At 33.6% G+C, this 72,089-nt stretch overlaps 6 protein-coding genes and 1 pseudogene across 9 annotated transcripts; 2 read left to right on the top strand and 5 right to left on the bottom strand.

The window, feature by feature from the left end:
- Nucleotides 1-19,943: 19,943 nt before the first annotated feature.
- Nucleotides 19,944-27,523, bottom strand: LOC120143856. 4 transcript variants are annotated; one of them, XM_039158079.1, is made up of 11 exons: nt 26,898-27,522; nt 26,412-26,669; nt 25,295-25,537; nt 25,000-25,149; nt 23,309-24,792; nt 22,742-22,815; nt 22,530-22,611; nt 22,323-22,448; nt 21,421-21,527; nt 20,653-20,810; nt 19,944-20,424 (listed from the first exon to the last, which is right to left on the bottom strand). In XM_039158079.1, the coding sequence occupies exons 1-11, from the start codon at nt 27,336-27,338 to the stop codon at nt 20,170-20,172; spliced, it is 3,378 nt and encodes a 1,125-aa protein (XP_039014010.1). In that variant the 5' UTR covers nt 27,339-27,522; the 3' UTR covers nt 19,944-20,169. The 4 variants fall into 4 exon arrangements, 2 of the variants coding, with proteins under 2 accessions (XP_039014010.1, XP_039014013.1); XM_039158082.1 differs by lacking the exon at nt 22,323-22,448; XR_005517985.1 differs by lacking the exon at nt 19,944-20,424 and having other exon boundaries at nt 20,686-20,810; nt 21,421-21,517; nt 26,898-27,523.
- A 2,431-nt stretch (nt 27,524-29,954) lies between these two features.
- LOC120143739 (protein TIFY 6B-like) lies at nt 29,955-33,712 on the top strand. The gene is made up of 7 exons (XM_039157979.1): nt 29,955-30,051; nt 31,446-31,628; nt 31,727-32,000; nt 32,083-32,167; nt 32,235-32,562; nt 32,712-32,772; nt 33,443-33,712. The coding sequence occupies exons 1-7, from the start codon at nt 29,967-29,969 to the stop codon at nt 33,474-33,476; spliced, it is 1,050 nt and encodes a 349-aa protein (XP_039013910.1). The 5' UTR covers nt 29,955-29,966; the 3' UTR covers nt 33,477-33,712.
- Nucleotides 33,713-34,444: 732 nt separating this feature from the next.
- On the bottom strand, nt 34,445-41,302 carry LOC120143790 (annotated as a pseudogene).
- Nucleotides 41,303-42,532: 1,230 nt separating this feature from the next.
- Nucleotides 42,533-43,312, bottom strand: LOC120143779 (nudix hydrolase 4-like; the record flags this gene model as incomplete). Its single annotated transcript, XM_039158016.1, has 3 exons — nt 42,533-42,607; nt 42,966-43,058; nt 43,133-43,312. Coding segments are annotated over 3 exons (348 nt in total), but the record flags the coding sequence as incomplete, so codon positions are not given.
- A 5,629-nt stretch (nt 43,313-48,941) lies between these two features.
- Nucleotides 48,942-55,589, top strand: LOC120143769 (homeobox protein knotted-1-like 2). Its single transcript, XM_039158007.1, has 4 exons — nt 48,942-49,079; nt 54,866-55,006; nt 55,218-55,358; nt 55,500-55,589. Exons 1-4 carry the CDS (start codon nt 48,942-48,944, stop codon nt 55,587-55,589), a joined length of 510 nt encoding a protein of 169 aa, XP_039013938.1.
- A 2,814-nt stretch (nt 55,590-58,403) lies between these two features.
- Nucleotides 58,404-59,504, bottom strand: LOC120143848 (mitogen-activated protein kinase kinase 9-like). Its single transcript, XM_039158072.1, has one exon. It carries the CDS (start codon nt 59,456-59,458, stop codon nt 58,496-58,498), a length of 963 nt encoding a protein of 320 aa, XP_039014003.1. The 5' UTR covers nt 59,459-59,504; the 3' UTR covers nt 58,404-58,495.
- Nucleotides 59,505-60,125: 621 nt separating this feature from the next.
- LOC120143760 lies at nt 60,126-61,376 on the bottom strand. The gene has a single exon (XM_039157998.1). The coding sequence runs from the start codon at nt 61,374-61,376 to the stop codon at nt 60,126-60,128; it is 1,251 nt and encodes a 416-aa protein (XP_039013929.1).
- Nucleotides 61,377-72,089: the final 10,713 nt, after the last annotated feature.

Here is a 72,089-nt window from a genome sequence, read left to right as displayed (position 1 = left end):
TTACAAATTAAATATTGAAATTAGACTAGTTTTTTTAACCTTAACAAATTCGACATATTTATAATGATTATTAGTATCAAATCATTATTATAATTTCATTACTAGTAATCATTAGTAAATCATTAGTATCAAATCATTACTATCATCATTATAATTTCATTACTAGTAATCATTAGTAAATCATTACTATCAAATATTAAAATCATTATTAAATATTATTGTCCAATATTATTAAATCATTATTATCAAATCATTATTAAATCATATAATTATTAAAAAAATCCTATGTGTTTTGATTTAAATATGAACAGATTTGTTATTTGCTAAAAATTAAATGGTTAACGTTCGAATCTCTTTAAAAAACTTGATTACTAAATCATTAGTATGAAATCATTAAATACTTAGAAATCATTAATAAATTCGACTATGTATAAATTTAAATTCTAGTAGTCCACACTTGTAAACTCATTTGTTATTTGTTACAAATTAAATCATTATTACAATTTCATTATTATTAATTATTACTTAATCATTAATATCAAATCATTAAATATTAATAATAAATCATTATTAATAATAATTACTAATCATTATTAATAATAATAAATCATTATTAAATGTCATATCAATTAGGTCCTTCTATTTAAAAAATCCGCTCGAATAATTTATCGACAAAAATTAAATAAATTTAACTTCAATGTGAAAATATAATAATTTATCACCCCATTAAATCATTATTATCAAATCATTATTATAATTTCATGATTACTAATCATTATCAAATCATTACTATCAAATCATTAAATATTAATAATAATTTCATGATTACTAATCATTACCAAATCATTACTATCAAATCATTAAATATTAATAATAATTTTATTATTATTAATCATGACTAAATAATTATTATAATTTTAAATATAAAATCATTATTAAATCATGATTATCAAATCATTACTAAATCAAATCATATCATTATTCTAAACCAAACAAGTGTTCCATGGATACGTATTAGTTATGTAACGAAAATATTGTTAATTGAACCACACGTCCATTCAAATCTGTTCAAGTCCTCGAATTATAAATTATTACAAAATTAAATTCGGATAAATACATAGAAATACATATATGAATACTAATGATGAGGCATATATCTTGGTAAATTAGGACAATTATTTTTTTGAATGACCTTCACCCCTACATAATCCGCATCTCTTTGCTTGACCTCTCTCTAGTATGAAAATCTATACTGGTATGAATACGAGTGGACTCAGGTCGACCCTTTGGACTTCTGCGAAGCATTGGATTTGACAGCCATTCGCCATGATCCTTTTTGGGCCAATATGATTCATTCGGGATCTGTTTGAACGCATAGCTGTAGACATTTAATATCCTACGTAGGTGAAAGCAACTCTAAATGTTTGGTCTTCTCCTCCGACGTTACGACGTATGCACGACACGACAAAAGTATGACCAACTCGGTCGAAATTATGAACAACCATTGATGTTGTCAATCGCTCATTTGCTTCTATTGATTCCACCACTGTAGGAGCCCAAGTTTTACCTCTATTTATGAGACTCTCAATTTCCTTGCCTTTATCCGACCAAACCTTAGCCAATCTAAAGTATGTCTCTTTCACCACACTCGCTATTGGGAGATGGCGTGTACCTTTTAGTACTGAATTAATGGCCTCAATAAGGTTTGTGGTCATATATTCGTATCTCCGACCTTCATCGTATGCTTGCGACCATTTTTCCCGCGGTATTTTTGAAGTCCACTTCCAAACATGCTGATCATCGTAAAATACCTTCAAATTCTCTAATCTCTTGTCAAAATTTGGTCGACGTAGTTCGTATCCTATTTCATAATATATTGTGTTAAAGCGCAATTAAAAAACCACGTAAAAATGCACAAATATTGAAAATAAAACTTACCCATGCTTACTATATCGCTACGAATATGTACTTTATGAAACTGGTCGATACTATTCTTGCCAATATGACGGATACAAAATGTCGAGTATGCATACGGAGGTATCCAACGACTTCCTGGTCGTTCAATTGCCGCCAAAATACCCGTTCCTCTATCAGATATTAAGCAAACTCCATCTTTATGAACGATATATTGATGTAGATTGGTCAGAAAGAAATCCCAAGCCTTTGTTGTCTCTCCCTCAACAATGGTGAATGCAATTAGGAAGATATTTTGCTCACCATCTTGCGCAACTGCCTTCAAAAGTACATGCCTATATTGACCATACAGCCACGTACCATTTACTTGGAACATACGTTTGCAAAATGGAAATCCTTCAATACATGCCTTGAATGCCCAAAATAGTCTATGAAATATTTTATTCCCTGGCAGAAGTTGACATTCTTCGTCATATGCGAGCATGGTTTGAGACTTCACTATGGTTCCTGGGATAAATTGCTTCATTGCTTGTAGCAAATGTGGTAGCTCATTGTACGATGTATCCCAATCTCCATACGTCAGCTTCATTGCCTTCATCTTCGCATTCCACACCTTGCCATATTTTACTTGATATCCAAATTGACTTCGGATAAATGCAGTTAACACTGAACAAGATATCCTTGGATCCTTTTCAGCCATCGCCTTCACGTATTCACATATTATATCGGAATCCAATAGTCGGTGGTCTTGTTCGATGGAGTTTTGCAAACATGTGTGCTGACCATTGTACCTCGTGATGACCCAAACATCGTGCCTTTGATTTTTCGACACTCTGATCTTGCACTCTGGGCCATATTTTACACGCTTCGCGTATAGGGTTTTCTGGTTTGACTCTGCAGCATGGACATCAACATGGGATTTGATGCAGTACTCTTTAATCGCCAGCGTAGCTTCATTTTTTCTTTTGAATTGCATCCCAACTGAAAATTCACCAGAATTATCGAATGATTCAGCCATTTTGTACGGAGGTAAATGTGGCATGTCTGGGAATTTAGGTGCCCTCATCGCATCATAGTCTATCTCGTACATGTGAGGAGTAGCTTCATACGGTGTCAGAACTTCATCAATTGCACTTCTATCGAAAAAAAATTCATCGTCGCCCAAAACGGGTTCTTCAGTTTCTTCATCTTCGCTTGAATTATCATGAATTTCTCCCCATTGATTTTCAGCATCAATATCAACAGCCAATTCCGGTATGTTTCTCGTCTCATACTCTGCTGCTGCAGATGTCCCTCCGACTTCATTTTCACTTTCTAATAGTTCCATAAAACTGTTCTGGAACCTATATGTCAGGCACTCAAACTCACGATTGAAAGCCATTTTAGATGAATTTCGAGCCACATCTCTTGATGACTCAGGAACATCACATATGTTACGCACATCAACAAATAACTCAATAACTGCTATATTGGTTAACTCGTGTAATCCAATCATGGTTTCAATATCATCATCTTCTTCAAGTGGAACTGCATCATATTTAACTGGGTTGGGACATAATAAATATGTACCTCAAACCATCCACTACAGCTCAAAATTTTCTTTCTATCATCTGCTTCATTTCTATAAATGTGATGTTTTTTTAACATCATATTTATTGGTTTTTCAGACTAAAAAATAACTCCGACCTCATTTTCCATAATCTGTCCATTATAATGGACAATCGTGAAAAAGTTGTTGCTCATTTTCTCTACAAATAAAATATATATATATAAATTTAGATTAAAAAAATTAGATAAGATAGTTTCATAAATCATTTAGTAATGATTACTAATAATAATGATTAGTTTGATAATATTTTTATTTTTTAAATATCAAACAAATTTGTTAATTAATTGTTATAAATTTTAAGATTATATTCCATTCAATTTTTACTCCTTACTAATTTACACTTAATCTAATATAAATTAAACAAAATATTTTTAAACACAATATTTTTTTAAACGGGAATAAATTAAACAAATTAATTTTATATAATCTAATATAAACTAACTAACTAACTAATTTACACATACACAACAACAAAAAATGAACAACAAAAAATAATAAATTACCCTGTATTTATGCCTTCTTCCTTTCCTTTCTTGTTTCTTTCTTCGAATCAATCTGTACATGGACCAAAAATAATAATGCCCTGTAAGTGTAAAAAAATTATTTCTTTAAACAACAATAAATTAAACAAATTAATTTTATATAATCTAATATATTATAATATAACTTAAACTAATAAACTATTTCTTTATTATAATATAATTTAGTTAAAATAACAAACTAATTAAGCACTAATTAACTTTTTTTTATAATATAACTTAAACTTCAACAAACAACCTATTGAGTTAATCGATTGACGGAATCGACCAAGAGGGGGGTGAATTGGCAATTAAAAATTTGGTGGAAACTTTTGCAGAAAATTGAAAGTAATTGCACAGCGATTTAGAGTGGTTCGACTTTCTCAACCAAAGTCTACGTCCACTACCTTAGCTATCCACACTAAGGATTTTCCAACAAATTCACTAATTTGTTCTTTCTTTTGAGGACAAAGAGTAACCTTACAACTCCCTCAAGAATTATACCCCAAATTCTTGAGCACACTCTTTTTCAAAGAGAAATACACAAATTTGCAAACTTACAAGGAAAACCTCACAAGGTAAGATGTTTGCACAATTCTAGAACAAGAAAAGAACACTAAAAAATAATTACAAATGAGCACAAATGGTGTTCTTGAAAGCAAAATGAATATTGAAAGGAAAATTGACTTGATTTGCACAAACTTGGTGTTTGATGCTTTCTCTCTTGTTTCTATATGTTTCTTGTTGATCAAAGGCTTCAGAACTTGTTTAAATACTCCCTCAATTGATTCTGAACGTTGGGGATGATTAGTGGAGTCAATGGAGCCGTTTAAGTGTGAAAACCATTAATACAACAGCTTGGAGTGTGGGGGAATCGGTACCCCTCATGGGGAATCGGTTCCCTAAGTGTAAAATTCAAATATTTCGACCGTTAAATAGGGGGGAATCGATACCCCCTGGGGGGAATCGGTTCCCTCCGAGCATTCTGTTTTTCTCGGAGCAAAACCATTCAGGGGGGAATCGGTACCCCCTTGGGGGGGAATCGATTCCCTCTGAGCAATCTGGAATTTTTGGCTTTGAAATGGTTCGAAATATTTTGTAAAATTATTTTGAAATTATTTTAAATTTAAATCTTAATTTTACACTTGAGTAAGGATTAAAAATGACATTTTAAATATTTGGAGTAATATTTTGATATTCGAATAATTATATCGAATATACTTAGAAAATCTTTTTGGAAAATCTTAAAATTCATTTATCTTAATTTGTTATATCGAAATATCAAAATGTTTTCAACAATCTCCCCCTTTTTGATATAACAAAACATTTTAGTAATTTTAAGATTTTGAAATCAAGTTTTGAAATTACTCCCCCTTACTCTAACACTTCTCCCCTTTAAAACACTTTAATATTTCTCCCCCTTTTTGTTAAATCAAAAAGACTTTTAAAACAAGGTTTTGAAATCATTTAGCCAATTGCTGATAAATATATATAGCTTAAGCTGCTAAGATCACAATCAAGAGAAACGTTAGACATTAGTTCCATAATTCAATATTCATAAATAATGTGAAATGACAAAAATTGGTCATAATGCAACTAATATGTAAATGATGCAAAAATAAACATTAAGCTCAAAATGAAAGTTAAAACCAAACTAAATATATAAGCATGTAAGTGCAAATATCCAATTATCCATCAAATTCAAACATCCAAAATAAAACAATCCATGAACATCAAAATGTTTCACAATTCAAAGTTTTGAGTTTGGGATGATAAATCCATTGGCCTGTTTCCTTGTCCTTTTTCCATCTTGCTTTCTTCAAGGAAGTAAGATTGATTTGGTTTTGAAGAGAGATAGGAATATCAGAAGAGACCCTAAGACCGAGTTTGATAAACAAATTACTAAGGAGACAACCATAAACCAAGGTTTCTATATTCTTGGAAGGAATAGTGTTTATGGAAACTTACTAAAGATGATCTGTGGCAGATTAATCTTCTTTTTATATTGGATACAATATATCCACCATATATCTATGTTCCTAAGGGAGGAGTACCTACCTCCGGATAGTCTAAACCACCAAGAGATCATATAATGAAGGAATCTATCACGATAAGTTCTTAGGGTACTCTCACTATCCGTAGACTTATAGAGTGAATCCACAGTCTCTTTTTCATTAAACCTGAGTTATCTAGTCCAAAATGGGTAGCGATTGTGTCAGAGTCAATAAAAATGAATTGTCCTAAATGATAGGATCGAATTCCTATAATTTCATATCGGCGCTCGTTTTGGACACATACCACATTGGAATAGAAAAATGCAGACTAATTGATGATAAACCAAAGGTATGAGTTTAAAGAGTTTATCAAACTTCTAGGATTTAAGAGTAACAAGAGTTCAGAATGGTCATATTTGGGTTATTTGGATTGGGTGGAGGAATAAGAGGTCGGTTTTGACTTGAGCGACTAGACAATGTCCTAGGTCGTTTAGGATTTCACATGGTTTAAGAATCGGAATAGAATATGTAACCTGCAAATTTAAACACATGTATGCAATATAATCAAACCCAAAACTCAAATGAGTCATCAATATTTCAAGGTTCTCTAAACCGAATCCTAAAGGGCAATGTTTTGAAAAAAGCTATTTGGAAAATAATATTTGAAAATCATAATACGCATAGTTTTTATTAAAACAACATAATTGAATCAAAAACATCAATTAAAACAACAATTCTCGATTTTTTTATTTTGAAATTAAAAGATAATTTTGAAAAATTGAGTGTTTTTGACGAAATTGGTTGTAAAATCATCATATAACCAATGCCCGATGTAATGTTCATCTTAGAACTAATCAAAACTAGTCCTAAGTTCAAAAATCAATGAAATACAAGATTTTGAAATATTACCTTGAAAATCTGGATTTTATGAGAATGTGATGTTGTTTGCAAGGATTAGAAGTTGAAGAAAGATCTAATTCTGACTTGTATTTGATGATTTTGGCAAAAATGGAGATTTAGAGAGAAAGAGAGGATGAATGACGTTTAAGATAGAAGAGACGTTTTAAGAGAAAAGGTTTTTCTGGGCGTTTAATAACCAGAACTAATGGGGGTATCGATTCCCTAAAGAAGGGAATCAGTTCCCATTCAAAGGGGGAATCGGTTCCCCTTCAAGGGGGTATCGATTCCCTCTGCCCTATAATTCAAAAATATGTATTTTAAACACTCAAAATGCTAAATTAATCTTCTCTAATGGTATTGGCAACTCATATATCAAAAATTAATTATGTTCAATCAATCAAATTAATCCTTAAACTACATTTGAACATAAAGTTAATTTTTCATCAAGAATCATAAACTCCCCCTAGCTAATGGCAATGAATGTAATCAGAAATTACTATTATAAGCATTTTTCATTTAGTCTTAAAAGTGCTAAAATTATTTTAAACACTAAGTGAAGATAGGTCAGTTAAACCTAATTCTCTCCTATGTGTCCAAAAATGTTCATTGTCTAAAGGTTTTGTAAAGATATCCGCTAATTGATGCAAAGTATCAACAAATTCTAAAATTGCATCTTCCTTAGTGACATGGTATCTAATGAAGTGATGTCTTATTTCAATGTGCTTAGTTCTAGAGTGTTGGATGGGATTTTTAGTGAGACAAATAGCACTAGTATTGTCACACTTGATAGGAATAGTACCTACTTCAATTCTATAATCAAAAAGTTGTTGTTTCATCCATAAAACTTGTGCACAACAACTACCAGCTGAAATGTATTTGGCTTCAGTGGTAGATAATGCAACAGAATTTTGTTTCTTTGAAAACCAAGAAATCATCATATTTCCAAGGAATTGACAAGTACCAGAGGTGCTTTTCCTATCTAATTTGCATCCTCCATAATCCGTATCAGAAAAGGCATGCAAGCTAAAGCTAGAGTCTCTAGGATACCAAAGTCCTAAACTAGGAGTGTCCTTAAGGTATCTAAAGATTCTCTTAACAGCTAGTAAATGTGATTCCTTAGGGCATGATTGAAATCTAGCACATACGCAAACACTAAACATAATGTCCGGTCTACTTGCAGTTAGATAAAGTAGAGATCCAATCATTGACCTATATAATTTAACATCTACACATTTACCTCCTTCATCTAAGTCAAGCTTTGTTGAAGAGCTCATTGGAGTGTCATGAGGTTTGCCATTTTCTAGTCCAAACTTCTTGAGCATATCTTTGACGTACTTAGCTTGATTGATGAAGATGACATATTTTCTTTGCTTGATTTGGAGTCCCAAGAAAAATAAGAGCTCCCCCATCATACTCATTTCGAATTCGCTTTGCATTAGCTTAGAAAATTCTTGACAAAGAACATCATTAGTAGAACCAAATATTATATCATCAACATAGATTTGAACTACTAATAAATCTTTACCTTTATGCTTTAAAAACAATGTAGTGTCAACCTTCCCTTTTGAAAAACCCTTTTCAATTAAAAAATTTGACAATCTTTCATACCAAGCTCTAGGAGCTTATTTTAAACATAAAATGCTTTTGTCAATTTAAGAACATGATTTGGAAATTTTGAATCTTCAAAACCTGGAGGTTGTTCCACATACACTTCTTCTTTTATAAAACCATTTAAAAATGCACTTTTAACATCCATTTGATATAATTTAAATTCATGAAAACATACAAATGCTAATAACATTCTAATTGCTTCCATCCTAGCTACGGGAGCGTATGTTTCATCATAGTCTATGCCTTTTTCTTGAGTATAGCCTTGAGAAAAAAGTCTAGCCTTGTTTCTCATTATATTACCACTTTCATCAAGCTTATTCCTAAATACCCATCTAGTACCTACAGTAGATTTATTACTAGGCCTTTCAACTAATGTCCATACGTTACTTCTCTCAAATTGATTTAACTCTTTTTGCATAGCCATAATCCAATGTTCATCATTTAATGCTTCTTTAATATTCTTAGGCTCTATGCATGAGATAAATGCAACATAATTACAAATATTTCTAAGAGAAGATCGAGTTATTACCCCTTTGGATGGATCACCTATGATTTCACTATCCTGACATAGTTGTACTCTCTTGGGTAAGATGCTTCCCTTTCTTCAATGGTTGGATTCTCGAGAGGATCATGAGTTTCCTCATCTTTCATTTCTTCCTTTGATGATGGTTCTCCAACGTCATGTCTAACGTCATTTGTATTTATAATACCTACATCATCATTCAAACAAGAATCCTTCCTCGGAAGGAGATTATCATCGAAAACAACATGTATAGACTCTTCTACAACTAAAGTTCTTTTATTAAATACTCGATAAGCTTTAGAATTTAAGGAATAACTCAGAAAAATTCCTTCATCCCTTTTAGCATCAAATTTGCCAAGATTGTCTTTACCGTTGTTTAAAACAAAACATTTACATCCAAAAAGATGAAAATAGCTAATGTTAGGCTTTTTATTTTTTAAAAAGTTCATATGGAGTTTTCTTAAAAATAGGCCTAATCATTACTCGATTAATAACATAACAAGCGATATTTGTGGCTTCCGTCCAAAAATATTTTAGCAAATTGTTTTCACAAAGCATGGTTCTAGCCATTTCTTCTAAAGTTTGATTTTTCCTCTCAACAACTCCATTTTGTTGAGGGGTTCTAGGTGATGAAAGATTATGTCTAATACCATTAGAATTACAAAACTCAGTAAATCCAAGATTTTCAAATTCAGTTCCATGATCACTCCTAACACTAGTTATAGAGTAACCTTTTTCGTTTTGGATTACTTTTGAAAACGTGATGAATTTTTCTAATGCTTCATCTTTAGTACTTAAGAATAGAACCCAAGTATATCTAGAATAGTCATCTACCAAGACAAATGCATATTGTTTTTCACCCAAGCTAGTAGTCCTAGTTGACCCAAAAAGATCTATATGGATCAATTGTAATACTCTACTAGTTGACACGTCATTAATGGATTTAAAAGAAACTCGCTTTTGTTTTCCTTTAGCACAAGCATCACAGATTTTATCATTATCAAATTTCAGTTTAGGCAGCTCTCTTACTAAGTCTCCTTGAATTAACCGTTGCAAAATACTCATACTAGCATGTCATAGTCTCCTATGCCATAACCAACTATCATGCTCATCCTTAGCAACTAGGCATAAATTAGTCATATTGATAGAATCTAAATGCACCATGTAAATGTTTCTTATTCTATGACCAACAAGCATAATCAAAGTAGATGCAATGTCAATCAATTAAACACTTAATTTAAAAATAAGACATTGTATCTTTTGTCAAATTCATCTAATCAGATTATGCTTTAATCCATTCACATACAAAACATTATGCAATGTTGATAATCGAGATTAAGAGCACATGCATAAAGTTTTTGAAAAAAAATGGTATGCATTAAAACTTTATAATATTAAAAAAAATGCATAATCATTAAAAAAAATTAAGGTCAAAATTTTTGCAAAACCAAAGTTCCTGAAAAATCGATATCAATTGTTAAAGAAATATCAATTACATTTTAAAAACAATTTTGACCAAAAATTAATATGATGAACTAGAGTTTATAAAACATTACCAAAAATTATTATGTTCATCATACAATATTTTTCAACATACATGAGATAAAACATAATCATTTAGAATTAAAAACCTCATGCATGCATAAACTAAATGAGCAACCAAATAAAATAAAAATATTAAGTTTAGAGGTTACCCATTTTTTTTTTCATGTGTGGCTAGAGCATCTTGAATATCATCATCTTCATCACCATTGCTCCCACACACCTACAAGAGACATTTAAGTAGATTTTGGTATCCAAATTGCTTTGGATCCTTGAACATTAGTTTCAATGCCTCTTGTTTCTTTTGGAACCTATACTTGTCTAATTTTAAATTGTTTTCCTTTCTTTAAAGGACAAGTGTGTTCCTTATGACCATGATAATGACAATGTCAACATATTGTCATTATTGAACTAGATGAATTATTTAAAATGATCTCTTTTTCTTTTGTTAAACATTCAAGCTTAACTTTCAAATCGAAATTTTCTTTTTCAATACTTTCAAATTTCATTTTTGAAAGCTCTAAATCATTCTTCAAGATTTCATTTTGATTTTCAAAATCCATTTTCGTTTCTAGAAGAAGTTTGTTTAATTTGAAAATTTCTTTTTCAAAGTTTTCAGATTTTATTTTTGAAAGCTCTAACTCCTTTCTCAAAATTTCATTTTAATTTTCTAAGTCTATTTTAGCTTTCAAAAGAAGATCATTTTTAGCAATAAATTTAGAAATCAATTTATTATATTTGGAGTTCATGGTCTCAAACTCCGAAAATAATTCATCATAAGCATCTTGTAACTCATTAAAAGATTTTGAATTTAATCTATTTGAGTTAGAAGATACCTTTGGCTCTGTGAGAGCTACTAGAGACATCACCTTTATTGGTTCTTCTTCTTCCTTATCTCCATAGATCTCCTCAAGCTTATCCCACATCTCCTTGGCATTTGAACAAGAAGAAACTCCTTTATATACATTAGGATCAATTTCACAACACAACATGTGCATAGCTTTTGTATTTTGTTGAGCTTTCTTCCATTCTTGATTACTCCACTTCTTTGCCTTCTTTGTAGGAGAAGAATATCCTTTCTCGATCATCATCCAAGCTTCCATATCAAATGCTTGGATAAATATCATCATAAGCTTCTTACAACGACGATAATTTGTTCCATTGAAGTGTGGAGGCACGTCAATTGGTCTGGATTCTTCCATGGAGAATGAACCGGAAGTGGACGCCATCTTTATCGATTTAACTCTTACCGGATCTACTCAAGAGGTGGTTAAACCTTCAAATGAGTCAAGCTCTGATGCCAATTATTGAGTTAATCGATTGACGAAATTGGCCAAGAGGGGGGTGAATTGGCAATTAAAAATTTGGTGGAAACTTTTACAGAAAATTGAAAGTAATTGCACAGCGATTTAGAGTGGTTCGACTTTCTCAACCAAAGTCTACGTCCACTACCTTAGCTATCCACACTAAGGATTTTCCAACAAATTCAATAATTTGTTCTTTCTTTTGAGGACAAAGAGTAACCTTACAACTCCCTCAAAAATTATACCCCAAATTCTTGAGCACACTCTTTTTCAAAGAGAAATACACAAATTTGAAAACTTACAAGGAAAACCTCACAAGGTAAGATGTTTGCACAATTCTAGAACAAGAAAAGAACACTAAAAAATAATTACAAATGAGCACAAATGGTGTTCTTGAAAGCAAAATGAATATTGAAAGGAAAATTGGCTTGATTTGCACAAACTTGGTGTTTGATGCTTTCTCTCTTGTTTCTATATGTTTCTTGTTGATCAAAGGCTTCAGAACTTGTTTAAATACTCCCTCAATTGATTCTGAACGTTGGGGATGATTAATGGAGTCAATGGAGCCGTTTAAGTGTGAAAACCATTAATACAATAGCTTGGAGCGTGGGGGGAATCGGTACCCCTCATGGGGAATCGGTACCCCTCATGGGGAATCGGTTCCCTAATTGTAAAATTCAAATATTTCGAGCGTTAAACAGGGGGGCAATCGATTCCCCCTGGGAGGAATCGGTTCCCTTCGAGCATTCTGTTTTTCTCGGAGCAAAACCATTCAGGGGGGAATCGGTACCTCTTGGGGGGGGGGGAATCGGTTCCCTGTGAGCAATCTGGAATTTTTGGTTTTGAAATGGTTCGAAATATTTTGTAAAATTATTTTGAAATTATTTTAAGTTTAAATATTAATTTTACACTTGAGTAAGGATTAAAACTGACATTTGAAATATTTGGAGTAATATATTTTGATATTCGAATAATTATATCGAATATACTTAGAAAATCTTTTTGGAAAATCTTAAAATTCATTTATCTTAATTTGTTATATCGAAATATCAAAATGTTTTCAACACAACCTAATATACGCTTAAACACACTAACAAATTAATTAAATATTTTTTACATTTAATAACTTAAACTAAGAAACTAATTAACTAATTTTTTATATAATCTAATATATAACTTAAACTAACAAACTAATATATAATATAACTTAAACTAACAAACTAATAATTTATACTAACAAACTAATTAACTAAATTTATGTTTTACCCTAAACCCTAAACTAACAAACTAATTATTTCATATAATAAACTAAACTAGACAATACAAATTTACCTCAAGAACGATGTTTGAGCCTTTATCTCCCTTTCTTCTTCTTCTTTTCCTTTCCTTTCTCTCGCCAAATTTTCTTTCTTTCTTATGATTCTACCCTAAACCCCTCATATCCAATATATAATGAGTTTTGCACGGTTGAAGGCTGCAAATTTTTCAACCGTTGAAGGCTACAAATTTTCACGTTGAAGGCTGCAAATTTTTCAACCGTTGAACGTTGCAATAATGCAACATTAATTGCTGCATGCAACAGCTGATTTAACGTTGCAAAAATTTAGCTATGCAACTGATTTTACGCTGCAACAATGCAACTATGATAGCGGGAGGGGATAGTCTTGAAGCTATAGCACGAGGGAGCAGCGGGAGCAGCTATGGCACGAGGGAACAGAAACTTGGTCGTCGATTGTGCATGGCGACCTATGTGGGAGTGTTGGCGACGTCGTGCATGGCGACCTACAAGGTCGCCCAGAGGGCATGACGACCTACAAGGTCGTCCGGAAGGCATGGTGACCTACCCCTAGCTCGTGCATGGTGCATGCAAACTCTCGTATAACTCTCGTACAAGGTCGCTTGGAAGGCATGTCGACCTACAAGGTCGCCCAGAAGGAATGGCGACCTACGGCCACACTATGCATTTCATCCTATTTGAGCAATTAATCTTGAGAGTGCATTATCTCGTGAAATAATTTCTTCGAGAACATTATCTCGAGAATTTTGCCAATTTCATGATGTTTGTGTTAAAAACCTTAAAATTTGTAATAATATTGCATGATAGTGGAACTTTAAGATTTTGCATGTAAGCTTGTTTGATGGTGACAAAAGAGAAGGCTCAATGTGAATTCACAGCTTTAAACATGGATGAAGACATTGTTGGTTGCTTGTTTGGTAGGAAAAACATTGTCTATTTCTCAGTATGCCAAAACAAAACGAGGGGAGCAATGTGAAACACAAGCGTTTTGTATTTTTCTATTCTTGCTCAGCTCATGCGAAATACAAATTAAAAGTTTGAATCTGCATGCTTGCACAGTGCAACACATACTTTTCCTCATGTTTTCCCCCTTTAATCTTCCAACTAAAAGTTGAAAAGCCATTTTGCTACTTTGGGGTTTAAATTTAGCTAATCAATTTTAAATCTACGATGAGTTGAAGTCAGCATACTTTGGTTCAAAATGATTCCCAGATTTTCATCAAAGTAACTAAACGCCAAAAAGAGAAAGGTGAAAGCTCGAGCTTCAGCTTCATCTTGACGGTACCGCCACAGTTGATCTTGAAATTGCTTTTATTTTCTTTTTGAAGATCAGCCTAAAGTTGAGGAAAAGCCATTAAATTCATCAATCTTTTCTTTTTAATCTCTGGTTTCTTTTCTTTACCCACCCTCTTTTACCCTTAGGAAACTCATACAAGTTTTAAAGAAATCAGTAAACCACATTGTTAAACTTAGTACACTCCCTATTAGAAAAAGACAAGAACATTATCACCTTATCTTTGTCTGTCTAAATATCAAAAAAAAAACCCCGAGGAATAATGTTGTCCAAAATCATACAAGTACTGTATGGTGAAAACCCTTGGAAAGTTTTCAAATTTAAACCAAATTCAAATGAGTTGAGCTTTGTCCATATGGAGAAGAATCAAGCTAATGATGCTACGTAGTTGGTTGAGAAAACCTCGTAAAGAGTGCAATCAATCTGGGTTAGCCTTAGAGGGAAGTGATCATGCATTATCGGTTTAAAGATAATTATTAATTATTTAATATTAAACGTTCATTTTCTGACATTTAAGATATTCGAACTCGAGACCTCAATAAATAACAATAATTCTTTTTTCACCGAAGTCACTTGATTTATACACAATTAGTAAGATATTAAATTCGTTCTTTCTATATATATATATATATATATATATATATTGATTCTTTATTTATCCTTTTAGCATTCCGACAATGAATGAGATGATAAAGCATATCACAGCTTGGAACAGTTTAGAATTAAATGTGAAAACAAAGTGGATAAAATAAGTGGATAGAAATAATAAAGAGTGATCGTAATCTAAGTTTGTGGGATCCATGGGGGTTGATGGAGTAAATAATTAGTGGGATATATATTATTTAAATCACGGAGGGAGATACATCAATTTGGGGTGTAGTGAGCGCATGCGCATCGATTAGCCAACGGTGACTTGGGCGGCATTCACAAAGACCACCCCATGTTAATGTAATACAAAGAATTTCTAATGCAAACGAGTCTCAAGGGTTGGTGGACAGGATCTTTGATTAGACGACTTGAACCACCCACCAATTACTATTTTATTCCTGCATTACTATTTTGTTCTCTATTTGTCATTAATTTCTGTTGTTTAGCTACAATATTTATCCAATACTATTTTCATTCTCTTTTATCTTCAGCTTTCCCTGCATAAACCACCTTCTATATCACTTTCTTCCAGCTTCAGCTACTGCTTCGTGGAATTGGAAGATGTCCATATCATGAAACATACCTCTAATTAATTTGAACTATGAAATCCAGTTGATAAAACACTTCAACCAAAGCATACCAAGAATAAAAGCTTTTCTTTGGCTAGCTTGCAGAGAACGATTGCTACCGAATGCGGAACGAGTCTGGAGGCACATGGCAATGGAGGGTAACTATAGATGTTGTGGTGCTGAAATTGAGGATGTCAGCAACGTGCCCGGCAGCTTACACAGTTTGGCAATAGCTGATTAAACCATCGCTCCTGGAAGAGTTCCTTAGTAGTGACCTAAGAGAATGAATCCTTAGGAATCTAATAGGTACAAACCCCTCGACGAATATTGTATCAAGCTGGGCCACTTTTTTTAGCGCAGTTTTATGGTCACTTTGGGACAGAAGGAATCACTTTCGATCCTGATATGATCGGACGAGAAACAATCATCAATAAAGCAAAAAGAAAAACCAAAGACATTGTCTACTCAAGGGAGTCTCTTACCAGGCCAGGCACGGTAACGCAGAGAAACTCTAGAAGATGGCAACAGCTGGAACCAAACTGGTGGAAAGTTAACACAGATGGCACAAGAAATAACGCTATACGGGCGAAGCAGCATGTGCAATGTGGTGTGGTAACCTACAATTACAAATGGGATTGGGTATGGGGCTATGCAAAAAAGGTAGGGTTCTGCTCGACGTTGGAAGTCGAGCTGTGGGGAATACATGAAGGCTTGCGATTGGCATAGAACGCAGGAGAAAGGCAAGTGGTTATTGAGGCTGACAATGGTGAAGCAATCAAACTGATACAGGAGAGCTCTATCGAGAGAATACAACTAACCCTCTTACAGCATGTGGATTCTATACTAAACCGAAAATGGGTGGTAATCCTCAGGTACATCCCTAGAGAAGCTAACAAGGCTGCAGACATAATAGCTAAGCATGCTTGGACACTCCAGAACAGGTCACGAGATTTCCACCGGCCTCCAGGAACAGTAACCGAAAGAATTCGGCAGAGAAAAGTCCTTAGGGAAGATATTGTCTTAGGCTTTCCCCTTGTTTCAACCAAAAAAAAAAAGAACCTATATCATGATTTGTTAGTTAGTTCATCGTCACGTAATCTAATAATTAATGATAATAAAATTAATGAATCATTATCGTAGATTTTCATTCCTATCAATCAAATGTATATTGTCCACTTTTGAACAAAATTTAAACTGAAGATTTTTTATTATGATTTAATGTAGCAAAATTCACTACGTAGAATATAATTTTTTTCACATGAAATGAGAATAGATCAAAATCAAGATAATTATAAAAATGGAGATGTTTTAGACCAAACGACAGTTTTCCAAAACCAAATCGAAATATTTGTTCAGGAAGTGACCATTTCTTTTCATTTTCAGTTTCTCTCGAGTTTCCATGGGCTGCTTTCTCTTTTGTTTATTTTCAAATTTCTTTTTATCGTAAACAATTGGAATCTTTGCCACTATAAGGTTGCAGTAGGATGATGCTATTGGATGAGTGGTTTGTTTTACAAATACGCAAGGATTGCTGTCTTTGCTTCCTGCAAAATAAGGTATTGCTTTAACTCGTTTGGTCTATTTTCCTTCTCCTTGTCTACACTCAGTTTTCTATTGGATTTAGGGCATATTTGATGATTTTCATATATAAATTTAGTGGTATTTTCACTACTTTTATCAACAAAGCATCAAAACGGGCAATACCATGTGCTACCAAAAGCCAATGATGAAAAAACATTATGTAAAATTAAATATTCTAAATTTCCCCTGGAAACAACACACGGTCTGTAATGTATCTAGTAATCAATACCTAGAACTCAAGTACTCAAAACGGATTTCATTGATAAGCAAAGAAATTACAGCAAAATAGAAAATGAAAGACAAAACAGGCAAGAAGGCTAAAAGAGAGAATTAGAGAGGGAGAAAGGATATCAGATTATCACAATTTTCATACCCCTCCTTTTATCCTCTGATTCCGTATATAATAACCCTTGAAATGCTTCCTCTCACGTGTATTCTTCCTTATTACCCGTTGTTGACCTGGCAATGTTTGTTGTATGTGCTGAGTTGGCTTTGTCTGCATTTGGGTCATAACAATACCCCCTCTTGGAGATTAACCTTGTCCTCAAGGTTCCAAATAAGAATTGCTCTTTGACTCTCCTCCATAGGCATCTAAGTAGTTGTCTCATTACACAAACCATCCTCTTGAGTTAACAATTGACACTTCAATAGTCCATTTATCCCCAGTTCTCGCAGTGTTAAAAGATCATGTGGTTTAACCTTCCATTCATCAGAAGTTTTACTTGCATCACACATGTCCGGACATTCATTTATGTTATGCAAGTGTTCATTTGGGTCATCATCTCCATAAAACCATATCCTGTCATTTTGGTAATTCATGTAAATAATATCTGCTTCATATCTAGCCATATGCTTGGACCACATACACACTAATGCATTGTCTAACAAGTTAACGACAGGCATATAAATAGCTTGCACACAAGTGATAGAACATTCCTTGGTGGTGGCAATACTCTCCTGAATGCCTCCAAGATTAGTATTCAAAGTTAGTTGGTAACTAACAGCAGAAGGTATTCGATCAAGCAAAACATACACTGCTGAGTTTGCTTGAGTAACTTGAAAAATATTATAAATAAAGAGAACACATCCTGCCCTTTAGTGTCATGAAAGTGTTCAGCCACAGTCAAACTAGTAAGACCAACACAAGCACGAGCACCTGGTAGCTCAGTCATTTGACCATAGACAAAAGCACATTTACTCTCAACCTACTTGTCACCTAGCTTGATACACTACTCTCAATCTTTTCCCTATACAAGTCATTTCCCTCCCTGTTGAGTTCTCTAACACCAACAAACACCAAGAAAATCTTTAGCAATATTGTTGATAAGTTCCATAACAAACAGAGTGTTTTCTACACTAACACCACCAAAAAAAACCAATGACAAAAATCTGTTGTTCAGTAGCTTGATCGACAAAAGTTGGTGCCTCTATGTGATTGGGCAAGTAGTGATCGGCTTTATTATTGAAACATCTAATGAGGCGGTTCATAGGCTTTTCCATCAACATAAGCTGAAATCGACAAGGCTCAGCAAATTCAACAAATTTATTTACATGTACAAACACTCTTGAATAAATTCTTTTTTATTTGTCCGAACAACAATTAACAACAAGAAAACCCCAATAGATAATCCCTTGTGGGAATCTTCCTCTCATAGACTTTATACAAAGCATCAACATGCACCACATATGTTTGGTTCTTATATGATCCAAAGTGACTAGTTTCAATGTAATAGGAAAATGTTCAAATTATATATTTAGTTTAAGATGATAATTGTAAACCCTTATTATAATTTTGAATATTTTCACTTTTTAATAAGACTAGGGCCTCTATTGAGAAAAAAAGAACTTGTCTCTTTTAACATTTTGTGAAACTTGCTATTAGGGTTGACCATTCGAATGTACAAATTAAATTAGACAGTTAAAACTCTACAAATTAAAATAATATCGGATAGAATTGTTATTTACTTTTTTTTTTTTCATTTTTTCAATGTGAAAGACCAAAGTCAAAATAATAGCCAAAGTAGATGAACCAAACATATTGAAATAAGCATGTGTGCGATCATTGCTCGACTTATTGAGAAAGTTAGCAATTAAGGATAGATTAATCGGAATGGGGATTGAGGTGGATAATCGATGTATTTTATATGATAAAGTTGAGGAAATAAAAGAGCATTTTTTTTCTTTCTGGGTGGACATATGTAAGACTATCCTCAGATCTTGCAATCTTCGAAGGGAGGTTGATTTGTGGTGGGCTGTCAATGTAGATCTCTCCTCACTGTCATCTTAATGTTAGCTTGGAATGCTTTCATTTACTGGGCATGGATAGAGGAGAACTATAACAGTTGGTGCTAGATTGCGAGAAAATGTGTTGGTGATATTGTTATAATTAAAAGATAAGCCGGTTAATGAGCAATTATGTGTTTGATTTTTCTGTAACAGTGGTACCGCTGTTTCTTTAGATATATATTAAATACAAATTTATCAAGGAAAACAAATTCAGACAAACCAATCAGGCAAAACCCACCAAGCTGTAATAATACCAGGATGAACCGCCTCTTTTATTACCCAAAACAAATAGCGCCCCACTTCCCCCTCCCACCGCTATTTCATTCCCCTGCTCATAGAGGTCGCTTCTAACATATCCATACATCTGACTTGCTTTGCTATTCTGTATACTGTACTATCTGTACATGTGAAAATTGAACTTCCAAAAGAATACAAATCAAAGAATACCGACACGCTTACCGACTCTGCACACACCATAACCAACCAAACAAAATCCCATAAGCGGAAAAGAACACACACAAGAAAGAATGAAATGAATATGGAACAAGGGACATGCAAAAACCCCACAACTAAAACCTCTTATGATTCAAATCTTACGTGCAAAGGAGATGAAGTGGTCCCCGGATGGATTGCCTTCACCAATGCCACGAACTGGGACAGACTCTCTTCCGAGAACCACTTCACTTTCCACGTCTGAGTCTGAGACCTGGCTACATTCTTTTCTTTCTTACTACTTGTACCGACCATCTTTTGTATTTTCGTTGAGGAGCAGACCTCTGTTGTGCTGCACTCGAAAGATAATGTCACGCAACGCCTCTCTCTGTTCTCGATAATCTAGAGAAGTCAGACCAGAAAAAGGAGATTATGCATATTATATAGCAAACAGCAAGGACCTCTTCATGAACATATAATAGGGAAAATCACTGTTCTGGTAAAAATATAATAAGTTTAAACAGAAAAATACGGCCATATACCGCTATTATGACTGTTACAGCAACCAATTTCACTAACAACATAATATATTAGTAGCATGATGCAAGAATGAAGTACTGGAAAAGTTACCATCTCAGATACATCTGCGATCTTGCAGCATGAATCCAGGGAGAAATATGGAGGTGAACATGCATCATTTAGGAGAGAACTGAACCGAATAATGTCTTCGACACACAAAAGCACTTGTCCTCCAATGACAAACAGTGATCGTGAAAGCCATGATTCCTCTGTTTTCACATGAAAATTAAGCATATTATCAAATCCAAGGTTTATGTGTCTATGCTTCTGCATTCACAAGCGAGAGGGAGTGCAAGAATAAATTATTAACAAAAAGGCGCTTTCATATAATCTAAACCAAGAATATGAACTGCTAAACATGATCATACAACCACCTTTTTTCTCTGAATGCATGCACACTCAGGACCAAAGGCATCAGCATCCACAACCATGATACCAAACAAGCCAAAAAAAAATAATGATATGCATGCAAACATAAACCAAAAGTTATTTTGGACAAACAAAGATGCAAAAACAGTGTCTGCAACAAAAATATCAACGGCAAATACAACCTGTTTATGCTCCCTTTAAACATACCTACAAAAACACAATCCTATTCATCCAAAGTTGCATATAAAGAGCCACCAACATTTATCAGGAACTGAAAGAACAAGAACATAAAAAACGACTCTAAATTGCATTGCCACTTCTTTCTCTACCTTTCAATTTTCATTATTTTGCATGAAACAGTATCTAGCCTCCCCATTGCACACAAGATTATAGGAAATAAGCAATATTAAATATAACAAATCATGACAAGATAAAATTTAGTGCACATACCTTCATTGCCACCTTTCTGAAAAAGCACCATTGAGTATTGGAAAATGCTTAATTTTAAACCTCCACATATTTGTTTCTCAAACAACTCAACCTGAACCTGCTCCAAACTGCCATTTAAATTTCCAAACCTCAATCTATCATCACAAAGAAATGTACTCTGTATGGCAGCTATTGACGTCAAAACTAATCATTATTAAATTCCTCATCCTATTTGATGTAAGTTGTTGATCTAGAGTGGTTTTTGGACATAGAAATTTACATTTGATGTCAGTGCATGCAACTTGAACTACATTCACCGAGACATAGGGATGAAAAAAAACACATATAAATAAACGAAGGCCAATTTAAATCTAAGTACCAACAAGGACGCATAATATGGGAAGAACAAGGAACGGATACGGTAACACGGGAAAATTTAAAAAATTAGGACACTAGTATGGCAAGGTAACAATAAAAAAATACTTTTACATGATAATCTACAATAAAAATGCAACTTAACTATAAAAAACCATTAGAACCAAATAATTCAAAAAAGGCCAAAAGGTCCTAAATTATCGCACTCTAATACCCATACCACATTATACTTCTTCCCCCCTGGTTCTCATTCCAGACATTAGGTTAATACTTTGCTTTCTACTCCTACGCTTTCTAGTATTTAAACATTTCTGTCTTGACCATGTCTGATTTTTTTCCCAACTTACTATTGCATGTCCAATGTATTTTGCCACATCTGAGAAATGTTTGTGTCGGACATGTGCTCAACACTTGGATACTCCGCTGGCAAGTGTTTGTGCTTCATGTTATGATGTTCAGATAAGTATTTATATCACATAAACACAGACACAATTACAGATGGTATGTTAAGTATGTTTCATGGTTAAGTGAAAGAGTATTGAAATCACCTCCTTAAAGAACATTTATCATTTGGTGCAGATATATCCGAAAATTTCAACGTATAAAGCAATTGAATTGATTTCTCGAAGCTCCTTGTTAAGAACAAGTACGCTAAACTCCCTTCAACATACACCCTAACCAACAATAGAAAATAGAGACAGTTAGAGGAATGAATGGTTATATCTTAACCTCCATTGAAGTTACAAATCACTAACCTCACAACCTGAAGGCTCAGACCAACTAAAACCGCTCTTATGTCTTCAATCCTATGTGAACCTAATAAATCCAAGGTACTCTCTGCAGAGACAGTAAAGTGAACGCCATAATGAAATTTGACAACCAACTCAAGAAATTTTGTCAACAAAGCAGCACTGCAAAGACTATCAACAAGTGCACGCCTTATGCAAAGGCTACTTCATTATCCAACCTGATCCGTCAAATGCGATGCCAACAAGCAGCACATACAACTTTTCCTCGCTGCTCAATACTAGAGCTACTTCTCTGCAGATGTAAAGAAAGCAACAAAAACAAAATTATTTAAAATACCAAGTCCTCAATTAACAAGAAAGGCCTGGTTGGCACAGGTTTACGATAAATCATAATCAACACAAAATGAAACACCAGAAAACCATATCAAGCAAACAAGATCAAGGGTTTTCAGAAATGTCCAATGTGAACATCTAGCCTAAAAACACGTTAGAAAACCATGAAGATTCACATGAAAAAGAGAAATTTCTCGGAGAAATAAATTCATTAAAAGATGTGAAGGGTAAATGCAAATGCATAAAGAATATAAAAGGTGTTTGATCTGTACAACTTCACAAAAAAATAATTATGATTAAGCTGATAATAGACACCATTGTGAATTGAAACTCATTGTGGAAGTAGTGTCAATGATTACCAGTAATATGATTTTGAATTCACAAGCAGGAGACTTAAAAGCCTCATCAAAACAAATATCCTAACCTTTTTCTCTAAAGTCTGCAGTACTTACCTTTCTTTGCAAAAAGATTGGTCAACCATACAACTGCAACACATATATAACCTACAAGTTTCATGAGCTCTCAAATCCGCAACATTTTTATTGAAATAGTCCTCAATAAAATCATTCTTCCCCCGAGAAGAGCACTCAGCATCAGAATATTTCACACCATTATCAAGTGGCAGCATTGAAATTGCATTTTTAATCTGGTTTCTATCAAAATCTTTCCAATGACCACTCTCGTTTGAAGAGTTCTTCCCTTTCATTTCTTTAATATGAACCCCACTAGCCCCCAGGCTGCCATTCGATTCTTGTGGTACATGTTGACAGCTGTTCTCTTCCAACAGTGAAATCACTCTTCTCTTTGGTTTCCTTCCACTTTTTCTCTTCTCAAACCAATCTGCCTCTTGGTTCACAAAAGAAGATGTCTCTAGATCATTAGAACCTGTATCTAACTCAGGGGGCAGTGACAGGGATTGCTTCATATTTACAAATTTGTTGGTCCTAGGGGCTTGTTCAGAGCGTGAATCAATGATGCAGACGCCATTTTCACTCCCATGTGAGGTGTTATTTCCATTTTCATAATAAGCATGCCCAAAAAAGTTTGCTGGAGAATGCCCTTCAGTGCTCCTATTGGGATATTCCTCAACAGGTATCCTAGCTTCGCTGTAATCATCTTCACTGCAGCTCGTAACACTGTCTGATGATGCCACCGAATAGGACTCCGCTGATAGCTGTAGAATTTCTTCCACCAAATTCTGGCGACGATGCAAAAGTTCCTTCTTATAATGAGGAGGTGATCCAGGGTTAGCATATGAAGAATTAGACTCTGTTATATTACCAATTGAATTCAAATGTGATACACTGGCATCTTCAACCATTCTATTAGTTTCTTCAAGGAAAAAAATATTATGATGAGAACTCTCAGCTAAAATGGATCCACTACCAGTCTCATCATGCAAGTGTGATTTTTGATACTCCTGTTTCACTTCCATTGTTCTCAAGCCTGGTAGAGAAAATCCACCATTAATTCCTGAGGAAAAAATGTGGTCAAAATATCTGTTGGCATTCACACTGGCTGAAGTATCTGCAAAAGAATTATCAGATTCCAAAACATTCATGCTACTTTCATCTCCTGAACCTTGAACCGATTCTGAAACACATTTAGAACTTTCACTAAGATGCCTCACGCTTTTCCCACTTTTCTTATACTTTTCTTTCCCCGGATGTAACATAGCCGTATTAAAACCACCATCAGCAAAATTTTCAGAAGCATGATCCATCCAGTCCTTGAACTCTCGTAACCAAAGAAAAGAACGTTCTTTCTTCAATTGTTCTACTCTTTTCATCAAATCGACTATTTCAGCTTCATCTTCAGATATGATATTCTCCTCTCTGCTTCGCATTTCATTATCACATGACACAGAATCTAGATCGGAATAAATGCATGTGTTATCTTGTCCATTCTCAATACAAGCAAGTCGAGACGCCTTTATCTGCAAAAGGTTAAAATGATAACCACCTATTACCACAGCTAAAGAGGTATAATAAATTATGAAGTACATGAACAAACAAAAATTCATCAAATGAATCCAAAAGACTAGTCAGGATGCCAAAATTTCACCACATAGGAGAGAGGAAAGATGGATGACTGTAAAGTTAAAATAGCTTACAAAATTGAGAATTGTTAAAACTTAACGCACCCTCTTTTTATTGATAAACCCTGCTCCTTCAGCATCGCATTTTGCAGGATAGTAGAACCCAAAGCTGGAAGGTCGCTTCTGTCTGCTGGCAACAATAATCTTCCTCTTCCAATACTCTCTTGTGCTGATTTCTTTGTCATCTAATTTCAACTGATCAAACCATGTAATAGAACAAGGGAGAGCTGTACCATTAGCAGGATTACAAGATGGAAACTAAAACTATGAAAAGTTTTAGCAAAGGAGCATAGAAGTTTAACAACCGAACTCCATCTGCAAATAGATACTTGAGACTTACATTTTCAGGACGGTTGAAGTAGCTGAATACATGTGCACGGTACCATCGGGCACAACAGAACGGATTCCCTTCAAGCCACAAGCTTCGAAGAGATGGAAGCACCGCAAGGAACTCTAACTCTAGAAAATTGGAAATAATATTGTAGGAAACATCAAGCCCTTCAAGAGACTTCAAATTCTCAATACCACGCAATGTAGTTAGAGCATTGTTCCTCAAAACAAGTTTAACAACATGACAAGAGACCTGCAATTTTCATCAACAATGATGTATTTGTCCAAATAGAATTCCTATATCAAAATATTTGGTGAAGGAAAAACATGCAACGCATAGAGATTATAACCAAAAAAAGGTTCAAGAAAAGTCCCCTTTTTATTCAGGGAAATGAAAAACAATTAAATAAATGTCAAACCAGTAAATGTTTAAATAGACATATAGACCTTAGCTAAATGAAAAGTCCCCTTTCTTTTATTCAGGGCTTATTCTTTCAAAATTTAAAAGTAAATAAATAAGGGAAAGTGTTAATGGAAAAGAATAAGGAGAGAACAACCAAAGTCCTCAAGGAGTACACAAGAAAACATGTAAACAAGCATTAAAATATCCAAAACTAAGCCTGCTACAATGATCAAATTAGACTGTTCTCTTCTATATAGAACCAGATCTCTTCTTAAACTTTCCTCCCATGTCGTATTTATTCTTTCTTCCTTTAGACATGGGAAATTAATCTTGACAGAATCACTGTTATTCCACTGTCTCATATGTAAAAATCATCTTAGGCGTGTCCATTACTTTAATTGGTGATGAGGCTACCTTGACCTTTTTCAATCTAATCTATGTTTTCTCACATATACATGTATCTTTCGTAACAATCTCATTGCAGCAACAATCATTTTCTGAACAAATGAAAATTTAACAGCTTGGGATTTAGGGTCACATAGTTTAAATCCTATCATTAACTTCTCCCTGAAGAATACCATCTTTTTGTACTGTGTGGCAAAAGGCTAGATGGTAGATGCAATTGAAAATACAATACAAAATATATACATCAATTTATTAATTTTTTAGCATCAAGTAAAAAACAAAAATCATTATTTCATGAGTAATAATCACAGTGACTTACCTCACTAAATGATGAGACGGATCGCAAGTGATTGAATCCCAGGTCCAAGTGCTTCAACTTGGCACATTTCCGAAGATTGTCCACCTTTGCAAACTTATTTCGACTTAAATCAAGGGTTTCAACAGCAGGAAGTAGCTGCAAAGACTCATCCATTAATAACAAGCCATTGCATGCACACGAAACGAAGGACAAGCGGTTCCACTGTGGAGAGCCCTTTATCTCAGCAATTCTACTGGCAAACACATGTCGTAAAGCATCCTACATAATTTAAAAGGACAAACAAAATCCATGAATTGTTGTGAAGTTCCAGCACCAGTTCACCTACTATTCATCAAATAAAAATTGAGAAGATTTTGTCTACAGAGTCCATTCGCAATTTTACTAAATTGTCGCTAGGAGAACAAAAGAAGGAATAGTATATAACTAAAAGAGGTAATTAACTCTCCCTGTGCTTGTAATAAATGCAAAACATCCAAAGAAACTCACAGTTGAATTATGACAAATAATCTTCTCCAAGGTATGTCTCAACTCAAGCAACCCCTTGGCTGCTGAAGTAGACAAATCGCAGCCCCTGAGTTCCAGAACTTTCAGTCTCCCAAACGACAGAAAAGAGAGAGGCGTGGGGTCACGCGCAGGAGGAGTCAAGGCAGACACCACTTTAAGAGTCGTAAGGAGCCGCAGAATCCGGCGAAGTTGCTCGAGGGCCCGGTGATCCCCGAGGTCCGACACGTAGGCACGTAAATAGTCAACCGGAGCTCCAGCTAGAAGTCCCTCCAGCTCCTGGAGCGCCTCGAGCCGCAATTGCATGTAGTGGAGCCCAGCCGGGTTGAGCTTCAGCACCTTCGTACCTTCAATCAAAGCCCCGGCTTGTTCGTCAACAAATTTAACCAGCTTCTCGAGGTAGCGATCCCCTGTGACGATCGCCATCGACAGTAGTGGAATTAGGGTTTAGAAACAGAAGGAAAAGCTCATCCACGGGCACCGCATCGAAAGCTCATAAATAAACACACATTCAAGTCCCACAGTGCATATATATATAAATACAAATAAACCCAAATTCTTAAACCGATCTAAGATGCGAGAAGCTTTAGGGGGGGAACTAAAAAAGACAAAGAACTGAGAAATGAATTCCCGGAGGAAACGAGAAGGAAATTGCTTTGAAGATTGCGAGTGAGATGGAAGGGAAAAGGAAACATAAGGGGACTGCTGTTGTAATTATTAACAACAAAGAGGCGGTTCAGGGGAGAGAGAGACGGCCTTGGGAGGGCAGATCACTGAACCAAACGAAAACGACGCTATTTTTTAAATTTTAATATTTTTTTCTTCAGGGGTGATATTTAATTGGGACTTTGGAACAGCATCATTTTGTGCTTTCGTTTCCCCATAAATTCAAAGGGAATTTTACTTGTAATTAGTGTGTCATTTTTCTTAAATAAACGAGTTTAATTCAATAAAGACGAAATTCTATTTAGGTCGATACAAGTTTATACTTTTTTTTAGTGTGTGTGTATATATATATATATATATATATATCTGATCTTGAATTCAACTTCAATATATAATTTAATATATAATAATATTAAATTATATTTTTTTGACAAAAAAATATACATTTACTTTTCTTTGAGAGGATTCAAAGTTAATATTTTTTTATAATTTAATTAAATAACTTAGTATAATTATAAGATTTTATCATTGAAACTAATTATCAAAATTTATAGTTTAATGTGCGTGTGAATAAGGCTATGAGCGGGCAACATATTTATATATGTTTGGGTGGACATATGCAAAAGTGTGCACGTAGGCTCCGGCTTCCGTGATAATATCCACCATTTTTATGGATGGAACGCGTAATGCTACCTTACCAATCAAATCTCGATGCTTGTATTGTATTAACACGTATAAAATCCATTAGCCTTAGGATTGATGCCAATCTTATCACACAAGAAACACCTCAAACTAGGCTACATGAAACAGCATCTTTCATATATGAGATTTATACATCATTAACATGTAACCCTAAACTTGATATATACAGCTTGAGTTTTAAGCTAATACAAATAAAATATCTTAATTAAGCCAAGGGTGTGTATCCGTATCGACATCATTCATAAGCCATCTCTATTGTTCCTTGATGAATTGACATCAGGTATTAACTCGACAAGCGCTTACAGTGTGGTGGAGAAGGTGGAGGACATAGCTCACAGTGGTAGCATGGTCCTCAGAGTTGCTTAAAAACAACTAGGGTTAGAGATAAGTCGCTCGCTAAATTTAATTATATAGATAGTATGATAAAATTTTAAACTATATATTTTAAATGATATATTATATTCTCCTCCAACGATTCCCCCCCGACTTTCATACAAGAAAGTTTCATCTTCATCATAGAAAGTAGAAACCTCCCACAATGCTTACCGTGCATCGGCCTATGTCATCTCCTCCCTCGAGTCTATCTCCCGTTTTGCACCATCCAAGGCTTCACATTCGCCGCAATCACCAAGTACTGGTTTCACCTCAATAGAAGCCTCTTCAACTTTTGAATGATCCTTTACTCATCACTAATAACAACCAATGCTTAGGTGATGCTCGTGAGAGCACTCGTCCCAAGTTACATCACCAGCTATGCCATCGTGATCGCCACCACGGCTCTCTTCTTCCTCACATGTGGGTTCTTCCTCAAAGGGAACAAGATTCCCATTTATTGGAGGTGTCTCCACTACGTCTCGGCCATCAGATAACGTTTCGAGGCCTTGCAGGGTGAAAGAGTTCAATGACGAGGAAATCTGCTATACAGGAACCCAGCCGATCTTTCACCGGGTCCTTTAGGCGAGTTAAAGCTCAGTGATTTGCATATCAAACACAATGATACCCTAAAATGCACAATGATGGGAGAAGATGTTATATCATCAATGGGAATTATCTTGGAGAATCATTGGTATGATATTCTTATCATGCTTGCATGGTATTTTTGTAAGTGGTGCACAGATTTTACTCTAAGAAGGACAGAAAATAAATAAAAATGTCTATATCTCTGGTTTTTTTTTTCTATTTTCTTGATCTCCCATCTCCATGTTTATCACTTAAAGTTTGAGTTCATTGCTAATAGATGAATAAATCATTGAAATATTATTAACTAAAGATTTGAAATTTAATTATTTATCCCTCAGGTAGCTAGAATTAAACCTCTGTGAGAATTGTGCGGGTGATGAGGGGAAACCTTTGTTGCTGGAGAAACAAATACAAATGGTTTAATCATGTCGAAGATATTCAAAGAGTTGGAAGACGACAAAATTTCAACAGAAAAGAGCGAATATGAGGGAAAGGAATCGCACATCCCTCACTTCAACGGACCAAGTTTAATATTGAAATGTTTTTTTAATTAAAGCTAAAAGTCAGACTCTCATTTTTGTTTCCTTCCCCGCCATTTAATATAATATATTCCTCTTTTGTTCCTTTGCTTTCCCTCTCCTCCATACTTTGTCTGCTCCACGAAGCTAAGCATTGGCTTTTTAATTTGGTTCGTTTCAACTCTTCTTTTTTTGACTTTTGGAGATTATGGAGAGAGATTTTATGGGTTTGGGCTCAAAAAATGCTCCGATTACAATCAAGGAAGAGCCCTCTGATGCGCCTAACGATTCAGGTACGGTTCTTCTTCTTTTTTAATTCATAACTTGATTAGTTTTTCTTTTTAATTTCAAAACTTATAGACTCCGCAACCCTAGTTGGTGTCTATTGAAATCTTATAAACTTCTCGTGCCTGGATTTTTTTTCTCACTCGTTTTCTTGGTAACCAAACAAGCGAAACCTGGGAAAGTTTTACTCCAATAAGAAATACCACGAGCAAAACGTCATTTTCATTTAAATAAGTCTACAATACCTGGAAGCACAAGGTACAATTACTTTACAGCAATCATAGGATTCTTTTAATAAAGTTGACGATGTCGGCGTGTGTAAGTTGCTACCCCGTTAGATTCGATTAGGTGATATCTAAGAGCAGCCTTAAATATTAAGAAAATATAATAATGCTAATTAGTCAATAATTTATTTTAAAATTTTTATAAAATATTTGGAACAGATCATTTGAGATAAAATATTAAATAAATGTGGGTTGGGAAAAGGACAATTTGATGATAAACTAGAAATGTATGGTAGCAGGATAACATGGTTGCGTGTTAATAAAACTAACATGGATGGTACTCATATGATTTAATAATCTTCTTGTCAAGGACTTCAATTATTATTTTGTTATATATATATAAGTCTTTATTCAATCGTCTTGTATGGATCTATGTTCAGATTATTATTTTGGCTCAGCTAAGGACATAATTTAGGTTGTGCTCTACTAATTATTTTTTCTAGTTATGTATAGATTCAGTTTCCATCCAATTATATTATGTAATGTTGATTTTTATTATATTTATACTTATAATTTTTAAATTATAATTATAATTAGACTTATATTCTGTTAAAGAAAACATGAATAAATATTCATATAATTTAATAATGTTTTTATCAAGGACTTAAATTATTAGGCTAATGTGGCATTTTGGAAAGTAGAGCCTATCTGTAATGACGTGTGATTTGAATTTTTTTTATGGGAATACTCATTAAATAAAATATTTATTTACAATGTGATTGGAATAATGTATTTATTCCAATGCCATAGGTGATCTGACCAATGGTTTTTTTTTCTATTTATGTAGCTATTACTAAAAGGAAACAACATGAATTGGATTGTTCATGACATGATGTATGGTGGTTGTGGCTTCATATATCTATCTCATATTTTTTAAAATGATTTAGTGATAATATATGAATTTAAGTCGTGTTAGTATATCAATACAAATTAACCCATTTTTTATTTAGTTTTGTGCTTCCTTTCCACTTCTAATAATTGTAAGAAGCAAACAGTTTTGACCTTATTATATAAATTTAGCAATCAAGAACATGAACATTGTATTCGATCTTCTTCAACCGAAACATTAGCTTGGAGGTAGCACAGAAAATCATATCCCATTCCTTTTGCTTCTGCAGTATTGTTCTTCAAGGGCTCAGGGATGCAGTTGTCTTTCTCAAACAAGGCACCTTCAGTTCCTCACCTGCTATCTTTCAAAGCTTCTCAAGAAGATAGGCCGAGGAAGGCTGCTCATGACCCTCCACCGGCATCCGGATTCATTGCTATACCGACTGCCAATTCATATGGCTCCACTCAGGTTGGTTCAATATGCAGGGACTTTTGGACCTGGTTGTCTTATGATTTCATTGCAGGTTTACTGATTTTCTTTTATCTCTTCTTTTCCTCCTATTACTGACAGAAACTAGGGGAAATCACTACAGTGAGGCACACCAATCCCACCATTCCCGTGACTCGAGGGTATTTCCTGTCTCCGGCCAGCCAAATCAAACTATTACAGTTTCCATGAGCACTCCTCTTCTCCAGCCCCGCCTTGGTTCCACTGCACAGAATATAGTGGGTCATACCGTAAACCCGCAACCTTTTACCGGAGTTCCAATCATGGCTCCCCCTGTATCTGTTGTACCTCCTTCAAGTTCTATCATTGGCACTACTGATCTTAGGTATCTAAACTTGTATCCCGTGTGGTTTTATTGAATCTCAAATAAGTATTAGCCTAAACTGCTGGTTGAATTCCTTTTGAAGGTGTGCTGGCAGTGCCAAATCTTCCGGTGCACCATCGCAGTTGACTATTTTTTATGCTGGATCTGTGTTCGTGTACGATGATGTGTCTCCCGAGAAGGTACACCATATTAATTCAGCATGTTCTGCTTGACACCATTAACTTAGTTCTTTGCTTCCATATCCAGGCCCAAGCTATTATGTTATTGGCTGGAAATGGTTCTGCAACTCAGAGTAAAACAGCTCCCATGACTCAAACACAGACGCATGATTCAAGACCTACTGCCGATGCTTTTTTCAGAAACAGTTTCTGCACCATGTCCTCTTTCTCGGGACCTCCAAGTCATGTTTCTGTAACCTCCCATGTCAGTTTACAGGCCGGTGGACAATGTAGGAGCACCAATGAACTAACAGCTGCCCCAAGAATCGGTGCTTTAGCATCTACTAGTAACCCACCGGAGCCTCCGAAATCGGTGAATTCAGTAGGATCTGCAGCGATAACTCGAATTCCCAAGGGTATTAAACTCTTGTTTTTTTTTTGGAAAGGATTCTCCCGTAGCTATTGTATTCTTTCTCTAAACTCTTAGTTGTTTGATTTCATGGACTGTGTACTCTGCTTTCATTTTCCGTGAATCTCACCATTGTTTTTTCATTTATTTTTGTAGTAGCTGTGCCGCAAGCTCGTAAAGCATCCTTGGCCCGGTTTTTAGAGAAGCGCAAAGAAAGGTATTTGCTTTCTTTTATCAATTTGTTGGCAATTATTTAAATGTCTATTGAAATGCTGATCATTGTTGATTATGGTAAATAAAATTAGATTCCACCTAAAAATCGATTTTTTAAAATAATTTGAGTTATTCAAATCAATTTTATTTATTTTTGAAATTCAGGTTTGAATTTATGAAGTTTAAATAATAAAAAAAGTTAAATATTAAAAATCATTTTCATTTTTAACTCAATAATTTGATTATTTTGTGATTTGATCTCTTATTTTCTTATTTACTTAATTCTTTTATCATTTTAAATTTATTTTTTTATTAAATTTACACCACATAACCCATGTATAAAAGTATATGATAATATATATAGATATAGTATATGATTGAAGAGAACCGTTATAGTTGGAACTTATCAGTATCATAATATTATAAATAATTATAATTAAATTTAAACATAAACTTGAAAAAAAATGTATTCAATTTTACTAGAATTTCATAAACTTGGCTAACTTAAACTTTATACATTTAACTACATTGGATACACGCCCTTATTTATATCCATCTTAAATGTATATAATGTTATATATATGTGTGGTTAAAAAGTGGGAAATTAACAATGTTTGTGGTGCACTACATATACAAGTTTGCTAGGCTTTACATATTTATGGTTGTACATCCAGGGTATCGAACATGTCGCCATACGGAATCTGCTGATTCGGGCCCTGTAACTTGTGATGGCTTAAGTTCTGCTGGATCTGTCCTCCACTAGCCCTCAGTTAGGGGTCGCTAAGGCTTCTTGTTTTTGCTATAAATCATGTCAGGCTTTGGGTCGAGTTAGATAGAATATATGTATTCGTATATACATATGTTTTGTTTTCGGTTATCTTTTTTAGTTCCAGCAAATGTTTTCTTGAGATAAATTATGAAACTCGTTACATATTCTAAGTTGATTTGTAAAAAGACACATCATGAACTCTGAAATCATAATTTTTGTATTAATAATACGTTGTCGGATTTGACATTTCATTTTTTTTGTGCTACTTCGTTGCAGAAAATATCATAATTTATCGAATTCAATTAGATTAACGAACGAATTTAATGACCTCTTAACTCGAGAAACAAAAAATAATCGAACTGTTGGTTGAGCATTTGAAGAACAGTTCTTTACCATTCCCAATCTAATAAACATAAATTTCAATAATCACGAAGCTTTTGTTAACGTTATAGTTCAAAATATTTATCTAATAAATCGGTTAATGTGCTTTGATTTTAAATAAAAAAATGCGCCATCAAAACGTAATTTCTTTGAAGTAAAACAACATAATCTATAGCAAACTACCAAACATGGAAGTATTTCAATGCTGTTGTCTAAAAAAATTAGCCAAAAAAAAAACAGTACTCAAATTTGCCAAGTACAACTGCAGCCGGTCTAACTGTTTGTTCAATAAGCAAAAAATTGGTAGTCATTAAAATTGTTGAACAGTACAAAATGGTCATAATATTTATTTAACTTATTATTATTATTATAATGTCGCAATGACTCTCGTTCGATAAATTTAACGACAAATTTATAACTTTTAAAAGTTCAGTGACGAAAAAGTTCATTCGAACATAGTTCAGTGACCCTTTGGTGTACTTTAAACATAAAACTCTAAAGCAAATAAATAAAGGCTGTTACGAGGGAATAATAATAAAACTGGAATCTTCAGTCGTAAAAACATGCAAAAGATAAAATGCAAACTTACTTCAGCTGACACGAACCATGTCCTATAAAAAGTTCTCAATGTCAAGTTCCAAGAAGAAGCAGGGATCTGGAATATCGAAACTATTCAACACCTGCACACCACATGACCGAATAGCATATATATTATGTATATGATACGTATATCTTACCATGGAATTTCAATCTCAAGTCATGTATATTTTGTTACTGATGTAGCTTTGAGTATTCGTTTTAATATGTAAGAATACAGAAGAGGAGACCAACACGGAGCAAAAATCATCTCTATGTACAAATATGGAATTGACAAAAGGTTGGAAAAAGAATCAAGGGAACACAAAACCTCAAACCACAACGGTTCTTATATTGAGAACAATACCTCAGGGTACACGATACCAAAAATGCCGATGCGCCTTCCTTTGTAAATGATTTTGGCTTGCCTACCCGATAGAAATTCGGGTTCCTACAGTAAACATAAATGCATTAAGTACAGCTTGACTAGAAGTATGGTTGGAGAACATGTCTTTTCCTTCGTGTCCTTTCCCTCCCTCTCGTGCACAGAAGAGGATAGAGAAAAAAGAACTAGACACTTGCATCAGAAAGCTCTATATAGTATCCTGATTTATCACCGACAAGAACAAAAGGAGTCCCCATAACTTCCATGATTCTGTCCACCAGGATATGAATCAGCTGTAGACAAGAAGTCCTTATTTCATTAAGTTCAGTCAACGCATAAGGAACACACAATTGAACAACACTCATAGTTTGCAGAACACCATATATTCCCTTTCTGGACTATCCATACCATTAGTACATTCCCCGTAAATAACAAAGCAAAAATTGTGAAATCTTCAACGATGTACTACATCATGTAATAAAACAAAACTTCAAAAACAATGCACAATTAACCATGGTTTTAGAACAGAGCAAAGAAGCAGATTTTTTACAACAAACCGCCAACTTCTATGGGTTGGATGACCCATCAAGATCAAGTGAACCAGAAAGTCATTTCTGATCATTTAAAGATTTCCATAACCAACTTTATAAAGATTTTTTCAGTCCTTACAGAAACAAGAATTGGCAATTAAAGACTACAATAAATCAATGCATGGAGTCATCAAATTCAAAAACAAGCGGGCATAATAAGGAAATCTTACTTCAAAGCCTGAGTTAGCACCACAATATAACGCAGCAAGTAGGCGACGGTTTGATGCACCAACATCTTTCTTATCAACCAAAAGTACTACATCACCCACTTCATAAATCTGGACATGTGAAAGTTTCCAAAAAAATGAGCAAAATATAAAAGCAGGGGTGATCGTATAAATTAAGATGAATGAAGTCAAATTTGAGAAGCAAAACAAGTGAATAATAGTAAAATAATAGACAGGAACGTTTTTGCATTCCCATGTTCATTATTGAACACCTGTTGGGAGAGGATGAGACATGGAATGTATAAGACTGACGCTCTCAATGAAAGAATGGTTCAACTAACATAAGAATATCTACAAATATGTCCCCCTCCATATACCAACATCAGTCTTTCAAAAGAAATAATGATGCCAACAGAACAGAAGACCAAGGGCTTTTAATCAGAACGGACCATCTTCCAATGAAAGATGTGCAACAGAAAAAACACAAATTAGAGAAGGTGCCACAATACAAAAAAGTAAATCCATAATACTAAATTCTGCAAGTGTTTCAACCTGAACAAGTCAAAACCAAAACTGTACCTTTATGGGCTTTGGATGGTCTTTGTTATGTCCAGCGGTCTTTAGCATGCCAGGCATGAGACTTGTACGAACCACCTATGCAAACAGAATAAGAAATCTTCAATTAGGAGTTTCGATAAAAGGCTTCCAGTAAAAAAAAACAGAACAGCAAATTCCTATTTCTTTTTTTTTCTTGTCCTTTTCCCCCTCATCCTTCAAATAAACCAAATGTTTATCACTTATCTATAGAGAGCAACAATGGGCTCCTCAATTGTCTGTTCGATTTTAGCAGTACCAGTCATTTCAAAAATAAATTTGATTGTAGCAAATAAGGCCATGCACAATATTTCAAGAAGTCTTGACAAAAAAAAAGGTTGAACAAAATCATAAAAACTAATACTAGTTCTCAAGCAGTCTAAGATTACAGCTCTGGCACAGACACGTAGGGAGGAACCCAGAAAGCTGAAATGTTGAAATAATATTATACATATATTCTAACATGAAAATACAAACCTCAAAATCAGAAGAGCGGGGATTTCCAATGACCACAGCAGTGGATTTGTCATCCTTCCGATTTAACATCTCAAAATATTATTTCTTAGAACATAAAATCCATGTCAACACCTCCATAGACCCATTTATGGATATCTAAAAAGAAACTCAATTAGGGCATAGAAAAAATTACAATAAAAAAGACTACTTCGGTGTATTCAGGCACCTCAGATCTTATAAGATCACTGAGCTGGTTCAAGCTGAGGGGCTTCAAAGATGAAAGCTTTCTCTTTGGTATATTATTATAGCTAAAAGCAATTGCAACATTCGGAACAAGAATAAAGAGCCTCATTAACAGAAACCCACAAGGGAGGTGCACAACAACCTCCCCCTCAAAAATGCATCCGTGAAATACTATTCCTTCGATCATTACCTCCATAACATCACATGGGTGAAGAATGTCACTTCTGGTTGGAGGTACAGACACAATGATATAGGAAGTACCTGATCCTGCTTTTTCAGCATTCAATTGCATTCGTTTTAATAGATTAGTGACCTTTTTAGTGACAACAATGGAAGAACATATTAAGAATAGCTACAACATTCTGGTTATGAAACCATATAAACTGAACAATGCTAGCAATAGAATGCCACCAATGATGCCATCAAAACAAACAAATACATGACACTGACCATTACCATATCAGACTAATGTAACCTCACTCAATGCTATTCCTCACCTTTATATAAGTGAGCAGTTCGGTGAACAAACTCAGACAACCATACCAGTTTACAACATATAGAAATATCAAAACAGACCAACATGAGTGGAACTCCATTAAACAATTATTTTAACTATATGGATAACATAAAAGATAACAAAGAAATAAGAGACATAAAGAAAATGGAAGCATTACCTCATCTACTTCCATAGGAACTCCAATGGAACCAGTAATATATGATAGTGGAACTTCCATATTATATTCTGATAAATCTGGATAAACACTTGAGTTTCCATCAAATGATATGACTTCAACCGGTTCCACCTCAAGTTTCCTTTTACAGTAGGTAGAAAAAGTGGTAACCTGTAGATAGAAAGAAATGTTCATTCTTACCACCACTTATAATGGTGAGGCCAGAAGCTAACAGCACTCAACTCCTTACCATTGTATTTAAAACAATTTTAGCCTTTGTTAGATCAGTTGCTTTGCACTCAATGAAGACATTTTTTGTCTTCAAAGTGATTGCTGAGTGTGCACCATTAATAATTGGCGGTAAAGACAAAACAGTTCTGCATAAAGACAAGAAAAACAGAAAGGTCATCAAGCTGAATTTCAGTATTTTTAAACCTAACAAGACATACTGTACAAATATACACTTGAAAAGGAGCAAATATCGGCAGAAGGTTAAGCAGCTTTAAGTTAAAAGTGAAATTGATTACTAAACACAAAGGCTAAAACTAATAATCAGGTGCACAGTACCAAGAACACCCTTACCTGTTACGGTCATAAATGACAGGGAACACACTTGAATTCTCAATAATGTGCAAGAACTTCTTCAACTTCAAATCTGACTGTTACGTGTTAGTAGAACATATTTATTATAACCCTCCATTGAAATATATGTAGTCAAATCCTATCTAAAAATTAGGAGAAACAAGTGCAGAAGGTACAGACAGAAGTACCAAGATACTGATTGCTTAATAAAACAACTTCGCAGGTAAGCACAACAAATAAGCTTTGTGAAGATTTACCTTGTAAAATTCCATGAGCTCATCAGCTCTGAAGTTCTTCACCTAAATTAAAAAGACCAATTCCAGGGAAATCAGTTTGCTCCAAGGACATAGGAAAAGGTTTCAAATGAGTAGAAGTGTGCAGATGATCAACAAAAGAGCACTAAAGTAAAGAGTAAAGACTAACTGCAATCCCTGAAAACCACAGTAGTTCAACAGAAAGGCACCCTTAAGAAGCTTTGTTCCTAAAATATCTAAGCATTATGTGGCCAAGAGTTTAAAGCAAGGCAAATATTTCCATAAACAGTTCTTAAATTCAAATAATACCTTAAAAAAAGGGGGGCCTTAGCTGTTTTAATAATAATAGAAGCAAGATCATCTTGAGCATTCAGTAATAAATTTCCGACTGAAAACGCTAAAAGTTAACAAAAAAACAATAATAATCATTTTCTCTCTAGTATAAACTAAGTTCCTAAAAACTTGATCATATAGAAATTAAAGTGGCAAGGTAACAACAGATAATCTAGTCAATGTGTACATGGAAAATAGTATCCATCAGAAAACAATAATACCTGTTTCAATGGAACAAAATTTATCTCCGGAGGTGGCAGGGCCTACAAATATTTAAATAATTGCTTAGAAGTTAGAATGTGATAGTCAGAAGTTAGTAAGGCTGCATGATTACTAGATCTTAAATTATTAAAGCAAACTTTACATTTGCTCCATAATTCCTTATCAAAAAGTACATCTTCTGTTGATACTTTGACATAGTAAGGAAGAGAAAAACAAAAAGGAACCAAAGAAGTTTGAGCAAACTATACTGACTGTAACAATTACCCTATCAATTAACAAACTATAGAAAAAAAATTATTGCTAACATTGCCAACTTGAAGAAGTTTGAGCAACCTATATTAATTGAAACTATTACCCTATCAATTAACAAGCCAGAGAACAATTATTCCCAACATTGCCAACTTGACCATAAACAACCGGGCAGATGCAAAATAAACAAACAAATAACAAATACACCTCTGTCAGCCAACAAAAATACTAAAATGAAAAGATCCCTTATCTACTGCGCAGGTTATTATTTGACCAAATTAACAATAGGCACTGGATTTCAGCCTTGGGCTGAAGCTTTCCTTCACCCCCCCCCCCCCAAGGTTTGATCTCCAACAGAGGATCTAAAGCATCTTCAACTATTTTATGGCCACCATTTTTTAATCCATAAAAAAATTCCAAGAGATTATTTATAAATAAGAATTAGACTATTAGGAAGCCCACCTCATATGTAAAAGGCCCTTGTAATGTATCCAAGTCATGTGTCCCGATAGCAACTAAGGTCCGCTTCCTAAACGAATAAGTAAATGTAAGCAAGACAACTTAAATAAAAAGGCAAAACCTTTATACAATAATAATTGGATACTTATTTTAGAAAGTTTCAAAGCCATCAACACTTAAGAAGTCGAAAATGGAAGAAAAAAATTCCGAACACTACATAAATTTAAGGTTACTATAAACAAGTTTGAGGGTAACATTTCAACATTAGCAGTCATTTCCTCATTTTGGCAGTTTCATTTTCCAGAATTGTAAATTCTTTCTAGATTTATCATTTTTGAATTATGGTGACAAAACACAGAAGTTGTCTTTGTCTACATCAAAAATATTACAACAGTAAAGTGTTATCAAATATACTTTACAGCAAGAATCCTACTCCCCAATTGATATCAGTTTCTGTTCTGGAACAATTCTAAATGGATGCTCATTTCAAAAGATGCATTTCAACAGCTGAGTGCAGATACCACTGGACCAAACACAAAGTCTCTCTAATTAAATTTCTATACATGAAGAAACTGATGGCTGATGCATATTGCTTTATAACAAAATGTGTGCACAGTTTCCGCCTTTTTATTACTTTTCACCCCTCCCTGTCATGCCAACAAAGGTCCAACCCAAAGTGTAATAAACCACATAACACCCCCAAGCACTGAAACAAAACTATAGCCATTCAGACTTTGATTAATGCATGTAAATATTCCCCTTTTCCATAAGATATTAAAAAAAAGCAATCAATCATATTTTTACAGCTCATGCTACTTTATTTTGCAGGTTCAAATTAAACCTGCAGATATTTTGGTGCAGCTTATCCTGGAGATCAATGAAGCTGTTATAGCTAGCTTCATCAAAAGTTATGTCCCTCAAAACCGCACAAACAACAAAGGGACGGATTAGAGATGTCTGCAAGGAAAGGGAAATGAATAAGGTATCAGTAAAACCCTAAAGAATGTCAATACCCGAAAACAATTTTTCAACCTTCAAAATTACCTCTTTTCTCACATGCATTTTAAGCATTGATTCCTTACAAATCTTTGCAACTGTGTATCTAGGTATCTTCTCCTGCTCATTGAAAAGTCATACCTGTAAAGAAAACCTTCGTTAACATTTCTACTTTTTTTTATTATTAAATCAACTTAAATTAGAAACCAAAAATACGAGTAAAACTATGCGGTTTCCTTCCACGTAATTCTCTCCAATTTCCAGGTCAGTCCAACTTAGTTAAACTAAAGTTGAAACTATTTTTGCAAGGGAATCTAACAATTACCTAAACGATGGTCTTAATAAAATTAAGAGTGAACACATAAGCAATATTCGAGAAGCAACAAAATTGCTATAAGGAATAAGGCAGCTTCTAACAACAATACATTGTTCAGTTCTATCGAATTAACAAATAAAATCTTATAAAGATAAGCAATGGAATCCTGTTAGCAGGTACTTCAATCTTGTAAATGATTTCATCATCAGCACTAGGTTTTTCCTCTTCCAAATTCTTCTCTTTCGAAATTATCGCTTTCTCAGTTGTCTGGTTCACAGTAGCAAGACCCATTTTTTTCAAAAAAAAAAAAATAGATATCCACGGTTTTCCAATGAAAAATCGTAAGAATACACTCACCACATCGTCAAGCTCGATCCCGAAACTGAAACACAGATCGTCAAACTCTTCTTGAGCTGAGCAATTTTTTTAATTCCGTTAGATGCTAAAATAAAAATCCGAAAAAAGGGGAAAATATGAGGTTAGTAATTTAGAAACTCGCTATAAGACCTGCCGATAGCAGCGAAAAGACGGTCTCTACCGACGCTGACGGTGGCCATTGTGACAGCCTCCGTCTATCTCAAAGTAAAACAGTCTAAAAAAGGTTTGTGTTACAAGGCAAGGGAATATAGTTATTTAAGAAAAACTTTTGGTGTATTCATAATTTAGCCCCTGAAATATAATATTTTCTCATTTTGCATCCTAAACTGTTTTTTAACCCAATTTGTCTCTAAACTATCATTTTTATCCAATAAATTGGCAACATCAAATAATAACATATCACATTGCATATTGTTATTGGTCATCCTTTTATTCAGAGAAAAATAAGACAAAAATAATTTTTTGAAGAGTAAATTAAATGAAAAACATGATGCCAATTGGAAATATATATATACTTTGAAAGTGAAATTGTGCATTAAGCCAAAAATAAATATTTAAATATGTCAAATTTCAAATATTACTCTATATTGTTTTAAAATTAAAAAATTATTTTATGACATTAAATTCATATATTAATTTCATTTAATTTTTTTTATTATTCTATTAGCTTTTATCTAATTTTTATACAATGTAATAACTATAAAGAAAAAAAAGTAAAAATACAGTTACGAGTAAAAAAGTGTATATCCTAAGATAGCACCATTAAGTATTACTAGATTCGATAAATGTTGTAAGTCTAACGTATATTTTCATATACCATTATTAAGTTTTTGGATAACATCAGTTAATTAGGTGTGAAAAAATTATTCATTTAGAGTTAGTTTAAATCTGTTTGTAACGTGAATTGAAGTAATATATATATGCATATGCATAGTTATATAAAACTCAACGAATAAATACAATTTTTTACATTTAAAAAGAAAAAATGTTTGTAGATGAGATTTCAATCTTTCGTGTTTCTTGAAAGAATTTGTTGGCACCGTGAGAAAGAATGTAAGGAAAAGCAGGTGGAAGTATCCTATAGTGGAAGTGGCTTGCTAGGTTGAATTATATATCTCACAAATCCAAAGAAACAAACATTTGTTATGTACCCAACTCCTCTAAAGCTTCCCTCATCCACAAATGTGGGCACTCTTCTTTAGCTTTAGAGATTGTTACCTACACACATTTGTGTAGACCTTTTAGGTTAACTACATCTAGCACTAGGATACAGTCATAACTGAAATTAAACCATTAAAGTTGGAAGGGTTATGACTTATAACGTAGTCCTGTCTCTGTCTAATATTCATTTTAAGAGTTTAATACCAACTTAAATTTGATATGAATTAATTTTAAATGGATGTACGTGTATCATATATCATTTTAATATAACATATTGTATTCGTACTATTCATATAATAAATAAAAAGGTGCTTAAAATTCGATGAAAATTTAAATATGTTCTATGTCAAATCAAGACTAACAATTATTGGTGATGATTAGAATGATAAAACAGAAATTAGGATGTGTTATGTACCCATTTCCTAGTCCGGGTGTTTTTCTCGAACATGTGGCCTTCATGGAAAGCACTTCGCCTCTTGCTCTCGTACGACCATTTCCCTAATTTGCACTGTTAAAACAACAAAAGGGTAGTGTTAAAAATAGAGGAATAACAATAATAAGAGTTGATATACATGTACTAACTTCGATGTTGCCAACAACACCGGCTTCTTCGAGCGTCTCTCGAACGGCCGCCTCTTCCATAGATTCATCATGTTCCCACCCACCTTTAGGGAATAACATACCTTTGCCATTTTGTGCACTGATCACAAGTACTTCGATCATATCTTCATTTGAATTCGCTTCATCCATTTTCTCATATCGATATGATTTAAAATAAATTTAGAACACATCAAACATGTTGCATTATAAATCTAAATTGTCCAAGATCCCTTTCATATTATCATATAAATTATGGAAAAAAATAAAGAATATATTGATGTTGAGATTGTGCCCATTCTATATTTCCTTCTCTTCATCACCCTTAACTAAATTTAGAATTTCCATCATTTAACAACCATCAATTTTTATAGGAGATTTCATCATTTCTATATGTATTTGGATAAGATGTAAGAGACAACTTTGATGTCTCTTATGTTTTTGTGTACAAGAAACACCATTCTCCTTCGTCGACGTATGGATGGGAATCACCTTAAAACAATGTAGATTATATGTATACTAATTTCCTTTGATTGAACCTACAAATTAATTAAGTTGTCACCATGAAATAACAACAAATAAATGATGATAAAGAAAAACAAATTGTAAGAACATACAATTTATGTAAAAACTCTCAAAAAGAAAAATTCAAAAAATGAAGGAGATAAATTTATTATAATTTTAAAATTAGAAGAAGTTTATGTCGGTATCTAAGATTTAATCAAGAGTCTTAATTATTATTATTATTTATTTATAAAGATAATTATTTGATAAATATAAAATTATAAAAGAATTTTGTTCAATATATACTATACTTTCAATAAAAATCGATAAATAAGATTATATAAATATGAATTCATATAATCTTAGATTATATAAATCATAATTAAGTGTAAAAAAATATGATAAGTATAAAACAGAATCAAAATTAACATAAGAAAAGAGACTTGAGGATGATGCAACGTGGGTGACAAGAGGGTGACGAGTGGAGTGCCACGTGACAAAGGGAACACCCCCAACTTGAAAGTCTAACCGCCTAAAACCTACCATGTAATTTGAAATGCCTGCTTCATTAGAATAGTCATTTGCAACGCAGCCCTTTGAAATCTTGACCGTTGAATTCAATATCAACAGGATTCACTGAGCTCGGTTCCAACTTAGATTTTTGTTAATCTTACATGCTTCCGTAGGATTTGTCATGCCATCTAATACTAATATTTTTTTTTTATTAGTTTGTATGATTATAAAGTATTATCTATTTAGAATTTTTTAATTGACGCAATTATTTGTATTTAAGACTTTTAGGGATAATAACACTCTCTTTAAACATTAAGATCACTTAATAAATGCAAGTGCACTAATATTAAATTCGATTGATTTGATAAATTTAATTTCAATTTCAATAAATTATTAATTATTCTTTTTTAATTTGACTTGAATGATTTTAAAATTCAATTATAATTTGTGAATATTAATATGTAAAGTAAGAGTTTAATATTTTAATATAGTTTGATTATTAAAAATAAATTTTGTATGCAATATAAAGTCAATTCCAGAAAGAAATCACTAATATTTTAATATAGTTTGATTATTAAAAATGATAAACGAAAACAACGGTCAAAAGATCGAAAAATGTGTCAAAAAATAGAAGAAAACATGTTATACATGTAGACTTATTGAAAATAAAAGAACAATAAAAAATAGAGAAAATAACCTCATTGACCAAAAACACCTTATAATATACGATTTTAACCATTTTTTTTTAGATTTGCCAAAATGACCAACTAAATCGCAATGCGATCGATAATTCGCAACGCGATCTCCGGTATCGCAAATCAGTTTCCAAATTCGCAACGCGAACTTCGACTATCGCAACACGAATATGTAAATCGCAATGCGATAGTCGGCTATCGCAATGCGAATATGTAAATCGCAATGCGAACTTCGACTATCGCATTGCGATTTACATATTCGCATTGCGATAGTCCAAGTTCGCATTACGATAGTCGACTATCGCATTGCGATAGTCCAAAATCGCAACGACTGGTGGTATTGCATTTGTTTCTTAAGAATTTTCTCTAAAAAGATAGTATTCGCGCGGACGTGTCGAAGACACGTATGACCACGACCAGGACCACAACCACGACCCGAGACGGACGGCGGCGGCGGCGCGCGAGAGTCCCCCTTGTTCTCTATCACTCAACAAAGAAGTGGGAAAGTCATGCCTTAAATACCATTCCCAATAGTGTTTCCAATACTATGTGGGATACTATCTTTTTAGAGAAAATTCTTAAGAAACAAATGCAATATCGTCGTTGCGATTTTGGACTATCGCAACGAACTTAGAATAAATCGCAACGCGAACTTCGACTATCGCAACGAATTTGGAATAAATCGCAACGCGAACTTGGAATAAATCGCAACGAATTTGGAATAAATCGCAACGAATTTGGAATAAATCGCAACGCGAACTTGGACTATCGCAATGCGGATATGTAAATCGCAATGCGATAGTCGAAGTTCGCGTTGCGAATCTAGAAACTGATTTGCGATACCGGAGATCGCGTTGCGAATTATCGATCGCATTGCGATTTAGTTGGTCATTTTGACAAATCCAAAAAAAAATTGGTTAAAATCGTATATTATAAGGCATTTTTTGTCACTGAGGTTATTTTCTCTAAAAAATATTAACTGTCAATAATTAACATTAAAATTGGTGTCGTCGCCAATTAAAAAAATACATAAAACAATATAAAGTCAATTCCAAAAAGAAAAACGTAGATTTAATTAATAGTTTAATGACAAATCGTCTGATATGGAACTTGTCTAGATTTGTTTTAAAGAATATATATCTTATTCAACTACCCTAAGCTTTAAATAGACTAATAAATTAATATATATGGAATAGTTTTTTCTTTTTACTCAAAAAAATAACTTAGTTATAAATTTATTGAATGATCTTAATAAGAAGTGTTATTTTATTTTAAAGTGTTAAGCTCGACAGTTAAGTATGCATGATATGTTTGTAGTCGATAATTAAGAAAGATTATGAACAAAGAGGTTTTACTAAAAGCTATTCCTTTTTATAACATATAGGGATTCATTTGCTTATTTTTCAAATAGGGATTAAAATGCAATGCGGAGTATAGTGGAAATTTTTATATGAAATTATACCAAACTTTTTTTTTTCTAATTGAAAATAATAAAAAAATCATTTGAACATGGTCAATGGTATTTGTTCCTCTAAGTTTCTTCAGTCTTTGCCTGCCCTGTCTGCATAGGCCCTACTGCTCCATCTCTATCCTTTTTCCTCCACAATCTCTCCCTCTCCCTGTGTGTGTATATATATCTCTTACGATTGATATATTTTTCGGCATCAAGACGTAGAGATTTGAGTGTGGTTTTTTGTTAAGAACTGAAGCAGCACAGATGGAGCTGAACAACGACGACGACAGTAATTTCAGTGGAAAAGAAGACATGAGCAGTGTTGCAATTCACAGCCAAGTTAGCAAAATAAAGCAGGAATCGGAGCAAATCATCGACTGGTCGCCTGGACAGCCTGAGATGAGACCTGTTCTTAGAGAGATTTCCCGACGACAGATTTCTCGTCGGTCTCCTTTGGGGTTAAGCGGCAGCCCGATCTCTGTCGGTCGTTAGAAGGCTACTTGTGGGATCAGTTCTTGAATAAAAGCTATAATAATAAACTGTATTCAAACAATATGGGGATGCCGACTTAATCTCCTGTTTTCGCATAAGATTTTCATAGCCTTTTTTTTAATTCATCTCTCTTTGCACATCTTTGTATATACATACGAGTATAATGGAATTTTCATAGAATTTTTTAAAACCTAGCTGACTGGTATCTCAACGTTATGGATCTTATTCAGACTATGATGCAAATACATTGGACATACATATACGTAATCGATTCTTTACAATCATATCGTATACACCATACCAACCTCCACCAGAGCTGCATGAGGGACGCTCAATACCACGTGGGACTCTACCATTTTATGCAAATAATTATTCATTTCTTGATACGCTCTTCCACTTCATTAGGTTTGTTGATACATACATTTTGGTTTGTGCACGTAACCATTCATTTCTTAACTTTCTCCGTTATGTTTCTAAATTGAATGCCAATTGTGAATGGGAAGAAAACAGAGAAGAAGAAATAAACAAAGGAAGATGTTACGTATTTAAACATACCCTATGGGAAAAGTTGTTTACACTATGAAAGAGTAAACTTCTAAAACTTTCATTCTTTTAAGAGGAAAGTAATTTGTAAAAATTTTGAAGGAAAAATGGTGAAAGATCATTTCTATGGTTGAGCATGAAAGGTGATGTAAATAGGTTTAGTAGATGGTATTTTTTTTAATTATTTTACAATTTCATTCCTGTATTTATATCACAAAAATTCAATTAAGAGATTAATTTTTACGTTCCTACATTTTCTCATCTCATATTTTTCTTACAACTCTTTACACAAATTCAATTTAAATAAAAAAAATATGTTCATAATATCTAGTATTATTTGAATGTTCATAATATGTATGTATGTATATTAGTTGGCATGTGAAAATGATTCAAATGGTTTTCCAGATATGGGACACACTGATTGAAGTAGTAAAGATGCTCATTTATGCAATCTGCCAAAACCCTGAAATAATTAGAGAGGAGCTGTAGCTACCTCATAAACACTGCTCGTCCTCTCTACTTGTCTCCATCAAAAACATTCCACATAATTAATTAATTAATTATATACGGCAAAACTTTCGAGATAATGTTCTGGAAAAAATTAATTCACGAGGTAAAGCACTCCCAAGATTAATTGCTCAAATAAGGTGAAATCCACATAAGTATAGATTGCATGTGCCATGCACGTTCCAACACGCTGGGCATCCGAGGCCATCCAACCGAGGTCATCCGACCGAGGTCATCCGAGAGCATCTGAGGCCACCCGACCGAGGTCATCCGAACGAGCTATGCGAGGGTAACTGAGCGAGATATGCGAGGGAATCCGAGGGAAGCCGAGCGAGGGTAGGTCGCCCGGAGTGCATGGCGACCTACAAAGTCGCCCGGAGGGCATGGCGACCTACAAAGTCGCCCGGAGTGCATGGCGACCTAAGACAATTTCACCCTATTTGAGCAATTAATCTTGAGAGTGCATTAACTCGTGAATTAATTTCTTTCAGAACATTATCTTGAAAGTTTTGCCGATTATATACACATATATATTTGAAATAGATATCGAACTGTCAAGGTTAAAAAGTGAGGGAATGCAATGAACAGTGAAGGAACAAGGTCTTTTCCGAGAGTGGGAACAAGGCCATGGTGATGAAAGAGTACAGTGATAAACAGTACGAATTTTGAATTTTCTGCTACAGAAAGTGGGAGGAGAATGAGCAGTGCAAACGTCAAATAAAGACGGGAAAACTCTAAGAAAAAAAAAGTAGTACGAGCTAAGCTTCCCATTACTCGAGAAACCCACCTTTGAGATGTTCCTTTCGTTGCTATAAAAAGACAACGAGAGATTGCAGAGAAAGAGAGAGAGAAGCACTTTCAATGAGTGTGTTTTCTGTTTATCTGACTGATGATGATACCACTTTCAGGATATGCATGCATGGGTCATTCCAAAAATGGGACTACCTTGTGATGAATTTTGTTAGCAGACAGTACCAACAGTCCTATCTGAGGGGGTTCTCCCTTTTAGCTTTTAGTTTAACATATTTGCTTTACAAATATGGCAAAACTAAGGAGTTGTTTACTTATATGTAGGTAGGAACAGGAGATGGAGGCCAACAAGAGTGAAGATCATCACCAGGAGGAAGAAGCTGGAGATAGGGACGACGTTGAGCTTCTCAAGACCATAATTTCTAGTCATCCTTTGTATGGGAGGCTCGTTGAGAATCACCTCAACTGCTTAAAGGTTCTTTCTCTCCCACTCCACCTTCAAGTATATTTTTTCTGTAGGAAACTCATGGTGTTCAGTAGTATCCAGTGTTCAAAAGATTCTAAATGGGTTTAGGGTTTACTAACATTTCTGAATTGCTTCAATGATTAGCTGAACTTTCACCACGCCCCATGATAACGATCTTCTCAAAGTACTCATTGTTAACTTTATGATAAGATTGGGATTCGGGGTTTCAAACTTTTCTCCAACATGCTTAAGTGTAACTGTAGCATGCTAGATAGTTTATGTGATTAGGACTAATGTTCTATTGTATTAACCTAGCTAGCTAGTCATTTTTGGTTAGATTAGAGCCAAACTCATATGTGGTATACCAACCCATTTCACCAGCTTAACATTTTATATCTGCCAGAAAGTATAACATTGAGTCTCAAACTCTTAGCCAATTACTTGTATAGGGAATTACTTCTCCTTATTACCTTCTTCGCACGGTACTCGTTGAAGCGCCGTGTAAACCATCATCCTCGTAGGCTATGCTTTAATATGCAGTGGCATATGCGTTAAGATGTTGGAAATAAAACACTCACACAAACAACTTTTATTGAAACTCAAACAAATATTACAAGAGTACTCTCACTCAAAAACAAGAACTACAACTCACTCTTATAAGACTTTGCTTCTTCACTCACTTAGAAGCTCTTAATTTTTCTTGATGCTTAAAACTAAAATGGGAAGGGGTATTTATACTACTCAAGAACAATCCTACACCACACAAATAAACTAATTTAAACCATTACAAATTCAACAAATATCTAACTCTCACCTAACTAAATTGATGTAAGCAATGACATAAAAAATGATGTAAGCAATGACATCTTTAATTAAATGATGTAAGTAATGACATCAATTTAGTTTGGGTTTGGGTTTAGGCTCCCATAATGGATCAAGTTTATGATCCAACACCCTCCCTTAAACTTGATCTCGTGACCCCTAGTAGGTTCCTTAATCTTAAGAAGTCTTCGCTGGTCAGTGGCTTGGTAAAAATATCAGCAACTTGATCTTGTGACTTCACATATTCAACTTCCACATCTTTTCTTGCAACACACTCCCTTATATAGTGGTAGCGAATATCAATGTGCTTGCTTCGATCATGGAATACTGGATTCTTCGCTAAGGCAATGGCTGACTTGTTGTCGACACAAACCTTGGTAGGCTCTTCTTGTATCAAACCAATCTCCTTCAATAGATTTCTAAGCCAAATTGCATGACAAACACATGAGGTAGCAGCAACATATTCCGCTTCACAAGTGGATAATGTGACAATCGGTTGTTTCTTTGACATCCATGTGAATGCAATATCTCCCATGAAAAATACGAATCCAGTAGTGCTCCTTCGATTATCTATGTCTCCACCCCAATCACTGTCGCTATATCCAACAAGCTTGTAATCATTAGAAACTGAATAGAACAAGCCAAAGTCAATTGTACCTTTCAGATAGCGAAGAATTCTCTTTGCGGCTTTAAAATGGGTGGTTGTTGGGGATTCCATGTAGCGACTAACCAATCCAACTGCGTGAAGAATATCGGGTCTCGTGCAAGTTAGATAGCGTAGACTTCCTACCAAACTTTTGAAGAATGTTGGATCTACACTTTCGCCTTCTTCATGTTTGGTCATCTTGATCCTGTATTCTGCCGGTGTGCTTATTGGCTTACAGTTCTCCATCTTGAACTTCTTCAGTATCTCCTTTGCATAGCTTTCCTGTGAAATGAAAATTCCATCATTTTGTTGCTTAACTTCAATGCCAAGGTAGTACGCCATGAGCCCCATGTCTGTCATCTCGAATTCTTTCATCATCACATCCTTGAATTCATTAAACATGCTTGGGTTGCTTCCAGTGAAGATCAAATCGTCCACGTAGAGGCACACGATCAAAATATCTTCATCTTTGATCTTGATATATAGAGCATGCTCGTAGGGACATTTGTTGAAGCCATTCTCTTGGAAGTACTTGTCGATTCGGCTATTCCATGCCCTTGGTGCTTGTTTTAGCCCGTAAAGAGCCTTCTTCAACTTCAACACCTTGTCTTCATGCCCTTTGACTTCATAGCCTGATGGTTGCTGAATGTAAAGTTCCTCTTCAAGAACTCCATTTAGGAAGGCGGACTTTACATCCATCTGTTGTATCTTCCACTTGTTTTGAGCTGCCAAAGAAATGATTAGTCTGATAGTCTCCAATCGAGCAACAGGAGCAAATACCTCATCATAGTCAATTCCAGCCTTTTGACTATAGCCTTTAGCAACTAGCCTCGCCTTGTGCCTTTCAATATCTCCTTTGGCGTTTTGCTTTGTTTTGTACACCCATTTGACACCTATCGCCTTATGTCCCTTGGGAAGTGAGGTAAGTTCCCATGTGTCATTCTTCTCGATGGCCTTGATTTCTTCATCCATCGCATCTCTCCATTTCTTTTCTTGTACCGCTTCTTGAAAGCTCACTGGTTCACAATCGGCAAACAGAAAAAATAATGTAAGATTATCTTGTCGTTCAGTTACCTCATAGAGATCTCTAAGGCTTCTTGTGCGTTGCACAACTCTTTCACTTTGACTCCCACTTGACGATGATGAAGGTGATGAGTCTCCTTGAGTGGTTGATGTTGGTGAAGTGGGTGGAGTTGCAAGCTCTTGTTGAGATTCATCTAGTTGCTCCCTCATTGTCTGCTCATCTTCTTCAAACTGAGGAAAGAAATTGAAGTCATCTGTATGGGAGTTAAAATCCCATTCTCCTTCTTCGTTGAAGACCACATCTCGACTAATCACAAACTTCTTATTGTCTGGATTGTACAACTTGTAGCCCTTCGAATTAGCATCATAGCCGATGAAGATAAAACTCTCGCTTTTATCATCAAGCTTCGTTCTTCTCTCGTCTGGTACGTGAACATGGGCTATACTTCCAAAGGTTCTCAAGTGGGAAATGCCAGGCTTTCTTCCACTCCATGCCTCTTGCGGTGTCTTTCCCCATACACTTCTTGTTGGAGATCGATTTGACAAGTAGACTGCACACGATACTGCTTCCGCCCAAAATTCTTTGGGTAGTTTCTTGCTTTTGAGCATGCTTCGTGCCATGTCGAGGATTGTTCTATTCTTTCTTTCTGCCACACCATTTTGCTGGGGGGATCTAGGAACTGTCATTGGTCGACGAATTCCATTTGCTTCACAGAACTCTTGAAACTCCCTGGAAGTAAATTCTCCACCTCGATCGGATCTCATGGCTTTGATCTTTCTACCGCTTTCTCTCTCCACTGCTGCTTTGAACTTCTTGAATACTTCAAAAACTTCTGACTTCTGTTTCAAGAAATATACCCAGGTTTTTCTTGAAAAATCATCAATGAAGAGAAGAAAATAGTTATTGTTACCGAGAGAACTTGGCTTGATCGGTCCACACACATCGGTATGGATGAGCTCAAGTGGCTTCTTAGCTCTTGTCTCTGACTCCTTTGGAAAGCTTTTCCTGAATTGTTTCCCGACTAGACACCCTTCACAGAGTTGGTCAGGATGGTTGATGTGAGGTAGTCCTTTCACCATCTCCTTCTTAGATAATAGCTCTAGACCTCCAAAATTGAGATGCCCAAATCGAAGATGCCAAAGCCATGATGCATCTTTGTAGAAGCTTTCAGGCACTTTGCAACATCATTTTGTATGTTGATCAAGAACATTCTATTCTTTGACATCGGCACTTTAGCAATGAAGTTATTCTTATCATCTTTTATAGAAAGATTATAATTATTCATATGAATATCATAACCTTTCTCTACCAGTTGCCCTAAACTTAAAATGTTATTTTTCATATTGGGCACATAGTAGACATTTGAAATAAATTGATGTCTCCCATCTTTCAAACGGATAAGAATGTTACCTCTCCCTTTCACTGCTATTGTGGAATCATCTCCAAACGAAACATTTCCACTTACTGACTCGTCTAGCTCCACAAACATGTCTTTCCTTCCACACATGTGATTGCTTGCACCACTGTCAAGATACCAGGAATTTGCTTGGCCACCATCAGTTTCCTTTCGTGCTAGAAGAAGAGTTTCTTTGCCATCTGTCTTTTCCTCCACGTAATTGGCCTTCTCCTCAATTTTGTTGTTGGGAGCTCTACATTCTGAAGCATAATGCCCAAATTTTGACAATTATAACATCGAATTTGAGATTTGTCATACTTTGAGTTTGGATTAATTCTTCCACGGCCTCGTGTTGAGCTTTCTCCTTTCTCATAGTTGTTGTTGGAATTGTTATTGTTGTAATTCCAGCCTCGTCCACGACCTCGACTTCCACCTCGTCCATGGCCTCTACCTCTGCCTTGGCCACGTTGGTTTCTATCATTGCGTTGGCTCTCATGCATATCCTTGAGTTGCAGCTTGAGGAGTTGCTCAGTAAACTCATGCTTCTTTTATGCTTCTCTTCGTATGCTTGCAATGATCCTTGGAGCTGTTCGATCTTCATTTCTTCCAAGTCTTTAGTTTCTTCAATCGTCACGACGATGTGCTCAAATTTGGGATCCAACGAACGGAGTATCTTCTCTATTATCCTCACATCGTCTAACTTTTCACCATTTCTTTTTAATTGATTAGAAACAGCTACTACTCTTGAGAAATAATCTGAAATAGACTCAGATGCTTTCATGTTTAAGGATTCGAATTCACCTCTTAATGTTTGGAGACGAACCTTCTTCACTTGCTCGGATCCTTTGTAAGAGGTTTGCAGCTTCTCCCACGCTTCCTTGCTAGAGCTTGCACTTGAAATCTTTTCAAAACCATCATCATCTAATGCTTGATAGATGAGGTAGAGAGCCTTCTTGTCTCTCTTTCTTGAATCCTTCAAAGTTGTCTTTTGATCTGGTGTAAGAGTAGCAAAAACATCATCATCCGCAGGCTCATTATAGCCTTTCTCTATGATATCCCACACATCTTGTGATCCAAGAAGTGCCTTCATTTTGATACTCCAATTGTCGTAGTTGTTGTTGTTGAGTGTCGGAACTTGGAATGGTGCAATACCATTTGCCATATCTCTCAATATAATGAGATTTTGTAAAATCCGATTGCCCGGATGAATCCGGAACGATGAAAAAAAAAAAAACTTTGGAGGGACTTGGACAACTCGGTCAAGGGCTCCAACTCGGCTGAATCGGCTCAACTCGGTGAGTCAACTCGATTTTCTGGCAGCAGTCTTCCGGCGGTGCGTGGCGGTGCGTCAGAACTCAGATTGAGAAAATTCTGGCGGCGTCGTATTCCTCTTGTCGAGACCTTCGATCTTTCCAACTCTCTCTGATGCCACTTTGTTGGAAATAAAACACTCACACAAACAACTTTTATTGAAACTCAAACAAATATTACAAGAGTACTCTCACTCAAAAACAAGAACTACAACTCACTCTTATAAGACTTTGCTTCTTCACTCACTTAGAAGCTCTTAATTTTTCTTGATGCTTAAAACTAAAATGGGAAGGGGTATTTATACTACTCAAGAACAATCCTACACCACACAAATAAACTAATTTAAACCATTACAAATTCAACAAATATCTAACTCTCACCTAACTAAATTGATGTAAGCAATGACATAAAAAATGATGTAAGCAATGATATCTTTAATTAAATGATGTAAGTAATGACATCAATTTAGTTTGGGTTTGGGTTTAGGCTCCCATAATGGATCAAGTTTATGATCCAACATAAGATTCCTTTTTCCTATGTAGCAGTAGCAAGTTGAGAACTTTTTATTTATTTACATAAATTTTTACTTTGATTAGGTTGGTGGCATTGGCAACAGTGGCACAAGTAGCAAGGGAAGTCAAAGTCAGGCTGAGGTTTATAATAGTAGCAATAATATCAAGAAGAATCCATGTTCTAGCAGCATGCAGCTAAACCAGTCAGAGTTAGACCTCTTCATGGTACATTTCCTTGTTTCTTTTATTCCTTTTTCTTATTTCAAAATTCCTCTCATATATACTCATCCATTTATCATATATTCTGTGTCCATGATACGTAAGTTGATTTTTAGTTGGATTCTTTTTCTCTCTTTTCTGAGGTTGCTATAAATGTTAAGCTATGGAATCAAAGGTAGACGAAGCAATAAATTTGGATATTCTTAAACACATGCAGGAAGGATATTGCTCGGCACTGACCAAGCTAAAGGAAGTCATGGAAGAACCTCAGCTGGAAACAATAGCTTTCATCAATGCTATGCATTCTCAACTCAGGGACCTCGCCGGAGCTAATCCCTTCTCACCTGATGTCTTTCTGGTAAAGATGTAGCTTTTGCAATCAAGACTGAAAATGCACTAATAATAAGCATATGCCAGGCGAATAGATTTTGTAAGGTTTTGGCTTCAAATCTCATCGTGTGAGGGTTTAATCCATATTCATTCCGAACTTGTGCAACAGGAAGCTGAAACGAATAATTCAAATGAGGGATCAACAGAAACGAGAGTCGTCGAATGCTGTGGATCATCAGATGCAGAAAAACCTGGTTGATTGACATTACCAATCAATCCTTCCCGCTTACAAAATCTATCTAACATCATATGTTATGCTGCATCGGAAGATACTTAAGCGTATAAATATATACATGTGTCGGTTGATACGGATTGATACTTGGGTTGATGTCCTTGTCATTAAATTATAATTATAACATAATAAACTAATGTTATGATTTAAAATTATTATAATACCATAAACATATCTGTAAGTCTTTTTCCCGACTAAACATCTGTATATTAAATGTAATTTCTAAAAATAAATCAATCTACAGTAATTATTATAACGCCCACGACATACTGGAAATGACACGTGACAAAGGAAATGACGTCATTGATGAACAAATGAATGATGCAGCTGGTACTCTACTACTAGACGGACGGCTTGGCTTGGCTTGGCTTGCTCTGGTTCATGCATCCTTCAACCTTTTCATTCACTATTATTAATTATCAAAATATATGTGCTATGACTCATCCTTTCCCTTTCTCCTTCAGAAACTTTCAAGAACCATCCATATTTCACGCCCTATATTCGTCATACAGATTTTATCTCTTATCATTTTTACTATTTCTAAAAAAATTCATCTTAATTCCAATTCTGTTGTTAATTCTTTATCAGTTAAAAACATGAAATTCTTAAGTTGGACCAATTTTCTCTCTAGATTTTCTTAACCCTATAATTTAACTTCTTCTCAAAGCTTACATCCTATTGGTCCCTTCATCATGTCTAAGCTGTGGACATGAATTTTATAATTTAATTATGTTTTATTTTACAACTTTTAAAATTTTAATCTTAACTCTAACGTCATTTTTTTTACTCTATTAAATTTTTTATTTATAATCTATGTATTATTTATTATCAAAAGTATATGTATCATGACTATCAACTACCAGATGATTTAGTAAGATGAGATGTTATATATTTTGAATAAAGTTAAAAAATTATAAATGAAATATATATTCTTTTTCAAATTAATTGATCTATAAATCAAATACAGTTAATTATACTAAAATATATATACGTGATCCTTGCCCTGGTCCCTTCTTGAATATGGAAACTCCCAAGAACCGATGATTATAATTTTCATGGTCGATTATTTATTTAGATTATAATTCAAATTGAGTTGGTCTCCTTTGCCGTTTCACTATCATTATATGATATTTCTATTTATCGCGACTTGGAAAAGGAATCTCCCTCCCACCATCCTTTTGTTTTTCTTTATTTTTCAGCAGCCAACGGGTCATGCATTATGACGGGCGCTCTACTCAGCTCAACTCAATGCCTCCACCATAATAACTTCACGTTGGAAATATTTTTAGCTCTTAGTCCTTGTACCATTTGCACATTTCAAATTTAGGTCCTATTCTTTTGATTTAATAATTGAAGTGCAATTGATAATACTGTCAAAGGATTTCTGATCAATGTGATCTTGCCACTTTAAAGATAACTTGTAATTAACAATTATTTTATTTCACGTCCTTAGCTTTTGTTAACCTAATATGTTTTGATTTAATTAGTCGATAACAATACTTATTTGGTATATGAGTTGACAATATTGCATCCACACTTGGGTACTTATTGGCTATTTGACCCACCTCAACATTGTAGTTAACCAAGTTAAAAAGGGAAGGGTAAAGTGTTTGATGAAATATAAACTAATTTATTTAACAATGATTATTTTCTAAGACTCTTTAATATTCAATTATCACATGAGTGTTGACCTATTTGAAGTTGGGTCGAATCGAATTCTTAAGTAAGAGTAAAACTCTTATAAATGCTTCAAACGAACATAAGTTTCTATATGTAAGTCAGAATATAAAATTAGAAATTAATTAACTTGACACGTCATCAATGTAATAAGAATTCATGTTCGAGTGACAGTTTTATGAGTAATTGATAGTATAAGTAACCCTAATATAATTTCTAAAATTTAAATAAAAGAAAAATAAAATAAAAGTGACATTTTATGTAATTTACTTTAATTTTATATGGCAATAAAATTCATAAGAAAGAGATCATATGCAAGTGTTTCAAGTTTTTACTATAAAATTTGCCCAAACTCTTCTATATTGACCAAATAAAAAGAAACTGAGGAATAAAGTCACATTAAACTCATGGAATTTCAAAACATATTTTAAAAATGTGTAACAATAATTAAAAATGGTGATCGTGACAATTTTCTTATACAGGCAAAACAGGTTAAATTATTGTTTTAGTCCCTCTAATATTCATATTTGATCGGTTAGTTAATGTGGATTTTTTAAACAGAAAAAGAAACCATCAAAACCCTACAAGTGTTATCTCGTGGGTGACAAATAAAAGTACGTGCAAGTGGAAGAGAAACAGGGAGAGAAAGATACACTACAAGCTAGTGGGTTATATTATCCTGATTTTTTTTTGTTAACCTTCACCTCCTAAATTAAGTATTATGTGGTAAAATCTAACAATATAAAATGTTTATAAGTATTTTAAAAATAAGATAAATTTTATAAAAAGATTGTAAATTTTTAAAATTTTCATTTTGTTTGGATTTTTACTTCTAAATAAAAAAAACCTAAAAGTTATTAAAAATCATTTTTTTTGTAAAATAATACAATATTTTATAAAAAAAAAGTATTTTTTAATGGTTCTTAGTGTGACACTTTCTAATATTGCAATATACTGAAAAATTTAATAAAAAAAGAACATGAAAAAAATAAGTTTGGGAAATTATCTACCTTTGATTATTGATAATTTTCAATGTAATGAATCTAAAAGAAAAGAATATACAAAAGAAGGATAAAGAAAAATCCGATTCCAGATTTGGTTTTTTCTATACAAAAAAGCTCAACCACCGAATCCCATATCCCATTAAAAGTTTAACCGGGTATTAGGATTCATGATCCGTTTGCCGTCGGGTCCGTTCAACTGTCGGCGGTCGGATACTTGATTAAGAACGGATGCTCCAAGAGCTGGGAAGCTGTCCACCTCTTACTAGACTCCTTCTGCAAGCAACACTCTATGAAGTTCCGGAACGCATCGGAAGCACCCGATGGCAAAGTAGGTGGTTCGCCGAAGCATATCGCGCACATCAACGTAGCCCAGTCGGGTCTTTGACCCTCCGGCAGGAACGGGAAGTGACCCAAGTAAAGTTCCATCAAAGTAAGCCCCAAACTCCAGATATCGCCGAGGAACCCATCGTAGTTACCCCCGTTAGCGTCCGGGTCGAACCGCTCCGGACTCATGTAAGCGCAAGTTCCAACGTAGGAATTGCAAGATTCCAAAGTTCGGGACATGATCTTGCTGACTCCGAAATCGGCGATCTTGACTTCCATATTCTTGTTCACCAACAGATTTGATGGCTTGAGATCTCGGTGAATTATCTTATGGCTATGTAAATAACTCAATCCTTTTAGAATCTGCCTTGTTATATGAGCAAGTTGAGGTTCCGAAAAAGTACCCTCGTTACGAAGAAGAGTATCTAAAGTTCCCGTGTCCATATACTCCATCAAAATCGCAACATCTCCGGAAGGTTTCTCGTACGTCTCGTAGCAACGAACGATGTGAGGCGAATCAGTTTTCCGTAAAATATCCCTCTCTCTGAAAAGCTGTCGACGTGCCGTCAGGTCGCCGCCGCCGTAAACAACTTTCAGTGCATAAATTTGGGAAGTCCGTTTGTGTTGGACTTTATATACGGTGCCGCCGTTTCCGTGGCCAAGTACTCCGAGTCTCTCGAGCTCCGCTGCAGGGATAGAAACCGAAGAAGCTGTTACGACGTTCGAGGCGGCAGATGGAGGGAGAGGGAGAGGGAAGCGGGGGCGGCGATCGGAAACGTCAGGCAGCGGGAGGCGTAGGTTAATCTGGCGTCGCTCACGAACTACTGCCATGTGAAGGAGAAAAATAAATGATTTTGAAGGAAAAGGAAGCTTTAGATATATATAAGTAAGAAAGTAAAGTGAAAGAGTCGGCTTACAGAGGAAGGTGAGAGGATAGAGAGGTGAGGTGGGCTCCAATATTTTAAATTTTATGGATTGGTTGGCGATTATATAACTTATTTGATAATATATATTTAATATATTCGTGGGACAGAAGTAGTTAATTTTTTAATATTGACATGTGGTCTGAATGATTAAAATAATTCTAAAAATATAATTTATTTATTTTTTAAGGAAAAGAGTTATTTAATTTAATTAAATAAAATTTATAGTTTAAATTTTGATATTATAAAAAGAATAAATTAAAATTAAAATATTGATTTCATAATAAATCTTTATATTATAACATTTAAACTAATCTACTAATAAACTAAATATCGATAAGTGTATCTAAAAGTAATTATAATAATTTAAATTATTTCCTAGAAATATCAACATGTGAGTTAATTATCTATTGAAAAATCTTTGTCAAGTAAAATCAAATATCAAAATTGTTTACTTGAATTTTTTTTTTTTGATAAATCAAATTTTATTATCCAAAGAACATTGTTCTGCTACAAAACAATCAATCAAACAAAACAAAAGAATTATACACAACTGTTACAAAAGCAAAGATTGATTAAGTAATATCCCATGCATTACAAAGGTTAGAATTAATTCTATCAGCTCTATTAATATTTTTACCCTTAAGTTGGATTCGCACAGCTTCAATAATAACGTTGAGCAATTCATTTGTAGATCTGTGACGGTCTTTGAAGATTCTTTGATTCCTTTCCTCCCACAATGTGTAAATATAGGTTGTCCAAGAAAGCTTTAGAATTGTGGTGAGTAAGGATTTCCCTTTCCAAGTTGAAGAAGCCCGATTTACCATTTCTTCCCAAATTGAGGAAGCATTCTTCATACCATTAAGCGATAGGACAGAACTCCAAAGTCGAACAGCAAGAGTGCATTGGCAGAAAATATGGTTTCTTGATTCTTGTTCGTCTCTGCAGTTAACACAGGTCCCGTCTGTTGAAATTCCTATTTTGAGCAGCCGATCTCTAGTTGGTAATATGTTTAACAAAGACATCCAAGCAATCAAACTGAATTTAGGAATGTGCATGGGAAACCAAATAAGATTATGCCAAGAAACTTTCTCCCTTTTGATACGGATAGCATCCCAAATATCTCTTAGTCCAAGAGAACTTGAAGAGGAGAAGATGCTGAGGTCAGTAAGACGCAATTTAAGAAGTCTATTAATACTCCAGCTCACATTAGAACCTGCAATAAAATTCCAAAAATCCTGATCTTTGAAAACATAAGTTTTTAACCAAGCCACCCAAAGCAAGCCATGACCCGCTAAGATTTTCCTAATAAGATCAATAGAACACGCTTTGTTCCAGATTTTAGTGTTCTTTAGGCCAAGTCCACCTTCCGCTTTAGAAAAGCAGATAAAATCCCAGCTTACTCGAGCACCTTTGGTAGGCTTGTCGTCACCTTTCCAGAAAAATTTGGAGCAAAGTTGGTCCACTTTGGCAAGAATATAATGAGGAAGGATAAGCTGTATGCACCAGTAATTCGAGACGCTGAAAAGGACAGAGCGGATAAGTTCAAGTCTGACAGCGTAGCTCAGATTTCTAGCAGACCAATGGTGAAGCCTCTGTTTAATTTTTTCGATAAGCACGACACAATCCTTCTCAGTAAGTTTACGAGTAACAAGGGGAATACCTAAGTATCTCACAGGTAAGCAACCTTTTTTGAACCCAGAAATAAGTTGAAATAGGTCCACTGATCTAGGAGAACAGCCAACAGAAAATATTTCACATTTGGAGGAATTAAGGTGGAGCCCAGAGATTTCATAAAAAAAGTCAAGAACACTTAAGACACCCATAATAGAGTCAGCATTTTACTTGAATTTTTATTGGAAAGGATTTCTATTAATTTTTTTTATGGATTAGGATTTATTTAAGTTTTAATATAACAATTTTAGTGTTTATAATTATTGTGTTAGGATTTTAGTCATAAAAATGGATCCCAATAAACTTGATGCTGACAAATGTTATTTAATTAAACTAATTTTTTATTTTTCGTACAAAATTCAAACTACGGTAAATTTAAACACAGAAGTTAACCCTTTTTTCTCATAAAAAATGATGGAATGTGAGATTTTTTTTAATAAAATTTAATTTCGGAAAGGAGTATTTTTCTCTTAAAATCAAAATCGGTGAAACTAAAATCAAGCTTTGTATGATAAGTGTATTTTCTTTTAAAAATTAAATATATGTTGGAGGAAAATAGTAATAAACAAAGTTATCTATCAAACTAAACTTAAAATAATAATAAAAACACGGGGTGCACGAGAATACGTCAATGCTTTATATTAATACATCATTTATAAATAATATAAATCATGAAAATTACTCTCTAACTCAAAATTATTAATGATTACTAATAAATTAATAAGATCGTACCAGTGCCAGAACAATTTATTTATTTATATATTATACTCCATATACTTACAAGTGTAGAATGATAACAAATTTATATAAAATATACTTTATTTTCCATAGTTGTGTGCCATTGACGGATATGAGAATAACAATGTATATAATGATAAAAAAAATCAAATTTTATAGATAATACTAAGCTAGTAGGAATATAGTGGGATACAGGCCATAGGTTTGCATTAGTTTTTAAATTAATAATCTAATTAAAGTGCACAACAGGGAAGATCCTTCGGGGATTCATTTAAGAATACCAAAGGTGTATTCTAAAGGGAAAAATACAATAAAGTTCATTGAACCATATTTAAATGATTACTTTACTCACTAAATTATAAAAAAGTTACAAAATAATCATTAAATGATAAATTTAATGATTATTTTGTAATATTTTGATAAAATTTAATGATCATTTTATATTCTTTTAAAGTTTATTGAACAAAACAATCATTTGAACGGAATCTAGTAACATACCATGCACTTTATCCTATTCTAAACCATTTGGTATTCATGTTTCCATAAAATCAAAGAAGGGTAAAGTACATCAATGGTCAGCAAAACTATACTCAAATGATTCTTTTGCTCAATAATTTTTTAAAAAATATAAAATAATTATTTAAATTTATCAAATAATTATTAAATTTTATTAGAATATTATAAAATAATCATTAATTTATATAAAAACATTATGATATCAAAATGATAATTTTATAACAGTTTAATAAATTTAATCATTATTATATAACTTAAAAAATTTTACAAATTTGAACATAATTCAATTCAATAACATATCCTATCCATTAAAGAAAATGGTTATGGCTACATTTTACTATGCTAGTCCAAATTAACCATTATAAGACAAAATGGCTGCTATTTCTACCTTGAAAACTGCATCGCATGCCTTTTTATTTCTTTAGGATTTTCTTGACGAAAGTGATTACAAGAATCTACACTGTTTGAAAGTATTTTTTATATTAAAAATATACAAATCTACGTATCGAGACACTTAATCTATAATTTTACATATTATTTATAGTTAGGGATGGACATTGAGTCGGGTTTCGGGTCAACTCGATCAAACCGAAAATTTTATACTCTGCACTTGAAATTCGATTCAACCCGAGTTTAGAGTAATTTTATTCAATCCGATTTTTGAGATAAAATTCAATTCTGACTTTATTCAATCTAAAATGATAAAAAATATTAATTTTATTCGATAAAATAGATATTTAATTGAAGAAAATAATATAAAGAATAATACCCTAAATATGTAAGGTATTTATATTAATTTTCGGATTGAAAATATTTGTACCCTAAATCCATACCCGACTCTACTTGATTCGAACCTAATTTTTTTAAATAAACTTAATCCGATTACATCGAATCAAATCAAAACCTATCGAGTTCGAATTTCATACACATCCCTATTTATTTATAGTGTGGTAGACAAGTGGGGACATGCAAATGTCATTGCCCCAACCGAAATCCCTCTTGATTCCCTCGCTCTAATTTTCCAATATTTTCATATTAATGGGTCGATCAAGTTTATGTGTAAGATCAGTATATTTAATTTTTATTAAAATCATAAAAAATTTATAAAAAATATATGCTATTTTAATAAAATGAATGATTTTAATCGAGTTTAAAAAATTTGAGAAAATCCAATAAATGGAAAATATAATGTAGTAAAATATATATACTAGATTTATGTTTTATTTTAAAATATTAAATATGTTTAAATACTATATAAAAATATAACAATAAAAATATCACATGTATGGTTGTATGTATTATCTTTTAAAATAATGATATTTCAGTCATTTCATAATTTTAAATTGATATCCTATTACGTAGTTAAAATTTTAAAATAAAATATAGAATTTTTTTTAAAAAAAAACTCTTCATATAATTAGGTTGCTGCTAAGTTGCTTCACGAATCGAAAAACCCAATGTAATTCGATGAATCCAAAATATCAGGAAGAAATGTCAAAAAACACGTGCCGATTAATATTTTCAATTTTTATAAATAAGGATTTTAAGTTATACGATACGTGACGTTACTTCGTAAGTTTCATTTTTTTCCTTATAAAATTAGGGTAAATTACACTATTTCTCACCGAAGTTTACCTCACTCCTATTTCACTCACCATACTCTCAATATTTATAATTTCTTTACTGATCTTTTGAATTATTTCTGTTTTGCTCACTCTTAACTATTTTATTATTATTTTCGTATGTTGTGACATTTATTATTATTATTAAAATATAAAAATAATTTAATATAAAATAAAAACAAACAGTGTCTGTCCACTGTTCGCCAACATTGGATGCCATCGTTGGCCGTCGTAGATGGTGGTTGTTCGGTCTCAGATTTCATGGGTCGCTTCAACTCAGCCCCTGAGTCCGAATCTGGTGGTTGTTTCACTGAAAAATATCCCAAAACCCATGAATCTCGATGGAAACATTTTGGTTTCCTCACTTTTGATCTATAACTCGTGGACTTCGGAGCATATTCTAACAAAACAGATGTAAGATTCGGACTCACTGAATCGAGATGAAGCGACCTATGAAATTTGGGACCGAAACGACCACCATCTACATCGATCAACGATGGCGTCCAACGTCGACGAACGATATACGACTATCATCAATTTTTAGTTATAGAGTGAAACAATGTGAAAAGTATATCATGGACTTATGAGTATCACAAAATAATTGTAATTTGGTTCATACAAATTTAAAAGTTATAAAATAATCAATATTTTTTAAAATTATTATGAAATTTTATTAAATTATTATAAAATATTTCAATTAAAACTATTAATTTTATTAACATTAAAAATATTCAGAATTATAACGAATATTTTTAATCATAATCGTAAACTAAACACATAATGACATTTTTTATAGCCAGAAAATAGTTATCTAAGATTACACAAGGATCGTATAAGGAAAAAGTAAAAAAAAAACTTACAAAAAAGACTCGAATGAAAGATAGATACGAACAGATCTAACCTCGTCAGTATACAAATAAAAAAAAAGATCAAGCTACTGAAAGACCACATACAAACCGTAAATCAGAGTTAAACGACGTGAAAAAACAACCCACTAGCGCAAATCACGTATCCAAATTCAATTCGAAGGTTTAAAGCAGGGAATACCAACTATCACAAATATGCATCATATTGATCAGTCGTGATGATGTCAAAAACAACTATGAGAAAAAAATATATAAAAACAACGGTGAAACGACCAAAAACATATTAGAAGATAAAGAAAAAGTACTATAATGACAAAATTATTATAAATAAATAAAAAAATATAAAAGTAAAAATGTGATGTAATAAAGTAAAGAAAAAAAAGAAATAAACAATATTTATCCAAAAAAAATAAACAAATAAGAAATTTCGATGGTGGTAACCAACTCAAAATTTGTCTATCAACTAAAGATGGAAATAAATAAATAAGAAATATCAACGTTTAGAGTTAAAAAAAATAAGAACCCTGATTCTAAATATTTATTAAATCTATTAAATTTTTATATTTATATTAATATTATAACTAATTTGTGATAATTAGATAAATTTAATTAATTAATTATAATATATTTTATTAATATATGTAATATAAGGCTTAATATAATTTTTTTCCTAAACTATATTTTTCATACTTATGTGTCTAAACTATTTTTTGGTCAATCCAGGCGTCTAACGTTAGAAACGTTATCATTTTAAGTCTCTCGACCGTAACGTTCGTTAAATTTTTTTATTAATTGACACGTGTTGCATTTATAGAATTTAAAAATTTTATTTAAAATAAAAAATAAAATTACATTAAAAATCCTAAATTTTTCTTAAATCTAAAGAAAAAACCTCAAACACCGGTCATCACAATCGTCGCCGTCTTCATTGCCTTGGTCGCCGTCATCGACAAATAACCACCCCAACCATCGTCGCCTACTATTGACTAGCCGTCGCTCCAATTACTTAAGTTTCTAAACTTAAATTTCTAAATCCTAAAATCACATATTTAAATCCCTAAAAGTTCCTTAAATTCCTTTAACCGGTCGTTTGACGCAATGAGCAGTAGAAAATATTATGCAGAGCAAGGGAGACGTGGGGGTCCGGAGGACGTGTAGTAGGGGAAAAGTTTTTATTTTTAAATGAATTTCTAAATAATATTTTTTATTTTTAAAAATAAAAAAAATATTTTAAAAGATATAAATGTGACACTTTTCACTTATCAAACTTTTTAAACTAACGTTACGATTGAAGTTTTTAAAATAATAATATTTGTAATAGTATTATAAATGAGAAAAAACATAATTTAAGATATTTTTATATTAAGTCATAATAGTATTATTGAACATTACATCACATCATTTTTGTCATTAGGACGAGAGCTCCATGTGGAGATAAGCACATATGCAAGTTGTCGAGCGGGTTGGTTGGGGGAGCGGAGAATCAGACATCAAATTAATTTGAAGTCACAATAGTATTAATTTGATTTTATTTTGATTTAGTTCTTAATTTCTTTAATATTTCATTCGTTTTAAATCTATGTTTATTAAATTTGAACCATTTGATCCACCCTAGTTAGCTTCAATTCAGTTTACATGATTTTCTTATTTATTCGTCTTTTCATTTATTTTAAGTTAATTTTTATTAAATTTGAATTAGATACTCATCCTGTCATCCACCATTACGGAATACTTATGTAGCTTCAATTATTTTGTTCTATAACAAGTTTTTTTTGTAATTTAATCTCTCAACTTTATATTTTATTCAATTTGGTCTTTTGATTGCAACTCTTATCGAATTCTTTCTTCACATAAATTCTCCGACTCTTTTATAATCTCATCAATAATTTATCCTCAAAATTTCTTATTTTTAAAAAAATAACATTATAAATATATTATATAAATTTGAAATAATATTTGATTAGTTAAATAATATTATAAAATTATCTCACACAAAATATGAAATATGTATATCATATATGGTTAAAAAGATTTGTTTAAATCGAAATTCCCTTCCTCGAGCCATTTGTGAATGCTTTCTCGATCATAAGTTATCCCAGAAGATAATGTCACTGGATCCTACGTAAGATTAGAATTTTTATTTTGAGTTTTTTTTTTTAATTTAGGGTGAATACAAGGTAATATCTGTACAAAGACTTTCAACTATTTGACAATGAACGCCCTACATACATGCTTGAACTCAGGACCTCAAGGATAACAACAATCTCTTAATCACTAAAGTCGTTTGGTTCATGCTGAATTTCGAGTTTAAATACCTAATAAGTCTTTATATTTTTTTTGAAATAGTCTAATATTTCAACTCCTGCCAATATTTAATTATAGCTCCGTCCTTGTTTATCTCATACTTTTTCTTTTTTTGGTTTGATAAAAATATATTATTAATTGAACCTATCATGTGATATTAATGATAAAGAAAAGATTATTCTTTTTAAAGATTTTGGATTTGAGCAATTATATATGTAGGACGTGTATGTGTTGCTAATAGATTAAGAAAATATTGATTATATACTATATTTACTATAATCATATAGAATATTAAAAAAATATTATAAATTCAAACAATAAAGATGTGTCACTCAATGTCAAAATTTATTCTTTATTTTCACTTTACTTTTGTTGGGTAAAGAATGAGATTCTAATCCATGATTATGGGTTCAATTCTTCATTAATTTTCCTATGCATGGGAACATATTAATCATTTAAAAAATACATCGAATAATGTTACCACTATATAGTTGTGTTGGACCTTACGGAAACGAAACTCGATCAACAACAACAAAGCCGCGGAGCCAACCATCATTGTTTGTCGAGTGGGGATTTCTGTTAGGATTATGTGCTGAGTTTATTATTTTTGTATAAGGAAAGAGTCATCGAATGATTAAAGATGTGTCAGGGAAAAATAAAATGAATCAATTCGAATGCCATTATTCTCATCGTCTCACATTATTTCACTAATATAATTAAACATTAAGAAAATAAAGATCAAGAATCTAAAAAAAAATTAAGAGAAATGACAATATATCAAAATCTATGATTGATCTCAATATTGAAATCCTTAGTGAGATTTTATCATCATTCAACTTGTAAAAGAAAAACATAAAAGACTTGTCAAGGAAATGATCTATCTAGGAGAATATAGTGATTGCTTGCATTCTCAAGCTCAATGTGCTCAACGCTATAAACTTCATTCTCTGTATAGTTCAAGGCCTCGAACATAAATATAGATTATACTCGCAAAGAATTAATTTTATATTTTCACATTGCAAGTGTACAAAATTATACTCGCAAAGAAAGAAAGAAGAATTGAAGAAAGAAAAAAGAATCAAAAGCTGATCTCTCTTTGATAGCTTCTCAGAGTAGTATAAAATCACCCCCATACAATTAGAATCCCTCCAAAACAAGAAGAATAAATCTTTCCTCTTATTTTTATATCTTCCCTCATTACCTCTCAATTCCATAGCTTCTCAATACCCATCGATGTTACTCTCTTTCTTTCTTTCTCTTTTCTTTTCAATTGATTTCCATTTTTTGTACTAATTTGATTTTTTTTTTTGTCGATAGTAGTTGAGTATTCATACTCTTGGTTTTGGATGATACTGACTCAGAAAGTTTACCCTATGGATGGAGTAGATATGAGTTTACTTTGGCAGTAAATAATCAAATTCATAATAAATATTCCATAAGAAAAGGTATCACCTTTTGCTGTCCATACACTTACTGTTTAAGTAATCTTTTTGGATATTAAAGCATACTGAGTTTGTTTCTGGGTTTAGATAGTTTGTCAAATGGTTGCTGGATGATTTAATCTTGTATATGGAGTTGCATGAGCATCAGTTTTTTTTTCTAATACAAGAACATCACTTATTGGTGATTTTGTTCAATCGCGTCAAAGAGTATGCTTTTGTTACCCTCTGTTGAACAGATTAATATGGACTCTATGCAACTAAAGGCAGGTCATATATGACTTCCATCTTGCACACACACATCGTCAATTTAATGCAAGAGAATGATTGGGGTTTTACATCCTTTATGCCCCTTGGTGAGTTATATGATCCTTGCAAATGGTATCTTGTGAACGACACTTTGATGATTGAAGCAGAGATTGCAGTTTGCAAGATTGCTGTCTGCCAATGTTTTGGATGTTATATTTCAGGCAGTTTATCATATGCCTACAACCGAGAATGATACGCCATCTGGAAGCATTCCTTTTGTTCTGCAAAGTTTGTTTTACAAACTCCAGTGCAGTGACAGCAGTGCTGCAACGAAAAAACTGACTAAATCTTTTGGATGGGACACATGACTCTTTCACACAACATGATGTTCAAGAATTTAATAGGGTTCTGTGTGAAAAACTTGAAGATAAAGTGAAGGTGAACAACTTCAATCATTTTTTATTGCGAATTTATTCTAATGTGAAACCAAAGTTAAAATTTTGATCACTTCTCCTATGCGACCAGGGAACTGTTGTTGAAGGCACCATACAGAAATTGTTTGCAGGGAACAACATTATGAGCTACATCGAGTGTATTAATGTGGATTATAAATCTATCAGGAAGGAGTCATTTTATGGTTTTTTTTTTTTGAAATGATTGGCTGGGGTTTAATGAATCTTGTTCACCATGTGATGCTAATTTATTTTTGCTTATACCAGACCTTCAACTTGATGTTAAAGGCTGTCGAGATGTAGATGCTTCTTTCGACAATTATGTAGAAGTTGAACGTCTTGAAGGTGATAGTAACTATCATGCTAAGCAATATGAATTGCATGTAATCTTCTGTTGTAAGGCCGCGCTAGCCCAGGGACTACTGGGTGCATCTTGTTCCTCTATTCATGGGATTTGGAATGAGTTGAAGGTGAGATGAGATAAAGTGTATTGTGATAGACTTGTGTTGCATACAGGTCATATCCCCAAGGTTCCTTCTATTATTTGGATGACAATTTTGGACATATTACCTACTAGAAGCAGGCTCAATTTTTTTTTGGTAAGTTTGTTAATGGATTGTGTGATTTTTCAAGGTCATGTGAGAAGAAATCCTACAGATTGTCAGCTGAGTCGAGAGCTTCATTGGGCATATGCCATCATTTAAAAGAGAGAGCTTTGTTGTTAGCGTTGCTAAAGTTGGCTTGGAATTGTTATGTGACTTGTATCTGGGTCTGATCAAGTGTGCTTAGACACGATTCATATAATGTTAAACGCATTTCAAGTCTAATTTCCAATGACATGACACAACAACAAAAAAAGTTGTTAATGAGAATTTTGTTATAGCAAAAACAACACTCAACAATTTTCATGATACCACTAAGCTAAATAATGGTCACAAACTTGTTGTAGCAGCAAATAGGAAAACTCTCAAGAAAGAACAAGAATAAGACAGATTAATAGGAATAAGTTTAGAATCAGGCTCAATCTCGAAGAGAAGGAACATTATAATTTGAAAGAGATGGGTAAAAAAAATCGTAATATTACACATTTTTTATAATAATTAAAAAAAAGGCAATCTTCACAAATGCAAATATAATTTGGTGTGCTACACCTTCTTATTTGGATAATATTACGATTTTGGTATCAAAATAAAGTGAGACAAAATATAATTTCAATGTCACTTGACGCCAGCCAGCAAATAGAAGCAAAATAACATAAACAAAGTGGAATTACCAACTTCTGCAATCCCCTCCTTTTAAGCCCTTTGATAAAATCGATAATGATTGAGAACATAGTTTATCAAAGTTGAATTGTTTTGACTTTATAACTTGTCTTTAGGGTTGTAAACGAATAGAGTATTTGGTGAATTGTTCGTATAATGTTTTAATTTATATTCGTTTATTAAACTAGATGAGGAAACAAAAATCTTATGTTTATTTAATAAATAAACAAATACAAACATATGTGTGTTCTATTCGTTTATGTTTATAAATAAGTTCGTTTGAAAGCTCGTTTATTAATTTATTTATAAGCTTGTTTACTATCTGTTTATAAGTTTGTTTATCCGATTTTCCTTTTTCTTTTTTTTATAAATTTTAAATATTGACGAATATAGGGATTACTTTGAACACATGATGAATTTTGGAGTTCAAACTATGAACCCTAAGGAATTAAGGATTGGTGGTGTAATTTTACTATTTTGGCGAATATGTTCGCGAACGTTAAACGTATGGAGTGGCAAACGCTAAACAAATATGTTCATGAACGTTAAATAAATATGTTTGCAAATGCTAAACTATTGAACACGAACTCCTTTAAAAATAAACAATCGAACATGAACATGATATTAAAAGTTTAAATGAATACAAACTAAACATGAAGATCTTTTAAAATAAACAAACGAACACAAACTCAATCTTATTTATTAAATCTCAGTTCACTTACACTGTTATGTACTTCTAAAATATCTTGATTTACACAATATAACTCGGTGTTCTACACCTTCATGTTTGAATAATTTTCGATTTTGGTATTCGTGTCCTCTACTCATGTATGATTAGTTTGATCTTCATTGCATAGATTTTGATAGAGGTCACTCAGACAGATCGAATTGATACTTTGCTATCAAAAAGAAGTGAGACAAAGTGCAAGTTCAATGTCGCTTGATACAGAAAAAAGTCATTCAACAAATACGTTAATATTTAATTTTATCTCTAAACTACCGTTAATGCATCAAATAAGTCCTTAAACAATGATCTTATATCTAATTTACTTCCAAAAGCTTTCTAATTTCTATTTTTTTAAGCACCCCACCACCTCCACTATATTCGATCCACGTTTCTTACAAAACTAAAACCACACTTAAACAAACCCTCACCATATCTTCCCTACACTACTGCTTGGCTGCTGGAGTTCTCCAACTGCATATGAACATCTGGACGACCAAGGTTACTTGATCATCTGCGCTCCATAACTTCACCTGAATAAGAAGCATCCTTGATTCCTGTAATCCAAAAAACAAGGTAAGATGTGTTTCATAAAAGACAAATTCCAAAATGAGTTAAGAAATGGATTCCACAAGAAGTCACTAACTAAAAGCAACGAAAGATGGAAAGTACAACAGAAATGTGCATGCTCAA

The sequence above is a fragment of the Hibiscus syriacus genome, unplaced genomic scaffold (genome assembly GCF_006381635.1).
Source record: "Hibiscus syriacus cultivar Baekdansim isolate YM2019G1 unplaced genomic scaffold, ASM638163v2 tig00002239_pilon, whole genome shotgun sequence".
Classification (NCBI taxonomy): Eukaryota; Viridiplantae; Streptophyta; class Magnoliopsida; order Malvales; family Malvaceae; genus Hibiscus; species Hibiscus syriacus.
Note: the sequence above shows the minus strand (reverse complement) of the source record. Positions and strands in the feature narration are given on the sequence as shown.

Coding starts and splice junctions, on each gene's coding strand:
- LOC120143856 (XM_039158079.1), bottom strand. CDS start 27,338: ATGGCGATCGTCACAGGGGATCGCTACCTCGAGAAGCTGGTTAAATTT. Junction 25,150..25,294: donor ACTTCAACCGTCCTGAAAAT/GTAAGTCTCAAG, acceptor TGGTTTGATCAG/TTGAAATTAGATGACAAAGA. Junction 22,612..22,741: donor CATCGCATTTGACGGATCAG/GTTGGATAATGA, acceptor CTGTCTCTGCAG/AGAGTACCTTGGATTTATTA.
- LOC120143739 (XM_039157979.1), top strand. CDS start 29,967: ATGGAGAGAGATTTTATGGGTTTGGGCTCAAAAAATGCTCCGATTACA. Junction 32,168..32,234: donor ATGATGTGTCTCCCGAGAAG/GTACACCATATT, acceptor TTCCATATCCAG/GCCCAAGCTATTATGTTATT. Junction 32,563..32,711: donor GATAACTCGAATTCCCAAGG/GTATTAAACTCT, acceptor TTATTTTTGTAG/TAGCTGTGCCGCAAGCTCGT.
- LOC120143769 (XM_039158007.1), top strand. CDS start 48,942: ATGGAGGCCAACAAGAGTGAAGATCATCACCAGGAGGAAGAAGCTGGA. Junction 49,080..54,865: donor ATCACCTCAACTGCTTAAAG/GTTCTTTCTCTC, acceptor TACTTTGATTAG/GTTGGTGGCATTGGCAACAG. Junction 55,007..55,217: donor CAGAGTTAGACCTCTTCATG/GTACATTTCCTT, acceptor AAACACATGCAG/GAAGGATATTGCTCGGCACT.
- LOC120143848 (XM_039158072.1), bottom strand. CDS start 59,458: ATGGCAGTAGTTCGTGAGCGACGCCAGATTAACCTACGCCTCCCGCTG.
- LOC120143760 (XM_039157998.1), bottom strand. CDS start 61,376: ATGGGTGTCTTAAGTGTTCTTGACTTTTTTTATGAAATCTCTGGGCTC.